This window comes from Girardinichthys multiradiatus, chromosome 20, assembly GCF_021462225.1.
Source record: "Girardinichthys multiradiatus isolate DD_20200921_A chromosome 20, DD_fGirMul_XY1, whole genome shotgun sequence".
Taxonomy (NCBI): domain Eukaryota; kingdom Metazoa; phylum Chordata; class Actinopteri; order Cyprinodontiformes; family Goodeidae; genus Girardinichthys; species Girardinichthys multiradiatus.
Window position 1 is genome coordinate 25,441,998 of NC_061812.1, and position 61,677 is coordinate 25,503,674.

At 38.5% G+C, this 61,677-nt stretch overlaps 2 protein-coding genes across 4 annotated transcripts in view; both read right to left on the reverse strand.

Moving 5' to 3' along the window:
- Positions 1–774: 774 nt before the first annotated feature.
- LOC124856143 (inter-alpha-trypsin inhibitor heavy chain H3-like) lies at positions 775–28,297 on the reverse strand. Its single transcript, XM_047346376.1, has 23 exons — positions 28,056–28,297; positions 26,687–26,847; positions 26,445–26,549; positions 26,115–26,277; positions 25,916–26,026; positions 25,148–25,276; positions 24,890–25,006; positions 24,600–24,768; positions 24,407–24,517; positions 21,827–22,008; positions 20,047–20,226; positions 19,822–19,949; positions 18,646–18,815; positions 15,422–15,454; positions 9,430–9,508; positions 5,661–5,782; positions 5,082–5,180; positions 4,096–4,140; positions 2,476–2,583; positions 2,155–2,317; positions 1,785–1,936; positions 1,609–1,693; positions 775–1,540 (listed from the first exon to the last, which is right to left on the reverse strand). Exons 1-23 carry the CDS (start codon positions 28,125–28,127, stop codon positions 1,426–1,428), a joined length of 2,799 nt encoding a protein of 932 aa, XP_047202332.1. The 5' UTR covers positions 28,128–28,297; the 3' UTR covers positions 775–1,425.
- A 4,929-nt stretch (positions 28,298–33,226) lies between these two features.
- LOC124857370 (inter-alpha-trypsin inhibitor heavy chain H3-like) overlaps positions 33,227–61,677 on the reverse strand; it is a 31,214-nt gene continuing 2,763 nt past the window's right edge. The window contains exons 2-21 of one of the 3 annotated variants that reach the window (XM_047348596.1): positions 57,118–57,278; positions 55,505–55,609; positions 55,211–55,373; positions 55,008–55,118; positions 54,790–54,918; positions 53,142–53,258; positions 52,870–53,038; positions 52,684–52,794; positions 52,189–52,370; positions 51,751–51,930; positions 51,557–51,672; positions 47,078–47,292; positions 45,016–45,063; positions 42,292–42,357; positions 41,989–42,096; positions 39,829–39,997; positions 35,618–35,766; positions 35,359–35,443; positions 34,080–35,279; positions 33,227–33,519 (exon numbers count right to left, since the gene is read on the reverse strand). In XM_047348596.1, coding sequence (XP_047204552.1) covers positions 35,165–35,279; positions 35,359–35,443; positions 35,618–35,766; positions 39,829–39,997; positions 41,989–42,096; positions 42,292–42,357; positions 45,016–45,063; positions 47,078–47,292; positions 51,557–51,672; positions 51,751–51,930; positions 52,189–52,370; positions 52,684–52,794; positions 52,870–53,038; positions 53,142–53,258; positions 54,790–54,918; positions 55,008–55,118; positions 55,211–55,373; positions 55,505–55,609; positions 57,118–57,278 — 2,499 coding nt within the window. In that variant the 3' untranslated portion in view covers positions 33,227–33,519; positions 34,080–35,164. Of the gene's footprint in view, positions 33,520–34,079; positions 35,280–35,358; positions 35,444–35,617; positions 35,767–39,828; positions 39,998–41,988; positions 42,097–42,291; positions 42,358–45,015; positions 45,064–47,077; positions 47,293–51,556; positions 51,673–51,750; positions 51,931–52,188; positions 52,371–52,683; positions 52,795–52,869; positions 53,039–53,141; positions 53,259–54,789; positions 54,919–55,007; positions 55,119–55,210; positions 55,374–55,504; positions 55,610–57,117; positions 57,279–61,677 lie in introns of those variants that run through there. The other 2 variants (XM_047348597.1, XM_047348598.1) reach the window with 2 other exon arrangements.

Genomic DNA, 61,677 nt, shown 5'->3' on the forward strand with positions numbered 1-61,677 from the left:
AGATTCCCCCAGCTGTAGATCTCTGCAGTTCATCCAGAGTCACCATGGGCCTCTTGACTGCATCTCTGATCAGTACTCTCCTTGTTCTGGCTATAAGTTTGATTGTCTTGATAGGTTTACAGTTGTGACTACTTTTCCCATTTCTTGATGATGGATTGAACAGTGCTCCATGAGATGTTCAAAGCTTGGGAAATATTTTTATAGCCTAAGCCTGCTTTAAACTCCTCCACCACTTTATTCCTGACATGTCTGGTGTGTTCCTTTGGCTTCATGATGCTGTTTACTTCCCAATATTCTCTTAATAAACCTCTGAGTTCATCACAGAGCAGCTGTGTTTGTACTGAGATTAGATTACACACATGTGGACCCTATTTAGTCATTAGCAATCATCAGGCAACTTCTGAAGGCAATTGGTTGCAGTCAGAGTAAAGGGGGCTGAATACTCCGCACCTTTCAGTTTTTTATTTGTAATGTATAATTTTCTGTCCACTTCAAAATTGTATACCACGTTGTGTTGGTCTTGCGCCTAAACTTACAATAAAATATAGTAAAGTTTTTTGGTTGTGATGTGACAATATGTGGAAAAGTCCAAGGGGTATGAATACTTTTACAAGCCATAATGTCACCGGTTTTTATTGTTATTACTTTGCCCATGCTCTATGCTCTGTTCACGTCATGCAAATCTATTACTTTTCTTCTTTCTGTTACCCTTCAATTATGCTCATTCCAAGCAGGTCTTCATCTTCAAACTCAACTCACAAAACATGATACAAATGAGTTATTCAAGGATTTTATTTGTGTTACATTAAAAATTAATTATTTAATTTATACTTTCTATTAGGAACAAAATGTTCTGACATGTTCAGAAATGTTTTTGTCTTTGTTAAGCTGATAAGGTTAAATCACAATTCTTTTTTTGCGAAGGATATATGAGTATTCTAGATATTTGTTTAGATTAAAATGTTAAGGTAGGAATTTTTAAACAATGTGAACAACTGGGACCTGCAAGTAATTGTCTGTTTTTACATTTAGCCATTGTCATATTATTAGCATTTGCCAAAAAACAATTCAGTTCAATTCAGTTCAATTTATATAGCACCAATTCACCACACATCTCAAGGAACTTAAAGTCAACTGAATCATACATATTTTGTTTATTACAGCCAACCATAAGAGGATTTCTCAATATTTCAACACACTTGGACAAAGATTGTTAAGCTCAATAGATAGACTCAGCTTAGTTTTCTTATTTTAACTTCTTCCAAGGGTCCTTTTAATCATCATGGTTTAATTGTAATGTTTTTTGAAAATATTTTGTTGGCAAGAAAAAATTACTTTTGTTCGTCAAAGTTGTTAACAAGTTAAATTATCTTTTTCTTCCTTTCAATTAGCATTTTTTTCTTAATCATTTAGTGTGACTTTCCATTAAAGTTGTGCAGCAATGTAATCGTTCAAAGGTTTCTCCAAGGCATAGCGAGTTGATGTAAGCCAACAGCGCATCAGGACAGGCTTGATAATGCTGTAGTCATCTGCAGTGGAGCTGCAAAAGAAGAGACTCTTTTAAAAAGGTCTTTTATTTTAAAGGTCTATAAAAAGTACAAAGGGTACCTGATCACAATAATCTCTCTGTCTTTGATCTTCAGTTTGGTTGAGGGAGATGATACAATCTCTTCATAGTCAGCTGGCTTCAAAGCTGCACTCAGTCCAACAATAGAAGACATGACATTAAAGCATTGGCACTTTCTCATGTTTATTATTCAAACAAATGCAGATTCTTCACTTACCTAAAATTCCTTTAATGTTGTTGGCTAACGGCCTCTGTCGTAAAACAGCCCAGAGAAATCTGTTACCATCTTTCTCATGAACTAATATGACCAAACGCACGTCCTCCACTGCAATATCGAATTCGTTGTACTGGTGCCTCAACACCGTAATCCTAGAAAATGTAGACAACCTGGGATTAACTTCAGTTCTGGAATCTCTAAATGTTTTTTATGTATTACATTTTCCTTAAGGCTTGGTCTGTTCAAGTTGCAAAGGTTTTGTGCTGTGCAGAAGGCTAAATAAATCCACCACTCTACGTGGTAACTTGTTTCACTGTTGCCAACTGTGTGGAAAAAAACTAATCAAGTCAATCAAAAAATCAACGCTCACCTTCCAGTTGTCACACTGTCATTTGCGGGTTGGTGTATTGCAGACCGTCCTTGTCGAAACCCATCTGGTTCCACCTCAACATGTTGGTCAGAGCCGGCATGGATGAAAATCCTGCTGAAGCCCCCATTTGTTACTGAATCCAGCTCACCATTCACATACACCTCTGAAATCATAGTAACCAAATACAACTGAACACAGTGTCATAGACAAGAAAATTAAAACATGGACTGCAAAAGGCTAAATGAGATGACTGCTGACTCGGCAGATTAAGTGAAAGAAATCTTTTATATTTTAGATGGCATCAAATGAACCTTTACAGACCCTTGCTGGGATGGTCAAGTAGTTTAAGAATGATGGTTCCATTGATATCAAAGCAAAGTGGTGTAGACTGATTTTCAGTTTTCACCAAAAATCTGTGAGTAACAGATGCTAGAAAGAGAGAGAGATAGTTGGTGTCAAACAACAGATGTCATGAAAACAGCTTCTTGCTTCCAGCACAAGATGAAATAACTTGAGATGCATTATAGAAAATTTCATATTGACTGCTCAGTCCAATTTCTTTTTCATGAGACTAATCAACAGAGTTCAGCAATCCTTAAATACAAAATACAGCAAAACAGAACAAGCCAATAGTGCAATTACCCCTTAATGTTAATGGCTTTTTTTAGATTTGTTTCACCATTTTTATTGTGTATTGAGACAAATATAAGACCTACAGCTATGTCGGGTGTCCATTCACTTTTATGTTCTTTTCTATTCTAAGTATAAAACATAAAAGTTCTAGATAGATAGATAGATAGATAGATAGATAGATAGATAGATAGATAGATAGATAGATAGATAGATAGATAGATAGATAGATAGATAGATAGATAGATAGATAGATAGATAGATAGATAGATAGATAGATAGATAGATAGATAGATAGATAGATAGATAGATAGATAGATAGATAGATAGATAGATAGATAGATAGATAGATAGATAGATAGATAGATAGATAGATAGATAGATAGATAGATAGATAGATAGATAGATAGATAGATAGATAGATAGATAGATAGATAGATAGATAGATAGATAGATAGATAGATAGATAGATAGATAGATAGATAGATAGATAGATAGATAGATAGATAGATAAGTACGGAAAAAGCTCTATGTGAATATATTTTTCCTACTTTATCTTCCTCTTGCAATACTTTTCTAGGGCTACAAGATATGCAAATTAAACTCCTTTCTGTTCCAGCTTGTCAAGGAACCCTGAAGGAGTTTTGAGCTGACTCCTGACAGTGAGCCATCATTTAAGGCAAGGCAGGTTTATTTGAATAGCACCATTCATGCGCAGGGTAATTCCAAGTGCTTCACAGGAAAACAAAGGAACTATTAGACACATTAAACACACCAAATATATCTAAAACATTAAATACACATGTAAAAAAATAAAGCATCACATAAAAAACAGAACCTAAAATGCAAATGTAAGCATATTAAAAGCTGCTGCTGTGTTTTACAGGATAGAAACTTCATTGTGTTTGCTTTAAAATGAACTCTATTTCTAAATTAGAGCATCATATTATACTGTATTATGGATTTGTTTGTTTTCATGAATTATCTTCAAGGCTATTGCTTCAATTTATTTTTTATTTTATTTTGTATCTCCATCTTATATGCATTACTAAATAGCACACACAGGTAGGAACGTCTGAGGTGAGGGTAAATAAGTAAAACATAATATTTCACATAAAAGTTAATGTAACTAAAAGGCAAATTCTTAGAAGCATTTATTTTTCCATTAATTGCTGTTTTAACACAATATCTAAAAGAAAATAACCTTGTCTTGACTATTTTAGTCACCTGGATTTAAACATCAGTTTTATCTGTAAACAGTTGTTTTTGTAATGTTGCCATAAAAGAGCTTCTGTGCAAGACAGGTTATACCTGATCGCCCAGGAGTCGAAGTAGGTCTGACATACCCAAAACGTCCTAATAAGGAAAGAAATACAAATATTTTTAAAAGTGGTGCAGTTGTAAAGACAGACTACAATTCTTTGAAAATAAAGAATAATGAAAACTCCATTTCAGTTGTGAAGTATTTTTGGATTATTTTAATTTAGCCATTCTTAGTGTTTTTCAAGCCTGATTAAAAGTGCCACTAAACCATCTCAAATGGATTCAACTCTGGAACTTGAGTCTTATTTTTTGTTTTGAGCCATTCATAGGTGGCTTGCTGGTGTGCTTTGGCTTATTGTCCTCCTGCATAACTAAGTGAAAATGGGCTTAGGGCCCAAACTAATGGGCAGACTTTCTCCTAGAGGATCTTCTGGTAGAGAGCAGAGTTTATTATTCCCTCAGTTACAGCTAGGTCAGGCTGCACAGTTTGTGTGGCTTTTTTTACTGTAAAGGAAATCGTTCTTTGAAAACAGCTTTTTGTATTTACTTAGCTTAGCCTTGGTATTCAAATTAGTTTGATATTTTGAAAGATTTAAGTGTGACAAAAAAGCACAAGACAGATTTAACAGCCACTACCTGTCCTGTATCCCTTAAATTAGGATTCTGATAAAAGTAGATCCTTAAAAGTGGATTTAAGACCTGATGATATATTACATACCAATGCCCCAAACACATATGTGTATTTTTTCCTTTTTTCCCCCCTTTTATTTATTTTTTTTGCATTACCCTTATTTTATGTTATAAACGATGAAGTATTTGTTTGCTCCTTTTTATTTAGTGATGCATATTATGAATAATGTGCAAATCAGAAATTGTGAATTGTATTTTGACAAATTGTATCTACAACTGGTACATGATTACATGTTTAGAGGGAGGGGAATAAGTAGTCGCTGGTCACAGGATTTAAAATATCTTTAAACAGTAAGACAGTTTTTGTACTGTTTCCCAGAACAATGCTGCTGTGTGTGATGTACCACGAAGAATACCAAATTCAGGAAGACCAATACGACCAGAAGGACCAGGAGCACCACCAAGAGCAGGAACACCAGCAGAATCAAACAAAAGAGAACTTCCTGTTAAATAAAGGAATGGAGCAAAGGTAATTTCAGTAAAAATAATCCTTCTTACATTCTACTTAGCGCACTGTTGAGAGGGACATCTAAAATCAATTATCACAGTTTAATAATTTAAAAGCACCAACAATTTTCAAATCACAGTATTAGGAAGAATACGAATTAAAAAAAATATGCATTCTTTCCCATACCACAGCTTTTTTGTCAGTCTTTTTAAGTCTTTCAGCACTTTTCCTCACCAATCTTTATTTTTTAAATATTACAGTTCCTAGTAGACTTATTATGTACCTTGAACTTTTCATATACATTTTAGTTATGTTACAATGGCAAACTTGAATATATTTTATAGGAAACCTTTGTCACTAACACACAGTGGTGCGTAACAGACCTGGCTGGCTTCTGCCCCGTGATTTGGTTCGCCTGCATACGGTATCTCCGACCAGCTCAAAACAGGGTGAGTTTTTTTTTTTCATCAGTTACTGTGGGCTGCAGACCGCGCTGGATTGGTCGAGGTTTGGGTGAAACGGCCTACTAAAAGTACCTGTTCAGAGGTTACCTGCCATGTGACATGCTTTGGGAAGCACTGCTTAAATCTCATTGTGCTAAAAAGAAAATAGATGGAGGTATGGTACAGTTTTTAAGTAATGCAGAAAAGAAAAACAGTGTGATAGGAACATGAGTATCTGATGCAGTTTTACTGCATTTTACCTGTGGAAGATTGTGATAAAAAATACAACAACAAAAAGGCTGAGAAATATTGAGGTTGAAGAAGTACATGGTTTATGAGAGAGTTACTAGTCTTAAAGTTTGGGCACATGTTTCTGTATTGGATTCCTCTGTTAGATGTTTTATTTTGTATTTTGGCAGATCTGTTTTCTCCCTTTTTATGTTCTTTAGGTAGTTCCTTTGTTACTTATTTCTATTCACTTAGATGTTTTGTTATTTCCCTCGATTCCTGCTCATCTGTGTTCATTAGCCAACCTCCTTCAGTTGCCTGCATTACAACCAGCTGCTCTTGCTTCCTCTCTGATTAGCTCCCAGTGTTTATTGGTCCATTCTCCACCCTATCTCAGTACCTATACTCTCTGGTTTTCGTTGTTCTACACTGGTTCCTCCTGGCTACTACCTGATCCATGTCCTTAGACCTGCCTGTGCTTTTCTTGTCCTGCCTCACCTGTAAGTTTACCAGTTCTTGTCTTTAAAAAAAGTATGTACTCACCAAGCTGCTCCCTCGCTTTTGCTTACTCTTTGGTCCTGCAACAACCTGTCTCTGAATGACACTAGGTTGTGTTTAAGTACGGATATTATTTTGAGAGAAGACGGAAAAAGAAAAGGAATTAAGTTTTTAGAATGAAAAGTGTGCACGTATTATGAAATACTTTGACAAAGGAGCAGGTGAGGGTAAATGTTTTGACTAAATATTTAGTGTTAATGTCATCTGTTATATGTTTGTGTGCTTTCTTGTCTTTAAATGTCGTCTGTTTTTCCAGAGGAGCTGTTTGAGCCACTAATGTGACTCACTGGGAAGCTGAGAAGTAACAACGGCTTTTAGATTGACTTCCAGAAGACCAGACATAAATCAATGAAAAATGAATAATCATAATAATAATCAGTCAGTCAGTCATTTTCTACCAATTGCGCAACCGTGCAGCCCTCACAATAATAATATGAAATTTACTACTCTGACATTGAAAGACTATCAGATTTCACTGAGCTACTGCCGAGCAGAGCTGTGGCACTCTATGGGATTCTGCGCAGGAAGCGTCGGAGAGGAAAGCGTGCTGGCGCGCTGGTAAAGCTCCAAAAAAGAGGACTTCGCACACCACTGCCTTCAATCCATCTGGCAAATGTCCGCTCTCTAAGCAACAAGATGGACGAGCTGCTTCTCCTCACCGGTAAAAACTCAGACCTCCGCGGATCAGTGATTCTCTGCTTCACCGAGACATGGCTGAGTGAAAACATCCCGGACCGCGCATTGCTGTTGCCGGGCTTCCAGCTGCTCAGAGCGGATCGCAGCGCGGAGCTATCGGGGAAGAGGCGAGGAGACGGAATCTGCTTTTACATAAATGAAGGTTGGTGCAGAGACATAAAAGTGCTGGGAAAAACATGTAGTCCTGATCTGGACGCATTTTATATAAACTGTAAACCGTTTTATTCACTGAGAGAGTTTTCCTCATTTATAATAATTGGCTCATATATATTCCACCGCATTGCTGCCCTTCTGCTGCGGAAAAACATCCCACTGAGCTGATTACAGATGTGGAGAAAAAACACACGGACTCTTTCATCATAATACTGGGAGATTTTAACAGCACAAACCTCTCCAATGAACTCCCCAAATACAGACAGCATATTAAGTGTCCCACCAGAGACAAAAACACACTGGACCATTGTTACACAGCTTTAAAGGACTCATATCATGCTGTTACCAGAGCTGCTCTGGGTTTTTCGGATCATTATCTAATCCACCTCATCCCAACCTACAGACAGAGACTAAGAGCTTCCAAACCCATGGTTGACACTGTTAAGAAGTGGACTGAGGAATCTAAGCAGATGCTACAGGCCTGCTTTGAATGCACAGAGTGGACTGTTTTTGAAACTTCAGCCACTGACTTAAACCAACTAACTGATGTGGTGACATCATACATCAGTTTCTGTGAGGACATGTGTGTGTGTGCAGACCAAGACCTTCTGCACCTTTGGGAATAACAAGCCATGGTTTACTCCACACTTCAGGAATCTGCGCAAGGAAAAGGAAGAAGCTCACAGCAGTGGTGATTGGGCGTGGTACAGGCAGGCCGGGAACAAACTAACAAAGGAGATCAAAGCAGCCAAGAGAAGCTACAGTGAGAAGCTGAAAAACAGCCTTTCTACTGGTGATACTTCGGCTGTATGGACTGGTCTGAGAAACCTGACTGCCTACAGGAGCCCCCCCCCCACCCATCCTGAACAGAGTCGTCTCCTAGCCAACCGTCTGAATGGCTTCTACTGCAGACATGACAAGAAGCCATTCACACCTCAAACCATCCCCTCCACATCCCATTCAGGAACAAGTTCTTCCCCCAAAGCTACCAACCCTCTACCTTCAGATCCTCCGCCTGCACTAAATATCTCCAAGGAAGATGTAAATAGGCTCTTTCAGTGCATGAAAACAAAGAAAGCTTGAGGACCTGATAACGTCTCCCCATCATGTCTGAAAGCTTGTGCAAATCAACTCGCTCTGATCTTCACCCGGATCTTCAACAAGTCACTGGAGACGTGTGTAGTCCCCTCCTGCCTCAAATGATCCACCATCATCAAGAAACCCACCGGTAAACCCACCATCCTAGGATTAAATGACTACAGGCCTGTAGCCCTGACGTCTGTGGTCATGAAATCCTTTGAGCGGCTGGTGTTGAAGCACCTGAAAGACATTACAAGCCCCCTGCTGGACCCCCTGCAATTTGCTTACCGAGCAAACAGGTCGGCAGATGATGCTGTCAACTTAGGTCTAAACTTCATCCTGCAACACCTCGACCACCCAGGGATGTACGCCAGGATCCTGTTTATAGACTTCAGCTCGGCCTTCAACACTATCATACCAGACATCCTCCACCAGAAGCTCACCCAGCTCAACGTCCTAGCCTCCACCTGTCAGTGGATCAATAGCTTCCTGACGGACAGACAGCAGCAGGTGAGACTGTTAAGCATCCTCTCCCGAACCAGATCAATAAGTACTGGTGCCCCCCAGGGGTGTGTTCTATCCCCACTCCTCTTCTCCCTGTACACAAATGACTGCACCTCAGTGGACTCGTCCGTGAAACTCCTGAAGTTTGCAGGCGACACCACTGTCATTGGACTGATCCAGGACGGTGATGAGTCTGCATACAGCAAGGTTTGCTCACTGGAGTCTAACTGTTTATTACTAGTTTTGTCTCAACACTTGTACTTAAAGGGATATTCATCAGAGTAACATGTGGGAAGGTTGACACAAGGACATTGAGTATTTTGAAGTTTTGAAGCATTAGTAATTCATTAATAACCAAAAAACATTTACTCAGAAAATTTTAAAATCTGATTATGCTAAGCAAAACATAGTACTTTCAGAGCACCTACACTAAACTACAACTACAATAAATGGAGAGAATGTCTGCTCTTGCAAGAGCTTTTCTGTAGACTGTATGTATAAATAGATACATATGTTTTAGTGAGAATGGAAAAACCTCACTGTAATGTTTAAACTTGACTTCATCTGGTACAAGTTAAATACATTTTAATGTGGTGGTTCAGAGTAAAGCCTGTTGTATCATACCTACCTTGAGAAAAAGAATATGAAGATCCACCATAACCTGTTAAAAAGTAAGAGGGGACAAAATTAATAATTAGTGGTACTTAGTTGTGAATTTGTAAATCAACAGTTTATAGACTGAATGTTACACAAGAACTGTAGACATGAACTATCAAATCATTTCTAAAATTTCTAATCAGAAATGTGCAAAAAACTGACAAACACATTTTTAATTTAGAGTATATGCTAAAACATTTTGAATATTTTTATTTTTTCTCAAATGTTATTGTTTTACAAGCAAAACAAAATAAGTTTATTACTATGCCAAATAGTAGTGGTTGGTTTTATTCGTAACCTGTCTTCTGACTCATAAAGTCTGATTGAATTTCCCCACAATCGTAAAACATTTTAATCTCTTCATTAATTTATATAATTTATAACTATTTCACAAATCTCAATATTACAAGCTCACCATTTCTGGTGCAGGTCTATTTCACATGAATTTATAGCTACACCTGTTAAAGGCAACACAGAGAGAAACAGCTCTATTTCTTTAGTATGGACTGACAGCCTGGCACTTTACTATGAAGTATCAAGGAGGATTTGATGAAAGACTTCATCTGATTAAGGGGTCAGCTCCTTCTGTCTATGGAAACGACAGACACAGCAAAGCAGTAAGCTGAAAATAATACTAAAATGACAACAAACTTTATTTAAGACATGAATTTATTGTGTGCTGATATGGCATCCTGGTCATTAATTTGATAGCAGTAACATCGTGCCTTCTGCTTATGTTAGTGCTGTGTGCTGCTTTTAGCTCCTTGAGGGCTGAACCCTACTGCTTGTTTTGAATAGTATTTTTACATAAACAGTTTTGCATTGTTTTTGCCATTTCTGTCTTGTTTCTGTGCCGCTAGATAATTGCATATCTGTTATCAAACTACAACAATGACCGAATGGGGTGAAGTGAAACATGTTTGACCTGGAAGGGGGCCAGGTGGGAAGGGCCTCATTAGCATCTAAAGAGACCAAAACGAGTTGCTCTCAGACACACCTCAGAACAGAGGTAAATCAGGGCCTTGGAGCTACAATAACAAGGAATTAAAACCAAAGTATTCCAGTTCCACTTTATATAAACCACAACTGGAGGATTTAAATGTTAAAAGGAAGGATTTAAAAGAATGATATGTCCTCTCTAAAGGAAATTACAGGGGTGACAGAGTACACAGAGCAATATCACAGAGTGCATTTAAGCTGTGGTACATCATTAAACCATTCTTAAAGGCTGAAAAAGTGACTGATTTAACTATGGTTATTTGGCTTATTTACTGTGTTATGAGCTGTTACAAACTCTGGGTTTAATGGCGCTCAGCAAGGATGATCTTGTTTTCTGAAGCCAAGGTAATGAAGAGGAATTATTATTTGGGTTCAGGACTCCTCTCTCTTTATACGCCTCAGGTGTTAAAGAGAAAACAATGAACCATGTTCACATTCTCTGCTACTTTATGAAACAGCAATGGTATATTTGTGTGAGACACGTTTAGAGAACTCAAAGCACATATGCCTGCTGTCATATATGTGTCCGCTCCCTGTACAAGGGTTAGCAAGGTTTGCTCACTGGAGTCTAACTGTTTATTACTAGTTTTGTCTCAACACTTGTACTTAAAGGGATATTCATCAGAGTAACATGTGGGAAGGTTGACACAAGGACATTGAGTATTTTGAAGTTTTGAAGCATTAATAATTAATTAATAACCCAAAAAACATTTACTTAGAATATTTAAAATCTGATTAAGGCTAAGCAAAACATAGTACTTTCAGAGCACCTACACTAAACTACTACTACAATAAATGGAGAGAATGTCTGCTCTTGAAAGAGCTTTTCTATAGACTGTATGTATAAATAGTTACATATGTTTTAGTGAGAATGGAAAAACCTCACTGTAATGTTTAAACTTGACTTCATCTGGTACAAGTTAAATACATTTTAATGTGGTGGTTCAGATTAAAGCCTGTTGTATCATACCTACCTTGAGAAACAGAATATGAAAGTCCATCATAATCTGTTAAAAAGTAAGAGGGGACAAAATTAATAATTAGTGGTACTTAGTTGTGAATTTGTAAATCAACAGTTTATAGACTGAATGTTGCAAAAGAACAGTACACATGAACTATCAAATCATTTCTAAAATTTCTAATCAGAAATGTACAAAAAACTGACAAACACATTTTTAATTTAGAGTATATGCTAAAACATTTTGAATATTTTAATTTTTTCTCAAATGTTATTCTTTTACAAGCAAAACAAAATAAGTTTATTACTATGCCAAATAGTAGTGGTTGGTTTTATTCGTAACCTGTCTTCTGATTGATAAAGTCTGATTGAATGTCCCCACAATCGTAAAACATTTTAATCTCTTCATTAATTTATATAATTTATAACTATTTCACAAATCTCAATATTACAAGCTCACCATTTCTGGTGCAGGTCTATTTCACATAAATTTATAGCTACACCTGTTAAAGGCAACACAGAGAGAAACAGCTCTATTTCTTTAGTATGGTCTGACAGCCTGGCACTTTACTATGAAGTATCAAGAAGGATTTGATGAAAGACTTCATCTGATTAAGGGGTCAGCTCCTTCTGTCTATGGAAACGACAGACACAGCAAAGCAGTAAGCTGAAAATAATACTAAAATGACAACAAACTTTATTTAAGACATAAATTTATTGTGTGCTGATATGGCATCCTGGTCATTAATTTGATAGCAGTAACATCGTGCCTTCTGCTTATGTTAGTGCTGTGTGCTGCTTTTAGCTCCTTGAGGACTGAACCCTACTGCTTGTTTTGAATAGTATTTTTACATAAACAGTTTTGCATTGTTTTTGCCATTTCTGTCTTGTTTCTGCGCCGCTAGATAATTGTATATCTGTTATCAAACTACAACAATGACCGAACGGGGTGAAGTGAAACATGTTTGACCTGGAAGGGGGCCAGGTGGGAAGGGCCTCATTAGCATCTAAAGAGACCAAAACGAGTTGCTCTCAGACACACCTCAGAACAGAGGTAAATCAGGGCCTTGGAGCTACAATAACAAGGAATTAAAACCAAAGTATTCCAGTTCCACTTTATATAAACCACAACTGGAGGATTTAAATGTTAAAAGGAAGGATTTAAAAGAATGATATGTCCTCTCTAAAGGAAATTACAGGGGTGACAGAGTACACACAGCAATATCACAGAGTGCATGTAAACTATGGTACATCATTAAACCATTCTTAAAGGCTGAAAAAGTGACTGATTTAACTATGGTTATTTGGCTTATTTACTGTGTTATGAGCTGTTACAAACTCTGGGTTTAATGGCGCTCAGCAAGGATGATCTTGTTTTCTGAAGCCAAGGTAATGAAGAGGAATTATTATTTGGGTTCAGGACTCCTCTCTCTTTATACGCCTCAGGTGTTAAAGAGAAAACAATGAACCATGTTCACATTCTCTGCTACTTTATGAAACAGCAATGGTATATTTGTGTGAGACACGTTTAGAGAACTCAAAGCACATATGCCTGCTGTCATATATGTGTCCGCTCCCTGTACAAGGGTTAGCAAGGTTTGCTCACTGGAGTCTAACTGTTTATTACTAGTTTTGTCTCAACACTTGTACTTAAAGGGATATTCATCAGAGTAACATGTGGGAAGGTTGACACAAGGACATTGAGTATTTTGAAGTTTTGAAGCATTAATAATTCATTAATAACCAAAAAAACATTTACTTAGAATATTTAAAATCTGATTAAGGCTAAGCAAAACATAGTACTTTCAGAGCACCTACACTAAACTACAACTACAATAAATGGAGAGAACGTCTGCTCTTGAAAGAGCTTTTCTATAGACTGTATGTATAAATAGTTACATATGTTTTAGTGAGAATGGAAAAACCTCACTGTAATGTTTAAACTTGACTTCATCTGGTACAAGTTAAATACATTTTAATGTGGTGGTTCAGATTAAAGCCTGTTGTATCATACCTACCTTGAGAATCAGCATAATCTGTTAAAACGTAAGAGGGGACAAAATTAATAATTAGTGGTACTTCGTTGTGAATTTGTAAATCAACAGTTTATAGACTGAATGTTGCACAAGAACTGTAGACAGGAACTATCAAATCATTTCTAAAATTTCTAATCAGAAATGTACAAAAAACTGACAAACACATTTTTAATTTAGAGTATATGCTAAAAAATTTTGAATATTTTTATTTTTTCTCAAATGTTATTGTTTTACAAGCAAAACAAAATAAGTTTATTACTATACCAAATAGTAGTGGTTGGTTTTATTCGTAACCTGTCTTCTGACTCATAAAGTCTGGTTGAATGTCCCCACAATCGTAAAACATTTTAATCTCTTCATTAATTTATATAATTTATAACTATTTCACAAATCTCAATATTACAAGCTCACCATTTCTGGTGCAGATCTATTTCACATAAATTTATAGCTACACCTGTTAAAGGCAACACAGAGAGAAACAGCTCTATTTCTTTAGTATGGACTGACAGCCTGGCACTTTACTATGAAGTATCAAGGAGGATTTGATGAAAGACTTCATCTGATTAAGGGGTCAGCTCCTTCTGTCTATGGAAACGACAGACACAGCAAAGCAGTAAGCTGAAAATAATACTAAAATGACAACAAACTTTATTTAAGACATGAATTTATTGTGTGCTGAAATGGCATCCTGGTCATTAATTTGATAGCAGTAACATCGTGCCTTCTGCTTATGTTAGTGCTGTGTGCTGCTTTTAGCTCCTTGAGGGCTGAACCCTACTGCTTGTTTTGAATAGTATTTTTACATAAACAGTTTTGCATTGTTTTTGCCATTTCTGTCTTGTTTCTGCGCCGCTAGATAATTGTATATCTGTTATCAAACTACAACAATGACCGAACGGGGTGAAGTGAAACATGTTTGACCTGGAAGGGGGCCAGGTGGGAAGGGCCTCATTAGCATCTAAAGAGACCAAAACGAGTTGCTCTCAGACACACCTCAGAACAGAGGTAAATCAGGGCCTTGGAGCTACAATAACAAGGAATTAAAACCAAAGTATTGCAGTTCCACTTTATATAAACCACAACTGGAGGATTTAAATGTTAAAAGGAAGGATTTAAAAGAATGATATGTCCTCTCTAAAGGAAATTACAGGGGTGACAGAGTACACACAGCAATATCACAGAGTGCATGTAAACTATGGTACATCATTAAGCCATTCTTAAAGGGTGTTATGAGCTGTTACAAACTCTGGGTTTAATGGCGCTCAGCAAGGATGATCTTGTTTTCTGAAGCCAAGGTAATGAAGAGGAATTATTATTTGGGTTCAGGACTCCTCTCTCTTTATACGCCTCAGGTGTTAAAGAGAAAACAATGAACCATGTTCACATTCTCTGCTACTTTATGAAACAGCAATGGTATATTTGTGTGAGACACGTTTAGAGAACTCAAAGCACATATGCCTGCTGTCATATATGTGTCCGCTCCCTGTACAAGGGTTAGCAAGGTTTGCTCACTGGAGTCTAACTGTTTATTACTAGTTTTGTCTCAACACTTGTACTTAAAGGGATATTCATCAGAGTAACATGTGGGAAGGTTGACACAAGGACATTGAGTATTTTGAAGTTTTGAAGCATTAATAATTCATTAATAACCAAAAAAACATTTACTTAGAATATTTAAAATCTGATTAAGGCTAAGCAAAACATAGTACTTTCAGAGCACCTACACTAAACTACAACTACAATAAATGGAGAGAACGTCTGCTCTTGAAAGAGCTTTTTTATAGACTGTATGTATAAATAGTTACATATGTTTTAGTGAGAATGGAAAAACCTCACTGTAATGTTTAAACTTGACTTCATCTGGTACAAGTTAAATACATTTTAATGTGGTGGTTCAGAGTAAAGCCTGTTGTATCATACCTACCTTGAGAAAAAGAATATGAAGATCCACCATAACCTGTTAAAAAGTAAGAGGGGACAAAATTAATAATTAGTGGTACTTAGTTGTGAATTTGTAAATCAACAGTTTATAGACTGAATGTTACACAAGAACTGTAGACATGAACTATCAAATCATTTCTAAAATTTCTAATCAGAAATGTACAAAAAACTGACAAACACATTTTTAATTTAGAGTATATGCTAAAAAATTTTGAATATTTTTATTTTTTCTCAAATGTTATTGTTTTACAAGCAAAACAAAATAAGTTTATTACTATGCCAAATAGTAGTGGTTGGTTTTATTCGTAACCTGTCTTCTGACTCATAAAGTCTGGTTGAATGTCCCCAGAATCGTAAAACATTTTAATCTCTTCATTAATTTATATAATTTATAACTATTTCACAAATCTCAATATTACAAGCTCACCATTTCTGGTGCAGGTCTATTTCACATGAATTTATAGCTACACCTGTTAAAGGCAACACAGAGAGAAACAGCTCTATTTCTTTAGTATGGACTGACAGCCTGGCACTTTACTATGAAGTATCAAGGAGGATTTGATGAAAGACTTCATCTGATTAAGGGGTCAGCTCCTTCTGTCTATGGAAACGACAGACACAGCAAAGCAGTAAGCTGAAAATAATACTAAAATGACAACAAACTTTATTTAAGACATGAATTTATTGTGTGCTGATATGGCATCCTGGTCATTAATTTGATAGCAGTAACATCGTGCCTTCTGCTTATGTTAGTGCTGTGTGCTGCTTTTAGCTCCTTGAGGACTGAACCCTACTGCTTGTTTTGAATAGTATTTTTACATAAACAGTTTTGCATTGTTTTTGCCATTTCTGTCTTGTTTCTGCGCCGCTAGATAATTGTATATCTGTTATCAAACTACAACAATGACCGAACGGGGTGAAGTGAAACATGTTTGACCTGGAAGGGGGCCAGGTGGGAAGGGCCTCATTAGCATCTAAAGAGACCAAAACGAGTTGCTCTCAGACACACCTCAGAACAGAGGTAAATCAGGGCCTTGGAGCTACAATAACAAGGAATTAAAACCAAAGTATTGCAGTTCCACTTTATATAAACCACAACTGGAGGATTTAAATGTTAAAAGGAAGGATTTAAAAGAATGATATGTCCTCTCTAAAGGAAATTACAGGGGTGACAGAGTACACACAGCAATATCACAGAGTGCATGTAAACTGTGGTACATCATTAAACCATTCTTAAAGGGTGTTATGAGCTGTTACAAACTCTGGGTTTAATGGCGCTCAGCAAGGATTTTCTGGTTTTCTGAAGCCAAGGTAATGAAGAGGAATTATTATTTGGGTTCAGGACTCCTCTCTCTTTATACGCCTCAGGTGTTAAAGAGAAAACAATGAACCATGTTCACATTCTCTGCTACTTTATGAAACAGCAATGGTATATTTGTGTGAGACACGTTTAGAGAACTCAAAGCACATATGCCTGCTGTCATATATGTGCAGAGGTGGAAGTAACGGATTACAAATACTGACGTTACTGTAATTAAGTAGATTTTTTGGGTACTTGTACTTTTAAGAGTATTTTTTCAACGTGTTTAATTGTACTCATACTTGAGTACAATTTATACTATGTAATCTACTTCGCTACTTTTAAAATCATAAATTGCTACTGAGTACGCCCATAATTTGCACCTCCCGGCCACCTGCTTTTCAAAATTAAAGCTGCAAGCAGCATTGTGCGGCCCTCGCAGCCAAGCGCCGCTTGGCCTGTGCAGCCAATGCGGGAGCCTTGCACCGCCTCCTCCACGCCACCGAGGAGCCCGCCGATCAATTCCGCATGTTCCCACTAGGTGGCGCTGCGAGCCACCTTTTATACCTTATTTGATCATGTTAAATTCTGCTCTGGCAAGAACTGTTCAAAATTTGGGTGAAATACAACCTTCCCGATGAAAGCTGCACTCACTTGCTAATTAGTGGGCGGGGCTACAATTATGTCGTCAATTGACTGTGGCAACATGTTCAGCATTGATCCATGATGATGTGCAGTAAGTTTGAAGTGTATCCGATGGGGCATGAGGGAGCTAAAGCCCTTGAAGTGTCCTAGGGGGCGCCGTTGAGGCAAATTCCAATGTAATGTAATAGAGCTGTTTGGGGGCTGACAAAGATCAACCATATTCAGTTTGGAGTGAATCGGACCTTTCATATGAAAGCTACACTCATTTGTTTATTAGTGGACGGGGCTAAAGTGATGTAATGTCTTGACTGTGTCAACATGTCCAGCTTTGATCCATGATGATGTACAGTAAGTTTGAAGTGGATCCGATCGGGCATGAGGAAGCTAGAGCTCTTGAATTGTCGTAGGGGGCGCCGTTGAGGCAAATTCATATGTAATCTAATAGAGCTGTTTAGGGGCTGACAAATATCAATCATATTCAGTTTGGAGTTTATCGGCCCATGCATGTGTAATTTAGAGGCAAACGTATCGCCATGGCGTCACATCAGACTTCGCCACGCAGCCATAGCCACACCCTCCTGCCAAACCTGTCAGTACTGGAGATGAAGTTAGACCATCGTGTTATCTGTCATTGGAGACAGTTTCATGTTGATTAGTTGAAGGAGATCAAATATGGCCCACACTAAGTGAAACATGACACTTCCTGTTCTGAGGGGGCGGGGCTTCGATGATGTCAGCATCTGATCAGTGAATATTGTTCAGGGCCAGAGGTAGATCAATCCCAGAAGGTTTCATGTCTCTGTGACTTTCTTTGTGGAAACTATAAGAGTTTCGTGTTTCATGGTGAGAAGTCAGATTTTGAGGCTTAGCCACGCCCACATACTTTCATGTAGCAAAAAAATTTTGATAACTTTTGATCCCCAGTGCCTTAAGACTGTATTGATTGATTTCGATTTCTGTAAGTCAAAAGCTGTAGGAGGAGTTCGCTCAGATTCGACTTGTGTAAATGAGACAAAATGGCAGGTTTGATCCAAAATGGCCGACTTCCTGTGGGGTTTGGACAATGGGTCCAAGAGACTTTTTTGTAGGTCCTGGGAAGTTACATAAGTGTACTGAATTTCATACACCTCAGACACAGCATGGCTGTGGGCTGTTTCACCATACCTACCTTGAGAAACATGAATTTATAGCTACACCTGTTAAAGACAACACAGAGAGAAACAGCTCTATTTCTTTAACATGGACTGACTGTGGCACTTTACTTTGAATCTTTTGTGATTCTCCCTCCTTGGGTTTGTGAAGGACTTCTGTGTTCTCCCCGTCAGGCTTGGTGACCACCATGGATGTGAGTGGAGTCACAAAGTTGTACTTCAGAGACAGCTCCAAAGCCTCTCCTTTCACTTTTTCTTTCTCAGGGCCAGAAAGAAGCAGCCTGTATAGCAGCATGTTATTACAATATAAAACTGTATGTATATTGTTTCAAATATTGTAACTGCAGTTGTTACAATTTTCCATAATAAACATTATTGTACAGATTTTATTCGAAAAACGTTGATAATTCAAATATCCATCCATCCATATTCTATAACCGCAGGGTTGCGGGCGGATGGGGGCTGTTGCCTATCTCCAGCGGTCATTGTGTAGGTTAATTCATTTTTATTTGATGAGCTAACCGTCACATCTACACTTAAGCCCAAAACAATTTTTACCTCTGGCAAATTATGGTTTAAGTACTCATTTAATTTCACCAACAGGTTTCTTCTGACTGGAAATAGCATTAACATTTTAGATTGGCCCAACCAGAGTTCTGATTTACTCTGTGAAACTGTGGAGGGAGCTGAAGATTAGGGTGATGGTAAGGAGAATTCTAACCCCAAAGACTTTCTGCTCATCTCCAAAGATAAATAATCATATTACCAGGGAAACATACAAAAAGCTGGTCAGCAGTAATAACAAGGGTTTGATTGCTGCAATGCCTGTAAAGATTTGTCCACTGAATATTGTAAATAAAAACTTATATATTATGATTTTTTTCTAAACTAATACTTTTACATTGTTTTATTATCTTTTAACAGATTTCTGTTATATCTCGAAAATAATTTTAAATCTAAACCTGGCAGGTGTATGACTAATTTTGGGCTTAACTGTACACTCACCTTTGTTTCACAAGGGACCAGCAATATCAAGGGATATTAGATGATTCTATGAAATATAGGAACTGTTTTTGTACGATTTGTGAAATTCAGACTCCCAAACACACTGAAACCTTCAAAATTGTTCTTCATATTTGTTTTGAATTGTCTTTGTCCTACATATTGAGACACATACTGAGCAATCATGACAGCAGTCAGACCTGACCTTGTTTCCCGAGATTAAAACACATTATTATTGACCATAAACAAAACAGAGAGATAAAATATAAAATATTTCCCACTCACTCTTTCTCCAGAAGTTGTTTAACTGTGAGGTAGGCCCAAATCCTCTGAAGAAGTCCCTCAGCGACTGTCTCAGTAGAAGAATCCACAGAGCGGTTTGTATTAGAAAATGTCACTTTTCTTTCACTCTGCTGAAATAAAAAAACAATTATAATGTCAGTATACCAGGGCTTTTCAGAAGGGCTTTTGAGAACCAGACTTGACTTTACTGTGTGAATTGATCCTTACTGAAATGGCCACAACTTGCGGAGTAAAAGTTTCAATGTTGTTATCAATGATCTCCCCGGCCACCACAATCTCAGAGCCGTTATAATACTGACTGAAATTAGTCTGGGTTAGATTGGTTCCGCCCAGATAGATCATTTCCACATCTATTAACAGAGGAGTGGCCACCTCTTCATAGAAACCCTGTTGAGATACAGTAAAAGAAAAATACGGATGTTTATCTTCATCATCATGGATCCTTTACACAGTTTGTAAAATATAGAAATGTATTTCATTATTTATATTAAATAATTTCATTACATTAGAGCTATAAACAGTGACATTAAAGGTATTCACAACCTGTGAACCACTTCACATTTTGTCTCATTGCAACCACAAATGTCAATCTATTTTATTGGTATTTTATGTGATAGACCAACACAAAGTAGTGAGTAATTATGAAGTGAAAGGCAAATTGTGAAAGATTTTTAAATTGTATTTTACAAATAAAAATCTGAAAAGTGTGCATTTGAATTCAGACCTCATTACTCTAATATGCCTCAAATCCATTAAAACATCAGTTTTCAGAAATTCCTTTATTAGCAAACAGAACCAACCTATACTTAATTTAATCTCAGTAGGAATCCTGCTGTTCTCTGAAGCTTCCATGAAGATCAAGGAATACACCAGACATGTCAGTGAGGAAGTTGTGGAGAAGTTTAAAGAAGGGTTAGGTTGTTGAACAATATCTCAAGCTTTGAGCATATCATAGAGCACTTTTTCCATTCAGGATTTAAAAATAGAAACACCCAAAGCCCCATTGTAACTCTAGAGGAGCTTTAGAGATCCATCGCTCAGGTGGGAAAGTCTATCGACAGGACAATTATTAGTCAGTTGTGCACTCTACAGAGCTATACTTTACGTAAGAGTGGCCAGAAGAAAGCCATAATGAGTCAAATTTAAAGCTAGCTACAAGCCATGTAGAGCTAACACAAGGAAGAAGGATCTCTGGTCAGATGAGACCAAATGTGAGCTTTTTGGCTTCAGGCAAAACACTTCACATCACTTCAAACACACTATTAACATGGAAACACATGGCATTGGCAGCTCACTGTGGGGATGCTTTTCATCAGCAGGGACAAGGAAGCTGATTACAGTCGATGGAGAGAAGGATGGAGCTAAATACAGGGCAATCCTAGAGTAACACTTGCTAGAAACTGTAAAAAGCTTGAGACTAGTGTGGAGGATCATCTTCTAGCAGGACACTGACTATGAGTCAGAGCTACAGCGGCTTAGTTTAGCTCAAAGCATATTCATGGTCCAGACAAAAATGTCCAGACATTTTGGTTCAGAGAAAGTCCAGGGATAAATCCAATGGAGAATATGTGGTAAGACTTGATCTTTGTACTAGCTTACTGACCAAGAAGAAAAATGAGAAATGGACAAAGATGTACATTTCTATATCTATAAAGCTGGTAGAGACATATCTCAAAGGAATTGCAGCTGTAATGATCAGAGATGCTCTCCATCAAATCTCACAGCTGTTAGTAACAACGAATGAAGGGGTTGGAATGCAAATCTACAGGATACTTTTTATATGTTTGTTAAACATATTTGAAAACTATGTATTAATTATTTGCCCCTTTATAATTATGCACCACTTTCTGCTAGTCTGTGAAATCAAATCCCAATAAAACATGTCGAAGTTTGAGGTTGTATCGGGAGAGAATATGAAACATTTCAAAGGCTATGCATTCTTTTGCAAGGCACTGTATGCCAAGTATGCTAACATTAGGGAAAATACCTTCAGCTGTAAATCTGCATCAGAGTCTTCGTAAATCCTCCTTGCCACACCATTGTTCTGCATTGACATTTTCGCCAAGAACCCAAAATTGACATCAAACCCAAAACCAAGACAGTAGAGTGGGAATTTGTCTGCAATGGCTTGTTTTACATTGGACTGTATCATTTCGAGATCTGTCACACCTGAAACAACACAAGAGGTGGCTTGTTGAGCTAAAGTTATTACAACATTAGAGATGAACATTTAGAAACACTAATGGATAAATGCACGTTTTCAAAAAAAGCAAACATAATTTTTGACAACATATAGTATTTTTAAAAATCTTTTTAACAAAAGCAGTTCATGCTAGAGTTGATGAGCATAGGCCATAAAGCTAATTTACTGTAAACAATCATGACAGCAGGACCACCTTCTGATCAACACGTGGAAAACAAAGGAGCTGTTGGTGGATTTCCACAGGCACTGACATTAACACCAGTGAACATCCAGGGAACTGACATTGAAACAGTGGACTCTTATAAGTACCTGGGTTTTGACCTAAAACATAAACAGAACTGGAAGCACAACACTGATGCTCTTTACAGGAAGCCTCAGAGCAGACTCTATCTGCTAAGGAGACTGAGATGTTTTGGAGTGCATGGGGCACTCCTGAATACCTTTTGGAGGTGGCATCAGCCATCTTCTATGGTTTAGTATGCAGCATTTTATCTACAGCTGAATAGAAGCAGTAAGATAAGCTCATCAGGATGGTCAACTCTGTTCTACAATGCCCCCTGCACAAAGTCCAGGTGGTGTGAGACAAAAGGAGTCTAGCAATAATAATGTCACTGTTGGTCAATGTCTGTCACTCCATGCATGAAGTTATTGCAGAACTGGAGAGGTCCTTCACTGAAAGACTGCTGCATCCTAGGTGCACAATGGAGTGTTATCTGCAGAGGGCTGGAATTACCGGGCTCTAATCAAGATACAATTATGTCGAACAATATGGGCAAAAAGCTCCAGCAGACACTGGAAAAATATATCAGTAACTTTATGAAATAAAACTGTATTTAAAGCCTATTGAGAGTACTCCATAAGGTTAAACAGTAATGTGGTAACTATCGTGTTAGAGAATGACTGAAGAAATCATGCTGCTTTCAACACAAACGTGCAGCTAAGCACTAAAATAAGGACACAAGGCCAGTCTGATGTTGATTTTATAGCCCAGGTTTCTGTCATGACAGAACTAGATAAATCTAATTAATTCAAATTAATCAAAACAAGAAAATGCCACTGATATCATCACCTTTGCACAGTTGTGAAACAACTGTCCAAGCAGAAATTAAAGAGCAGAAGAAGTAGTCATTGTGGAGAAAAAAAAATGTATGTTTGCATCAGAATGTAATGTGTCACTGCATGAAACTACAATTATCTAAGTTTAGCAATTATATTCTAGGCAGGGAACATTGTCTTTCTAGGACGAACAATGAAGATCATATGAGGAACAAAATGCAATGGGATTCATGCATCTCACTGGGGGAAAAGGTCCAAAAAACCTACGGAAGACCCCACCGTGTTGCCTGGAAGTTAGAATCAAAAGGTCAATTGCCTCACTGCACACACACCACAATGAGAGGCACCGTAGGTACATACATGGAAGACGTCTACACATTTGCACTTAACTGTTCTCCAACATGATGAACTGGAGACGTCTGCAGCAGAGAGAAGTTATCACACACCTTATTGGACACAGATTTTCTGATGTTCTTTTATAATTTTGAAACCCCGTCGGAAAATGCATGCTGTAAGCTGAAGGTAACGCTGTGCTCTGCATCGAGCTAAAACAGGCAGGCAACAGCGTTGCTAAGCAACACAGCGCAGTTCAGGTAAGCTTTCATTATAGCTCACAGCTATGATGGTTTGTTAATCCACAGAAACGTATGTTTTCTGTCATTCGCATTCACACCAGAAGCAAACCGCACCAGAGTTCGCTTGGAAGCGGACAGAGACAACCGGCAGATTGGTCCAGACCGGGGTTCGCTTGAGTATATTCACACCTGCACAACAGGTCTGAACCAAGGGGGGAAAATAACTCTGGCCTGCTTAAAGTGAACCAAAGGTGTCAGGTGTGAAAACACTCCAAGTGAATGTGGGCTTGTACAACTTGCTTTTAAATATAAAGACATAAATGCCCCTTTCTGGACTAAACATTTTAAGTTTTCATCATTTGTGTGTGTGTGTGTGTGTGTGTATGTGTGTGTGTGTGTGTGTGTGTGTGTGTGTTCCTGTCTTGGCATCACAGTGAGAACCATTTTCCCGATTTCACCATCAAATTGAGGACTGTTTGTACCAAAGTGAGGACATTTTGCTGGTCCTCACGACCTATTTCACTAACGGTTAGGTTTAGGACTAAGGTGTGAACTGAGTTTAGGTTAAGGTTAGGGTTAGGCATGCACTGGTAATGATTAGGTTTAGGGTTATTGTCAGGGTTAGGGTTAGGGTTGAAAATGACTGAAAATCAATGGAAGTCAATGGGAGTCAACACATGGTCCTCACTACATATAGCAAAACAAGAGTGTGTGTGTGTGTGTGTGTTTTGACCTGAGGTTGGGTCTCCATCTGTGAGAAGTATAAGGATGGAAGCAGAACCTTGTCTGGGATGTGCATTCAGCATACGGGCTCCTTCCAAAACTGCTGCATTGATGTCTGTAGCTAAAAAAAAGAACAATTGCCAAATGTTATAATTCAATCTTGCTGCTAGATGTTTAAATTATAATTTACTGAGAAATCTTACCTCCTCTGTCTTTAATATTACGTGCAAATTCTTTTGCCCCTTCGAGATTTACAGTTGTGGCCTGAACAAGTTCCCGTTTCCAGTGAAATATTGCACTATCAAAACTGATAAGACCAAAGAAGTCCTCTTCTGCCAAGTCATTCAAAATATGGTGTAAAGCTGTTCGGGTCTGCGCGAAAAAAAACGTTGATACAAATATTTTGGCAATAAAACATGGAACTGTATCTGTTTCAATCTGTTTAATCGAAAGGCAAAAGGTGAACAAAAAACACTAATTATAATTAATTTACCTGTTGTATTTTTCTGCCATGCATTGAGCCACTTTGATCGATAACAAAGACAACGTTCTTCGGTATTCTGGGAAGATTACTAGGAGCAAAGTGATGGACAAAGTACCCATCTGATGTCTAGGAGGACATATGAACAATGCTTGTTAAACAAAGATGATTGCCAAGAAGGTGGAGGATATTTCAACTGTTGAAATAAGTTTTACAAACTGATATTCATGCTTCAACGCTATTGAAAGCTATTGATTTCAACTGTTTTACCTTGATGTCTCCCAGTCCGTTGTCTCGGTTCACCTCATAAACAATAATCAGATCTCCATTCATACCTTCCTCTCCACAGCTGTCACATGATTTCTGCTGGTCTTCTGTTGGATAGAAATACACCCAAGCCTACAAACCACAAGAATCAGTTATTATGTAAATGAATCCTTATTATTTGGCTCATATGTGGTGGATTTAAATAGTTTAGACATCCCTGGTAAATATCAAACTCTCTCTAACTGCTGCCAGATGTGTACTGGGGACTGAAAGTTGAAATTAAAGGGGCTTTAACACAGTGTTAATTAATTGCATGTTTATGCAACCAAGTTATTGAATCATTTCATCTCTCTTTTGTTTTTACATTTTTCTTTCTACCATATTTGTTTCTTTTTTAGTCAAATTGTATAGAATATTGATCACATTAAATGTGAAAAAATGTTTGTAAGTGATTTATCATTCTCTAATTTTTCTATTTTTTCAATAAATAGTAAATTAGTAAAATATGTAATATAACAAATAAATAATACATTGCAATGGAACCTTTTTTTGTTTAAAAAACTATTTTAAAATGCAATCACTGGTTGATTTGAGTTATAATTGGTTGTTCTGCTTAATGTGTATACAGCGGTATACTATTTTTGAGCAAGATCAGCACAAGAATCAGAGACAAGTCAGATCATTCCATGTAGCGGTGCAAGATAATATATGTTTGGGTAATATTCAGGCAGAAGATAAAATAGAGTGATAGAGTATCAGAACCAGCCGTACCTGTTTCTCTGCATGTGTTTTGGTGATGGCATTAGCCAGGGCTTTAGTGCTCAGTCCTCCCTTTACATCAATGAAACTGATGCCAGCTTTCTCATAAATGTACACATCAACCTGATCAACAATTAAATAAACAGCGGTATTTACATTTATCGCAGAAGCTTCTTGTAGCCAACATTATTTTTCTCAATAGTAAACAAACTTTGAAGTCTTTGACAGGCTTCATGGGTCGAGCATGGATCAGCATCTCGTATTTGCCATGTGTGCGCTTCAGCAGTTCCTCATAGGTGAGTTCAAAGGTCACCTTTTTGTGGGCTGCCACGTTTACTGACGTTTTAAATTCCTCCATAGTTCTCCCTACAGAGCTACAAAAGAAAAAACTGTCAGTGGACGAAATTACACAAGTTCACAAGTAGCATGGAAACATAAAAATTGACCATTTAAAAGCAAAAGAGAGCACACTTTACCAAAAAAAACTGAATTCCATTTGCATAAGAGCGGAAAGTAAATTATTCCATCAACATATGTGTACCTGACAATCCCAGCACTTTGACCACGGGACACAGCGGCAGTGTACTGCTGCTGAGCCTGCTCTTTAGTTTTCACAACCCCATCATACACTTGACCATCAATAAACCTACAAAGTAAAAAAAAAAAAAAATTTAAGTCTTTAAATACTGACTAGCCTATGTGAAATTTTCATTTCCATCATATCTGAACGAGTATAATATGATAATAAGACGTGTTCCTAATGTTAAGAGATATTTGGCACACATTGTGAATCTACTGATGAAGGCATTCTTGGGAATCTGGACGTGAAATTCAATTTCTCTTGATTCATCCATACGATTGGCCACACGACTGGTGATGATGGTGGTGGCATAGCGACCGGTCACAGTAGAGTTGATGTGAAAGCTGTAAATGTCCCAGTCATCCTATTTAAACACAGAAACTCACATTTGAAAGAAGCTGAGAGATCAATGTCAGTGGCTGACAGCTAATCAAAGCCGAGGAAACATTGAGTTGGTGGATGAAATCTTATTGCTGTTGCTGCAAATACACCCACTGTCCTTAACTTTAGTCTTATTGTTTACATTGACTGTAAAAAGACATCAGTAGAGTACTCATAAATCATACTTTGTGCCTTGAATTGTGTAAAGTCCCCACAATGACGTCTCATTTATGTTCACATAAAAAAATTGTAAATTACACATCATATACAGGTATATTTGACCATATAATGGCAGATGGTCCCAGGCATGTGACTGAATTAATATTTATAACCATGCAACTTTAGTTATATAAGCACACACATGCTCTCTCTTGATGTTTTTCACACACGCATACACACTTGCTTGTGACATTAATGACATTAATGAGCGTAAAGTGAAGCTTGACTCTTAGAAAACAATAAACAATCAAAAACCTAGGACACCTTGGCCTCTCCTCCAGTGTCCCACAGTTGTGATATTAAAGTCTAAGTGGTTTTCATTTTGACTGGAGAGAAACAATATTATGAATCAAACACTTTACTATATGTTATTTCAACACATTTAAAAGCTAAAATCTTACTTTTAAACTGAACCTGTTCTTGAATCTAAAAAGTTTTGTGATATAATGTGCTAAAACAGATTGGTCTTATAAGACAAATCAATTTGATCAAACTTTTTGTTTTTAAGTCCTTTTGCTCAATAATTGTGCGAACAGTGCCCTCTTTTAAAGTATGGCCATTAATGTATTATACGTTCAAAACAAGATTTAATACAAGTGACTGAAACAAATTTCTATTCAGTTTAGAAGTGTAATTGTCCTGTTGAATTTGTATTTTATTTTATTGGCTAATAATAAAGTCCTTTCAAAATAAATTTAATCTAGTCTTTCCCTTACTTTTGGGAATTTGTGGCATCCAATTTTTAAACAACGGTTACATAAAATGATTCTTAGAGCACAATAGGAGTGATATTCTGTTTCTCCATACCGACACCGTTGGTGATATTGAAAAAGCAACATAATATAAAGTGTAATTAGGATAGTGAAGTGTGATTGAATATATTCCAGCATAGTCTTGTTACAAAAAAAGTAATCCAAAAATCTCTGTTTTCTTGCACTGTGGTTCTCTGTCCTTTATGTTTTCAGACTGTACCTTGTTTGGTATTGCAGCAACCACAGCCATCAGAAGCCCAAAGAGAGGGAGTTGAACCACAGCTCTCCTCATTGTTCCTCCAGGCAGATTCAAACAGAGGCAGCAGAAACTGTCTTTTCAATTCCAATAAAGTCAACTTTTACTTGTACTCAAATTAAAGGAATGTTTTTACCCTTAGTCTACTCCTTCAGCGCCCCATTACTAAAAAAAAAAACTTACCCAAAAAAATAAATACTTCACAACATCATACCCGCCCATTCAGCAACCCCCAGCAAAACTGACGGTAACTGAGTTGTGTACCTAACCTTTACTATTTACACTGAGCTTGTGTACTTTTTCAGGACTTTGTAAACAAACTTGTCCTACAGGGCAATGAACGGAGGTTCGAACATTTACCACAAATCAATTGTAAGGAGACAATTTGACTTTATTCTTGTCACATCTACTGTTAATGAATTAAACAGTCAGTAAGTCATTTTCTTCTGCTTATTCCATAGTGGGTCGCGGGGAAGCCGGTGCCTATCTCCAGCAGTCTATGGGCGAGAGGCAGGGTACACCCTGGACAGGTTGCCAGTCCATCGCAGGGCAACACACAAACAACCACGCACACACTCATTCATACACCTAAGGGCAATTTAGAGAGAACCCACACATGCACGGGGAGAACATGCAAACTCCATGCAGAAAGACCCCTGGCCGGGAATCGAACCCAGGACCTTCTTGCTGCAAGGCAATAGTGCTACCAACCACCATGCAGCCCTATGAATTAAAAAAGTATGTGATAAATGTTTGCTGCTGTCAATGAAATTATGATTTTTTTTAAGCAACAATACATGCATATTTTGATCTGACAAGGCTAGACCAGAAGGCTTTTTGCACTGCTCTCGGTGGAGGACGCACGGGTTATCTCTCCCTCCCTCATGCTTGCTTCAATTCAAAGTTCAAATTCAAAGATACTTTATTGATCCCCGAGGGGAAATTAGAATTCCAGTACAACCCATCTTGCTAGATGAGAAAAGAGGCCACATTAGGTAAGTAGAATGAAAAAATCATATTTCACACTTTATCCTTAGCAGGATACAGTTTGAGATTGCAAAAAACCTCAGCACAAAGAAACAACAAGTTTACAAAACAACATCATGCCGGGAACGGTGAAGGTGGTGTGAAGGATGCATATGTTTATCTTGAGCATGTGTGTGTGTGCAAGTAAGTCCATGAAGCACTGACTCTTAATTTTCTGTCAGCCTTGAGAGTCTTGCTGGTGCTTCTCAAAGGCAAATCCAAACAGCCAAATTCCTGGTCTTTCTGCCAGATCCGAGCGAACAACTTTCTCCAAGATTTATCCCATTTCACCCCTGAGTCCAGGAACCGCAACCTGCCTGCGATCCTGTGTAAGGATCACATCCAGTCTGCGATTCAGCTCACGTAACATCACAGTCTGAGTGCTGATCGCCCTGAAGATCCCATCACACATGCCAGGCAGCCTTATAATTGCCAGAACAACTGCTGACATTCTCCGAATTTCTCGATATGCCAGGTAACCGTTGAATCCAAAAAGCAGAAATCCTGATATCAAACATCCAATTATATACATATCTTCCACATCCTCGACTGACATTATCGACAAACACACAAGTGTGGTACCTTTTGTACCACACTTGTGTGACGATGGGGGTTCTTGGTCACCTCTCTGACTAAGGTTCCAAACTTTTTCCATTTACTAATGATTGAGTCTATTGTGTTCTTTGGGACTTTTAAAGCAGCAGAAAAGTTTCTGGATCCATCCCTAGATTTGTGCTTCAAGACAATCCTGTCTCTGAGGTCTACAGACAATTCCTTTGACTTCATGCTTGGTGTTTAGCCTCTGACATGCACTGTCAACTGTGGGACCTTATATAGACAGGTATGAGCATTTCCTAATCATGTCCAATTAGCTAAATTTAGGTGGACTCCATTTAAGCTCTATAAACATATTAAGGATGATCAATGGAAATGGTATGGACCTCAGCTCAATTTGGAGCTTAATGGCAAAGGCTGTGAATGCTTATGTTAATGTGATTTCCTAGTTTTCTATTTGTAATAAATTTGCAACAATCTCTAAAAACATTTTTTCACATTGCAATACCAGGGTATTGTTTGTAGAAATTTGCAGACAGATTAAATTATTACCATTCTGAGTAAGGCTGTAACATAACTAAAAGTTGAAAAACTGGAGCGCTGTGAATACATGCCAGATGCACTGTATCCTCCCCAGGGAATGACAAAGTTAAACATTATCTATTAAATGAACTCTTCTATTCTCTCCACTCTTAGGAACTACCCAATGTCAATGTGAAACGCAGGGCAGCCCTAAGTGCCCTTCCAGTTTATCTGCCTGAGGAATACCCAGAATTCTTTAAGACAATGAATTTAGGTGTTATTTGCATTACCTACATTCTGCCAGTGGAGCAGCATTGTATGCCTTTCATGGATAGTTGTATTATTTTTACCCAAGCAGCTACTATATTGCCCCAGCAATAATGCACCAGACCCTATGAACCATTGTGTAAATGTTGTGCTGCTGAATATTTTGTTAGATTTCATGCCTTGCTTGTCAACAGTAATTGCCTCAAGGCAGCTGTACAGATTAATACTGTCTATTCCAGGCGGACGAGTTGGATGAGACAAACACACTGGTTACTGATGGCACTGCCCAGACCAGTCCAGTGCATTTCAATCCCTCAAGCATGGCTGTTGTGGTGGAAGGTGGATTGGTGACAAGTGATGTTCCCAGATTTGCTGATGCATTTGCATTAATGTGTGAGGTAATGTACATTATGTAGGTCAGAAAATTAGAATATCATAAAAAAAAAAATTATTTTAGTAATTCTGAAATAAATGAGATTTTTCATGATGTTCTAAATTTACGACCAGGACCTGTATGCTCTGGATTTAAACTATCCCAGGAAACTAATTAACACATTCACCTTTGTCTAAAACATCTTCATGGGTCTTGATGATGGCAAACCACTGAAACCCTGCCTACATGCTCTGAAAAACATTTTGCTACCTAAAGAGTAGTATTGAAAATTCCATTATGCAAGTGTCTGTTTGGATATGAAAACACTGTTATTGAGCACTTATTTAAGCACTTTAAGTTAGGGCTAGCCTTTAAGGTGACTAAATTAGTTGCTAAATGTACAACTGCCTTACATTAATTTCTTACATTTGCACTTTTTAGTTATTACAACCAAATAAAAAACCTTTGTAACTGCTTTAAATGACAGTGAAATATTTTAAGCGCTGGATTAGTTAAGCTTGTTGGATTAATTACATCAGCACGTTTTGGTTTTATAAAAAAGCCAAATAAATTACCTTTAATTGTACCCAATACAAACTGAAATTTATATTTTTTATTTAATTATTTTTGTAAGTTATTGCCTGTAAGTTTTCTTCCATTTTTGTATATTTTCAATTATATAAGCATTTAGGAAGATGCCTTTGATGTTCGTTTTTGTTCTTTTAACTGTATTTGAAGACATAAGGTAGATGTGCTACACTTTATATTTAGTAGGCTCACTTTCTGGTGCTCCATTTCAAGTGGTTTCATAAAAATGTTTGTGACACTTCTTTCATATCCAGAAATATTTTAATAAACAAAAAGTTAGATAAAGAATACGGTGTAAATTGTTTTTATTTGTAGTCTAAACTTAAATACTTTATAAAAGAAATGTTTTTTTAATTAATCAATAAATACATTTTTCAATTTAATGTTTTAATGTAATTACATTGTGTTGCATCAAAATATTAAATTATAAAGAACTTATAAACATTAGAATACAAATTTGTAATTTTTAAGTAAAGTTAACTTTCAATTCAATTCAGTTTTATTTATATAGTGCCAATTCACAACACATGTTGTCCCAAGGCACTTCACAACAGTCAAGTACATACATTCCAATTAATCCTAATCATTGAACAGTGCAGTCAGAGTTAGTTATTTATTCAAATTGGATAAAAGGTTTTTCTGTCTAAGGAAACCCAACAGATTGCATCCAGTCAGAGATTTGTTGCATTTACTCCTCCTGGATGAGCATGTAGAGACAGTGGACAGTCACTGGCGTTGACTTTGCAGCAATCCCTCATACTGAGCATGCATGTAGCGACAGCAGAGAGGAAAAACTCCCTTTTAACAGGAAGAAACCTCCAGCAGAACCAGGCTCAGTGTGAGCGGCCATCTGCCACGACCGACTGGGGGTTTGAGAGAACAGAGCAGAGACACAAAGAGAACAAAGAAGCACTGATCCAGTAGTACTTTCTATGGGACGGAAAAGTAAATGCTAATGCTAATCTAGTCGTTTCACCTAGAAAGAAAGAACAGATAAACTCTGAGCCAGTTTTCAAGGTTAGAGTCTGAAAGAGAGCACATATAATTAATTACAGTAAAAGCTCAGTCAATCACTATGTCTAGGAGAGAGAAAGGGTTAAACACTGAAAGACAGGGCTATGTGGATCATTGGTAGGGGGTGAGCATTAAGTTGTTGCCAGCAGAAGCTCGGACGATGCCCCTCTCCAGAAAGGTGTCACAGGTAGACACAGAGTCAGGCCAGGTGTAGCTTCTAGGAAGAGAAAAGAGAGAACAAAGTTAAAAGCTGAAATAACAGCAAATAATGCAAAATTGGAGAGTAGTGTGAGAATGTAGCGAAGAGGGTGAAAGTGGTCATTATGTCCTCCAGCAGCCTAAGCCTATAGCAGCATAACTACAGAGATAGCTCAGGATAACCTAAACCACTCTAACTATAAGCTTTATCAAAAAGGAAAGTTTTAAGCCTAGCCTTAAAAGTAGACAGGGTGTCTGCTTCACGGACTAAAACTGGGAGCTGGTTCCACAGGAGAGGAACCTGATAACTAAAGGATCTGCCTCCCATTCTACTTCTAGTGACTCTAGGAACCACCAGTAAACCTGCAGTCTGAGAACAAAGTGCTCTTTGCTCTGTTATAGAGCTAGATCATTAAGGGCTTTATATGTGAGGAGGAGAATTTTAAATTCTATTCTGGATTTCACAGGGAGCCAATGAAGGGAAGTGATGGAGTTGTTCCCTAAACTCCTGCGTGTTCGTTTGTTTGGTCAAGCTAAGACATCCTATACTGTTACTAATAAAACAAAGTAATAAAAGAACACGGAGGCTGCACAGCTTTTAGATGCCTGTACAGGGAGAAGCTCGTCCGAATACTTCTGAAACTTCTTCCCAGAACAGCAGTTTTATTCAGAAGCAAGGCGTGTACATTACAAATAAAAAACATACAAATGTATGTCTGATTTCTTATCCGGAGCTGTCTGGCGCTGTGACATTCAGCTGCCTTTTCAGCACTTCCTGTTTTTCCACTTTTGACCTTTATCTACAGACATATACACAAATAACTTCTTGTCGTAGGACAGAAGTCTTACATCCAGAAATATCTTCTGTTACTGGCCAGATGATATCTAAGTCAAACACACACAGAGAGAGGCCTGTTAGCAGGCCTCCAAGTTACACAATACATTTTATTTCACACATTATTAAACATACTTGAGCATAGCAATACAGATCCTATAAGCATAGCATGAATATTTTCCAACAGAAGCTAACATAGGAGAAATATGATCTCTCTTTTTAATTTTCATCAGAACTCTTGCTGCAGCATTCTGAATCAGCTGAAGGCTTTTAACTGCATTTTGTGGACATCCTGATAGTAGAGAATTACAGTAGTCCAGCCTTGAAGTAACAAATGCATGGACTAGTTTTTCAGCGTCACTCCTGGACAGGATATTTCTAATTTGGGCTTTTATTAGAAATAAAAATAAATCATAAACTTTTAAGTTAACAGTAAATATATTTTTATAGTAGTTTGATACTTAAAAGAGTTGATTAAGTTGGCTTAAATGTCTCGAGGTAATCGGTTACCACATAAGTTTTGAGCTCTGTTAACTTATTCGGGTTTACAGTGCATACAAATACCTTCGGTTTGACTTTTCACAAACTTTGTACAGCTTTCTTTAATTACCCTGAAAATTCTTTAGCTGAACTCTCACAGTAAGCCACAACAACGTCATACCCCATGTTATCCATGTTTCTGTGTGTTTTTGAGAGAGATAAAATTGTTTAAAAGTTAAAACAAAAAACACAACAAATCCCATCTGCGCCTGCAGGATGGTAGTAAGACGACTAATGTGTGAAACACTGAAATGCAATGGAAGGAAAAATAAATTCCACTGTTCTTATTGGCTGTCTAATGCACACATATAGTCACACAATTCCTAAATCTCATCTCTGATTGGCTGATCAGGCCAGATGACATCATCTTCCTCAGAGAGTGCAGCTGTGCTCCTAAACTCTGATAGAAACAAGGAAAAAGACCTGAAAACAAATCAATCAAGATGCCAATCGGAGCCAGGTTCAATATGGTTGTGCAATCATATTTGTGCAGCGTATGCCTTGTACTGTTGTCTGTTTTTCTTTCAGCCAAGTTTCCACTTGTTTCTCTCCCACGCCTCGGTGTACTTAACATCACTCAGGGATTTTTTTCTCAGAGCTTCTTTTTTCATGTTCAGTTTGATTCTGGTGTTGTCCAATGTGGGGAAACTATCAAATGACTGGAGACACACAGAAATCTTTTTAAGTAGTGTTAGTTTATTTTTGTTATGTTTTCTTAATAATTTCTTTGCTTAGTTCGATCATTAGAAACTAGACCATTGTGACTGTGAATAAATATGATCCTTAATTATTTCTAATAAATTTGGTTGTAAATGAATCCTTTTTTTGATTATTGTAAAAATCTCATTAGTCCTTCTATATGTGATCATTTATATCCTCCTTTAGACTGATTGTTCAATATGTACGAGACTGATTAATTTTTAATAATGAGGATAAATCTTTGAAACAGTAATGTAACTTAAGTAGCCATGAATTGTGCAATATTCTTTGAGATTTGGAAGGTAAAACCAATCCTACTTGCGAAATGTATCCTAGAAGTACAGACATTAGCCCTTTTAACCATTAAAGATAGTAACTGCATATGTTGTTTCAGTTGTTGTTCAGGATTAATTCAAAATTTTTGCTTTTTTCTGAATTATTCAACATGGCTTTCAGTTAAAGTTGAACAACAAGGAAATCATTCCAAGGTCTTGGCAGGGCAAAGTCAGCTGAAGTAAACCAACAGTCCATTTTAATGGGACTGCTGATCCCATAGTCAACAGCAGTGGATCTGCAAAACAAAAAGAAAAGTCTTTAAACTGCTTACTTTGTCTGCTGCAAAACAGTGTTAATCAAAAGATAAAATGCACCTTTGAACATCAGTCTCTCTGTTTGCCAACTTCACTGTTGTGCGGACGTTTTGATGAACCTCTTCATATTGTACTCGATTTAAAGCTGCACACAAAGTCCAACAGAAAAATAAAACGCAAAATACAGATAAACACTAAACATTTGCAAGACAATATGTACCCTGGCAAACGGTGTGACTTACGCCACGCTGCCTAATGGTTACATAAGCGAATGCAAAAAAACTTCAGTAATGTAAACAAAAACAGATTTGACACTGACCTAAAAGTCCTTCGGTGTCGCCAGCAGGCGGAGACCGCCTTAAAACAGGCCAAAGGAATTTCTTTCCATCCTTCTTATGAACTAAGATGGCCAGATGCACATCTGTATCTGTAAATTCTGTTTCCTTGTTACGTCTGATCACCGTAAATCTAGAAAGATAGACACCACCTGGAAATAAGTTTTGTCTTAAAACTCTTTAACAACCTTTATATCATTGTAAATAATGTTAATGATCTTAAGCATTTGCATTCTTGCTCGGGTGTTGATGTTTTAGTGGTGAAAAATTAGGTTATATGAGATCACAGCTACATGGACCAGTAAAAACATTAAATAGCAACATGTTAATTACAACAAACGTACAGTAAGCAGAGACAAATGTTGTCTTTCACATAATAAAGAAGAGTTGCAAAAGAGTTATGATGTGAGGACCTTGAGTTCAATCACTTTTGGTTTTGTAATTTGAGTAGTGGTGGAACAAAATTAAAAAATATTGGTTATTAATTAGAGGCTTTGTAATTAATTCACTTTTATGTTTTTGCTTTTTACATTTATATCAAACAATATTTGGTACAATTAGCAAAGTGTTTCAATTCTGATAAACGCTTATTAGTAACTGAATCAATAAATAGACTGATAAAATAGGTTTTATGATGATGAACAGCAATTTCTAACCATATAAGATTTTGGAGTGGACCCAGCCGGACTCCTGGATTGAATGTGAAAGAGAACGTTTGGAGGGAGATAAAGATTAGGGTAAAGGCAAGGATGCCCTCAAATTTTCAGATTTTGTAGGACAAAAGGTTAAATTTCTTTTGACTGGAGCATTTACTTTCGTCCTTATGGTTGATAGGTCCCCTACTTGGCCTGTTGCGAACTGCAGACAAGATTCCTTATGGCTTTCTTTCAACAAGTCAAACATTTTGTTACTCTTTCATAAAGGCCATATTTCTGGAGTGCATGACTAATAGCTGTCCTGTAAACAGATGCTCCCAAGCTGCAGATATCTGCAGTTCCTCCAGAGGTTTGCAATGGTGCCATACTCTTTCTATTTTTAGATGAACAGTGCCCTTAAGAATCTTACCCCGCTATAAATCTCTCCACAACCTTACCAAAACTGACATGTTTCTTGGTCTTCATTATGTTTCTTAAGAAACCTTTACAGAACAGCTGGATTTATTTAGAAATTACGTTACACAGAGGCGTATTCTGTTTACTAATTAGGTGGCTTATTTAGGGCAATTGGTGGCACTAGGTTTTAAAAGAGTAAAAGCGAAAGAGGAAAAAGGGGCTGAATACATACACACACCACACTATTTAATTTGAAAACAAAAAAAAAAGAAAACCGTGTATCAATTTATTTTCACTTCACAGTTGCTTGGTACTCTGTGTTGGTCCATAACTCGTACTCGTCGTCTTCCGCTTTATCCGGGACCGGGTCGCGGGGGCAGCAGACTCAACAGAGACGCCCAGACGTCTGTCGATCTCCTGCTCCATTCTTCCCTCACTCGTGAACAAGACCCTGAGATACTTAAACTCTTCCACTTGAGGCAGGAACTCCCCTCCAACCTGAAGAGGACAAGCCACCCTTTTCCGGTCGAGTACCATGGCCTCGGACATGGAGGAGCTGATCCTCATCCCAGCCGCTTCACACTCGGCTGCAAACCGCCACAGCGCATGCTGTAGGTCTTGGCTAGAGGGGGCCAGCAGGACCACGTCATCTGCAAAAAGAAGAGACGAAATCCACTGGTCCCCAAACCCGACCCCCTCCGGTCCTTGGCTGCGTCTAAAAATCCTGTCCATAAAAGTTATGAACAGGACCGGTGACAAAGGGCAGCCCTGCCGGAGTCCAACATGCACTGGGAACAAGTCCGACTTAGTGCCGGCAATGCGGACCAAACTCCTGCTCCGCTCGTACAGGGACCGGATGGCCCCTAGTAAAGGGCCCCCGATTCCATACTCCGGGAGCACCCCCCACAGGGCATCACGAGGGACACAGTCGAATGCCTTCTCCAGGTCCACAAAACACATGTGAACCGGTTGGGCAAACTCCCATGAACCCTCGAGCACCCTGTAGAGGGTGTAGAGCTGGTCCAGTGACGAAAACCACACTGCTCCTCCTGAAGCCGAGGTTCGACTATCGGTCGGACTCTCCTCTCCAATACCCTGGCGTAGGCCTTACCAGGGAGGCTGAGGAATGTGATCCCCCTGTAGTTGGAACACACCCTCCGGTCCCCCTTCTTATGAAGGGGGACCACCACCCCAGTCTGCCAGTCCAGAGGCACTGTCCCCGACCGCCACGCAATGTTGAAGAGGCGTGTCAACCATGACAGCCCTACAACATCCAGAGACTTGAGGTACTCAGGGCGGATCTCATCCACCCCCGAAGCCTTGCCACCGCGGAGCTTTTTAACCACCTCGGTGACTTCAGCCTGGGTGATGAAAGAGTCCGACCCCGAGTCCCCAGCCTCTGTTTCCACCACAGAATGCGCAATGGCAGGATTGAGGAGATCCTCGAAGTACTCCTTCCACCGCCCGATAATGTCCTCAGTCGAGGTCAGCAGTCTCCCGCCCCCACTATAAACAGTGTTGGCGAAGCACTGCTTCCCCCTCCTGAAGCGACAGACGGTTTGCCAGAATCGCTTCGAGGCCAACCGGTAGTCCTTCTCCGTGGCCTCACCAAACTCCTCCCAGGCCCGTGTTTTTGCCTCTGCCACAGCCCGGGCCGCAGCACGCTTGGCCTCACGGTACCCGTCAGATGCCTCAGGAGTCCCACAAGCCAACCACAGCCGATAGGACTCCTTCTTCAGCTTAACAGCATCCCTTACTGCCGGTGTCCACCACCGGGTTCTGGGATTGCCGCCGCGACAGGCACCGCAGGCCTTACGGCAACAGCAATGGGCAGCAGCATCGACAATAAATGCGGAGAACATGGTCCACTCGGACTCTATGTCTCCAACATCCCCCGGGATCTGGTCGAAGCTCTCCCGGAGGTGGGAGTTGAATACATCCCTGGCCGAGGGCTCCGCCAGACGTTCCCAGCAGACCCTCACTATGCGCTTGGGCCTGCCAAGTCTGACTGGCTTTCTCCTCCTCCAGCGGATCCAACTCACCACCAGGTGATGATCAGTGGACAGCTCAGCCCCTCTCTTCACCCGAGTTTTCAAAACATGCGGCCGAAGATCTGATGATACGACAACAAAGTCGATCATCGACCTCCTGCCTAGGGTGTCCTGGTGCCAAATCCACTGATGGACACCCTTATGTTTGAACATGGTGTTCGTTATGGACAATCCGTGACTAGCACAGAAGTCCAATAACAAAACACCACTCGGATTCAGATCGGGGAGGCCATTCCTCCCGATCACGCCTCTCCAGGTGTCACTGTCGTTCCCCACGTGGGCGTTGAAGTCCCCCAGCAGAATAATGGAGTCCCCGGGAGGGACACTATCCAGCGCCCCCGACAGGGACGCCAAGAAGGCCGGGTACTCTGCACTGCCACTCGGCCCGTAGGCTGAAATGATAGTCAGAGACCTGCTGCAAAACCCGAAGGCGCAGGGATACGACCCTCTCATCCACTGGGGTAAACCCCAACACGAGACGGCTGAGCTGGGGGGCAACAAGCAAACCCACACCAGCCCGCCGCCTCTCCCCGTAGGCCACTCCAGAGTAGAACAGAGTCCAACCCCTCTCAAGGAGATGGGTTCCAGAGCCCACGCTGTGCGTGGAGGCAAGCCCGACTATTTCTAGTCGATATCTCTCGACCTCCCGCACAAGCTCAGGCTCCTTCCCCCCCAGCGAGGTGACATTCCACGTCCCTAGAGCCAGCCTAAGCATCCGGGGATCGGGCCGCTGAGGTCTCCACCTTCGTCCGCCTCCCAATCCTCTTTGCACCGGTCCCTCACGGTTCCCCCTGCAGGTGGTGGGCCCACTGGGGGCCCATTGGTCCATCACATAAAGTCCAAATAAAATACCTTGAAGTTTGTGGCTGTAATGTAATGTGTGCACTTGTGAACCTTTGCAAGGCACTTTAGATGTAAATAGACAAACCTTAAATGCAGCTATATTTCAGTTAAAGCCATTTCCTTAAAATTAGCTGACAAACTTTGCTTATTACATAAATGTGCTGTAACTTTGGGTCAGTTTTGTTAACTACACTTCACATAAGAATGCTGTCCTGTTGGACAGCAATGAACTTTTAAGTTCAAAGTCACCTTTCAGTTGTGATGGGATCCCGTGTTGTGTAGCGGATTGTAGTTTGTCTCTGTCGAAGACTGATTCCCTCTGTGTCAACCTCAATGTCGTAGTCAGTGCCGACATGGATGACGATCTTTTTGAAGCCACCGTTTATTATTGAGTCCAACACACCATTTATATAAAGCTCTAAAGGCATGACAGACAGATCATCTCTACATCACTACTCAACTGGGAAAATCAAAACATGAGACATGAGAGTTGCAGGTTAGCCGACTATACTGAGAGGAAAATCTGAATTTTCTGTATCTTCACGGTGTATCTTTTTGGCTACATTCATACTGCAGGTCTTTATGCTCAATTCTAAATTTGCCCCCAGTAATAAATTAAAAAACCTTGGTTTTATTTTCATCGAGGACATGTAATTTAAATCATGTACTAAACGAGTTTCTAGGATTTCCTTCTTTCACCTCTGGAACATTGCCTAAATTGGAAATATCATGTCTAGACGTGATGCTGAAAAATTAGCCCATGTATTTGTTACTTCCAGGCTGGACTATTGTAATTCCTTACTATCAGGATGTCCACAAAATGCAGTTCAAAGCCTTCAGCTGATCCAAAACGCTGCATCAAGAGATGAAAATTAAACAGAGAGATCAAATTTCTCCTATTTTAGCTTCTCTTTTATGGCTCCCTGTCAAATCCAGAATTTAATTTATAATTCTCCTTCTCACATATAAAGCCCTCAATGATCTAGCTCCATCATACAATATAATATAATATAATATAATATAATATAATATAATATAATATAGGACTGCAGGTTTACTGGTGGTTCCTAGAGTCTGTAGAACTAGAATGGGAGGCAGATCCTTTAGTTTTTAAGCTCCTCTCCTGTGGAACCAGCTCCCAGTTTTAGTCCGTGAGGCAGACACCCTGTTTAGTCTAGGCTTATAACTTTCCTTTATTGATAAAGCTTATAGTGGCTTAGGTTATCCTGAGCTATCTCTGTAGTTATGCTGCTATAGGCTTAGGATGCTGGAGGACATAATGACCACTTTCCCTCACTCTGCTACATTCTCTTACTACTCTCCAATTTTGCGTTATTTGCTTTTATTCCATTAGCAACCCACGTTGAAGGACCCCGCATAGCTTCTTCTTTATTGTTTTCAATGATGTGGTGCATTACCATCACCAACTGGCTTGGAGTGTTGACTAGAATGTCGCTGACCCGCATAGCTTCCAGTCATACCTTCAAAAGTGAGACGTGGCAGGCGGAAAGGAATAAAATGACTATATCTACACAGTAAATTAGAAAATGCTTTGCGGTCCGGACAAAACGATTTCAGGGTCCGGATTTCGACCAGAGTCCGGGATTTGGGGACCACTGCTAGACTGAAAATGTGCTCAGAGTTTATCTGCTTAGCTGTGTTTCTCCTAGAGCCACTGGAGAAGCTACTCCTGCCTTTAACGTTTTACTTTTCTTTTAGAAAGTACTCCTGGATCAGTGCTTCTGTGTTCTTTTTGTGTCTCTGCTCTGTTCTCTCAAACCCCCAGTCGGTTGTGGCAGATGGCCGCTCACACTGAGCCTGGTTCTGCTGGAGGTTTCTTCTTGTTAAAAGGGAGTTTTTCCTCTCCACTGTCGTTACATGCATGCTCAGTATGAGGGATTGCTGCAAAGTCAACGCCAGTGACTGTCCACTGTCTCTACATGCTCATCCAGGAGGAGTGAATGCTGCAAGTCATTGACTCGATGCAATCTGCTGGGTTTACTTATATAGGAAACTTTTTAACCAATCTGAATATTAAACTGAATTTGACTGCACTGTGTGATGACTTGGATCAATTGGAATGTATGTACCTGAGTTGGAATTCACATGATTCCACTGAATTTACTTTGTAAAGTGCCTTGAGATGACGTGTTCTGAATTGGCGCTATATAAATAAACTGAATTGAAATTTTATTGATTTCAATTCAGTTTTGAAGAAGCACCAAATGACATCTCAAATACCACATTCTTGAAATGGTACACAGAGCATGAAATGGAAAGCTTAATCAACAAAATACTTCCAAACCACTTTTTTTGGATTGGTCTATCCAGGTAAAGAAAGTCTAGTTTTATCAAACCTTTTTTTCCTATACCCCCCCAAATGAAAAATCCACAAGTAATGATACCAACCTGTGCTGGGATGGTGAAGAAGTTTAAGAATTACAGCTCCAATAACATCAAAACAAAGTGGATAGGTGTCATTCTCAGCTTTCATCAAAAATCTGTGGAAAACAGGAGCTATAAAGAAAATGAAAGTTTATGTTAAACAACAGATATAAAAATAAAGAGCAATAACTGCCATCATGCATTTTTCTTAGGCATGGTGCAATATTAGGTGAGGATTCAAGATAATGTTTAATTTTTATGACTAAAGTAAGTTAAGAAAAGGAAAATAATGTCAGAATGATTGTAAACAAACTTGCAATGCTTTACCAGGTGTTGTAGTCAAATAGGTAGACTCTGTTTCAAAATAAGATTTCATCCGAACAGGGAGAAAACCTGTAAACAAAACGTTCATAACGTTGTTAAGGTGTTCATCTAACAAAGCCTCAGTGTCAAGGAAACAATTTTATTTAAAGAATATTTTATGGAAAATTATCATATGAACCTCTGTTAAAGTAAAATGTTTACAAACAAATAAACAGTTATTTTTATGGTTGACTTCAATGGGGAGAGACAGAGAATTAATAAAAAATCCCCCAGAAATGGATTACATTAAAATATGTATTAAAATACAGTAATTATTTGATCCGTAAACCAAACGTGACCTAGAACTTGGTGAAAAAACCTTAGCTGACAAGCACACCATTGAACATTTTATTGTTGTTGGTCATCAGGTTTGCACATATTTCACGAGGGATTTTGGTCCACAACTCTTCAAAAGCTGTGTAATTATTTTAGGTTTTTGATGCTACTGTTTTGCAAGTCAAAGCTTCAGCTCCCTCCATGGACGTTCTGATAAACTGATATGTTATTGATTGATGGGCTGATCCTTGCGCCACATGGGGACATTACCAATCTGCGGATGCCAGAATTCTGGGTTTGTTTGCAGGGGATTAAAGTCTAATTTCAGTCCATGATGTAGAATTCAACTCTTAACTTTTATGTAATGTTATTTTCCCCATTATAAAAAGGAATATATCAAAATTAAAACATAGGATTTGTTTGGTAAAAGGACAAAACACAAAAATATATACTGTATTTTCAGAAATGTTATCTAATGGCTATAACATCTTTATTTACAAATGAATGATATTTTGTCCCCAAACACGCTAGATGAACCTTTCACACACATTTGACTGCTTTAACCAAGGCCCTTCAAAATGCAAGTGCTGGAGTTTTTAGCTTTAGCCTAAGCAATCTCTCATCTTAAATGTGAAACATCTTTAGCCTGTAGATAGTATGTCATCAAAAATGATTGTTTACATTGTCTCTCTCTCTCTTGCTTGAAGACTGTAGTTAAAAAACTGATTGATTTCTGTTTCTATTGACACATCTACATGATGTTTTATTTATGACCTCTGTACATACGGCACCAGTAGAAAAGTAAAGACTCTTGATATCTTCGTCTTCTGTGGGTTTTCAACTGATCGGCTCCCACTATGCTGCAATAATTTCAACTGATTTCTGTCATACCGCACATGAGCAGTATGACCTTCCCCATAAGAAAGATTTAGTTTTTCCGGACTACATAAAAACAGAGAAAGGGATGTTTTCAAAGTGTTACGCTCTGGAACCTATTTTTAAATCATGCCATTTTCAGAGAAAACATGCGGCGTCATGTAAATGAACAATAAAAACAAAACTTTTATGTTTTCACCAAAAACATTGTTGTGTTAACAAGGCCTTAGGTTGGTCTTTTGAAATACCAGGCACAATATTTTCTCCCTTCTAGTTTTATTTTAAGGATAATAGTGTGTTCAGACCAAACACAATTCCAGTGGATTTTTCGCCTCATTTGCGTGCTGTCGCTCCCCTGACATTTCGCCAGTAATTCGCATGGTCAACTCGCTTCATCGCGTCATCAAATAGGAGGAGCTTCTATCTGATGCGTGCCGGTTTCAACTCAACATTGAGCGAGTGATGGTGCTTTATTTATGGGAAGCCGAACAACGCCGCCGGCGTCGACGTCCCTGGGTTCACCAGATTCTCCAGAGATGGAACCAGTTTGGAAAGTACCACCACCTACTCCAGGAGCTGTGTCTGGATGATGGTTGCTTTCAGCAGTACTTCCATCTATCCAGAACCCAGTTTGAGGACCTGCTGTCCCGCGTTTGGGGACGAATCAGCCTCAACAGGCGCATGAAACATCAACAATTCAAACAGAGCTTTGATCAAATGATTTTCTTGTATGCAGCAAGGTTTGCTGTTGAGAGGGACACCTTAAAAATGTAAGCACTAGTTTGATTGCATTAGCTGCAGAGGAATGTGAACTATTAAAACACAAACAGCTGAAACCACTGACATTAAATCAGACTAAACCTTTCCTGTTGTAGGTCAGTTACAATTTCCAAAATGGGATCACTGGTAAATTAGTTTAGTGGAATCAGCATAAAATAAATAAAAATGTTCTCTTACACTGTAACTCAGTGGCATTTCAATATAAGGGTATGTTGCTTTTTTTCTTTTTATAACCTTCAATATACCAATAACAGCTACAGTAACTCAGTCAAAAACTGCTATGTTGTATAAAATACTACACACTTTATAAAATGTGTTCTATCATGTTTTACAATATTTGAGTGATCAGTTTTTCTGTGCAAGGCTGTTTATATTTTCTTTACTTCAAAGTTTCTGTGAATCTGTATAAATGAAAATGTCTATATCTCATACAAAGTCATTTTGTATATAAAAAAAAAAACTATACATAAACAATTATAGAATTTACCTCACTTGTACAATGTACCATTTTTATTTTTTGTATTGTGTATCTTAGTGATTTATCTTTGACTGTCACTTTGCTGCTGGGACAAACAAGGATTATTCTATTAATTTCTATTCTGTATACTCCTGTTGTTATGTCCAGTCTTGCACTAAAACAAACTAAATAATCCGAGTGGCACACTTTCAATTTGTAACAATAAATTGTTTAAACCAGCCAAGTCTCCTCTTCTCTTATTTTGCCTTATTGGGACAAAAAAGAGAAGAGGAGTTTACCTAGGATTCTTGGAGTGAGTTGTGGCAATGATGGTGGACCACGCTGATCTAAGAAGGAGAAAGAAAAGAAGTCTTAACGTTTAGGTACTACTTGTCACAATATAACATAGTATAAAGCAAATATTGACTCTACAAAAATGTACTGACTAAAAATCATGTTAGTGACCAAAATCTCTGTTCTCCCTACAATCTTCTTAAATGTTTTGATCTTGTTTAAAACAGGAAAAATGCTAAAATGGTAAACGTAAAAAGCAATTTTTGAGCTATCAGGGAAAAAAAGAAATCCAGAAAATGCCATTATTGGTAAAAATCAATAGTAAAAACGTTTCAGTCACAACATCAAACATAAAAAAATTATTCAACAAGAATAATTTTATTGCAAAAAGAAAATTATTTTCTCAACTAGATAAACCATAAGACATGCTACTATTTAGAGCTGAAAGGTGTGTCATTTCCAGAGCATTTCATCACTTAATTAGTCTGACATTCCTTAGCACAGAGTTACTATATTTGGATGTTTCATATCATTGACCCAAACACGTTTGTTTACTTATCTTTGGTTGTGTTGATAAAAATAAAACCTCTATAATTATCCTTCTTGTTTGTATTGGTATAAATATGTGTATTTGTTATATATTAGTTACTGTTTATTTTTTTTTTTTTTCTATAACTCACCTGCATATCCAGTATAGTTACTATCCACTTTGTTTTATTGTGTTTTTTCAGGTTGGCCAAGAGCTTCCAGTTTAAACCAGACATTTACATATGTATAAAAAGATACAAAACCTTTTTTTCTCACTGTCTGACATTAGATCAGACTAAGCCTATACTGGGTTCTGGCTTTCTGGCGGAATCAGCGAACGCACCTCCTTCTACCAGTGATCACCAGTGAATGCAGCATTAAACAATCTTTACAGGGTGCCCTGCTCATAAAATGTTTGGATTTACTTGTTTATACGTGTAGTTTAATGAACCACTGTTCTCTATAAATTATCGGCGTTTGCACTGTCGGCCTGATAACATCTATACCATGGTGAGAAGGGTGTGCCCTGTAATCTGTATAAGACAGAGTTTATCATGCACTGCAGAGGGCTGCAACAAATTTGGATGGAGCTGAGCTGAAGTAATTTGTTTAACCTTCTGTCTAATGCAAGTCCAATAGTGTCAATCAGTTATGTTTCTGGGTTTATGTTTGCTTTGAGATGGATGCAAACCGTCTATATGTACAGTGGCTTGTAAAAATATTTATAACCCTTGAGTGTTTCTTTAAACCTTGTATACATCTATCTCTCATGCTAACTTCAGCTAGTTGCATTCCACTTGTGAAAGACCCACTGTTTACATATTTGCAGAGGTTTTGCACTCTTGGCACGTGAAGCAAGGTGTGTGATGTTATAGATTTATATTGTTCTTAATTTTACATGTGAGGAACATTGCATGTTATTCTTTACAAAAGTGTCTGGTTTTATTACTTGGAGTGCAACCATGGCACACATTATCTGGTTTATGCACCTTTATTTTGCATTTTATGACAATGTAAAGATACGGAATGTATGATAATGTTAATGCATTCAGTTATGTTTAGAACCCTATTTATCAAACACTGTATGAGTATCCATTTATGTTTATTTTATAGTTTTCACAGTGCTGGAAAATGTTCTGGAGATGCAGGAATTATTCTGGATGCTCTGAAAATGAGAAATAAATATCTGCACCCGTCAGACTGTCTTTAGAGATTTTTTTTATGTTAAGGCCTGCTACATGTAGGCTTTGAAACTTTAAAGGCTCATTTCAAGTCAGTCTGAAATATAAATTTGTAAAAACAAAATAATAGACAAATGGTCTATGATGCATTTTTTGTAGTTACTTTTATATATCTATAGTGCAACATAACAGCATTTTTCAAAGTCAGTCTCTGGTTTTGAATTTGGTGTGCCACCCCAAGATATTCAATGGCCACTTGTGCTCCCCACCCTGTGAAAAATATTTGGGTGTGCCACTGGAGATGATTGATATTGATTTTAAAAACTAATGATTCAGCCCTAATATTAATTGTGCTTACTTTGGAAAAAGTAACGTTTTCTAGCCACAGTATTTCTTTGATGACTTCGAAGCCGTGGTGCTTCTCCCTCCTTGGGTTTGTGAAGGACTTCTGTGTTCTCCCCCTCGGGCTTGGTGACCACCATGGATGTGAGTGGAGTCACAAAGCTGTACTTCAAGGACAGCTCCAGAGCCTCTTTATTCACTTTTTCTTTCTCAGGTCCAGATAACAATAGCCTGTATAACAACAACTTATTAATATGTGACCTCTGAAAGAAAAAACTGTGTATGCTAAAGAGATACTTTCTTTATTATACCATAATTGTCATGAATTTGGCCAGTTCCTTTAAATCTGCAGTTGTCCGCACATACTCCAGGCAGACTCAATGGAGACTTGTCCCGCAAAGCTCAATTTTTAAAACTGGATATGCGTATACGGTGTCACACAATAAACTGCTTGGTGGAAAAGAGTCTCCACATCAAACTGTTTTATATGTGACGCAGTGCTCTGAGCAACGGGTCACGAGGAAGAGCAGTGTCACTGCTACTCTCTGCCCCACACTGACAGGTGTAGACCCCAGCTTCGTCCCTAGTGTTGTTCAAGGACCTTTTAATTCCACCTTTTTTTATTTTTGTTATTCTAAAGCTACAAGGCAAATTACCTCTGCCTCCTCGTCCGATGATGCCATGGCAGAAAGTATAGAAAATGTAGGATTTGTCACCAGAAATGTAGGAAATTGGTTTGCTCGACTATGAAACCTTAAGCTAGGTTTATACTTGTAGTATGAATTTTTGTAGAATGATGTTAAAGGTGCAAACATTTCACACACAAATAAATCACTTCTTCATAAACAGAAGGAAGAGAGTAACAAAAGAAAAACAACAAACAAAAAAAGGTAAGAGTGAAATAAATGCAAATTACAAAGTTAGATTGCTTGCATTTAAAGTTTTTACTCTTTATAGCTGTTTTATTGTTGAGAGTACAAAATTGTATCTAGGTACATTTTAAGATGCTTTACAAAGAGGTCACAAAGCAATTTCCTCTTCATTGTTTTAATCTTATGAATCTGAAACTTTGCAAGAAATAGAATCACGTTGATAATAAATAATATTTTTAATAGAGCATGCAGTCATTTGTGGTGTGTGATGTCAAGAGTTTCTTCTCTTTTTTAAGTACATTTCAACTGGTTATGCAGCATACTGCCCCTGTGTTTTCTGAGAATACTGCACCAACGTCTGTGTCAAATATAAATGCCTACAGCGCTTTCAGGCTCGCGCTCCCTCAGTGGAGTCCTGCTTGAGACTATAAGGCCACTATATGGGTGACTATAACTGAGCCTTCAAACGTCTACGGACAACGAGCGCGGAGTCCGCGCTGTTCACAGTACCCCCAACTATGTGGGAGCCTTAACAAATAAAAAAGTCTTGTAAAAACAGTGAGAAATATTTGCATTTGTTTATTAAAACTTCCTATATACCGTCACCGGCCACTTTATTATGTACATCTTGCTAGTACCGGGTTGGACCCACTTTTGCCTTCAGAACTGCCTTAATCCTTTGTGGCATAGATTCAACAAGGTACTGGAAACCTCAGAGAGTTTGGTCCATATTGACATGATAGCATCACACAGATGCTGCAGATTTGTCAGCTGCACATCCATGATGCGAATCTCCCGTTCCGCCACTTCCCAAAGGTGCTCTATTGGATTGAGACCTGGTGACAGTGGAGGCCGTTTGAGTCCATTGAACTCATTGTCATGTTCAAGAAACCAGTCTGAGATAATTCGTGCTTTAAGACATGGCGCGTTATCCTGCTGGAAGTAACCATCAGAAGATGGGTACACTGTGGTCATAAAGGGATGAACATGGTCAGCAACAATACTCAGGTAGGCTGTGGCGTTGACACGATGCTCAATTGGTACTAAGGGGCCCAAAGTGTGCCAAGAAAATATCCCCCACACCATTACACCACCACCACCAGCCTGAACCGTTGATACAAGGCAAGATGGATCCATGCTTTCATGTTGTTGACGCCAAATTCTGACCCTACCATCTGAATGTTGCAGCAGAAATCGAGACTCATCAAACCAGGCAACATTTTTCCAATCTTCTATTGTCCAATTTTGGTGAGCCTGTGTGAATTGTAGCCTCAGTTTCCTGTTCTTAGCTAACAAGAGTTGCACCTGGTGTGGTCTTCTGCTGCTGTAGCCCATCTGCCTCAAGGTTTGATGTATTGTGCGTTCAGAGATGCTCTTCTGCATGCCTTGGTTGTAATGAGTGGTTATTTAAGTTACTGTTGCCTTTTTATCAGTTCGAACCAGTCTGGACATTCTCCTCTGGCATCAACAAGGCATTTGCGCCCACAGAACTGCCGCTCACTGGATATTTTCTCTTTTTTGGACCATTCTCTGTAAACCCTAAAGAAGGTAGTGTGTGAAAATCCCAGTAGATCAACAGTTTCTGAAATACTCAGACCAGCCTGTCTGGCACCAACAACCATGTCATGTTCAAAGTCACTTAAATCAACTTTCTTCCCCATTCTGATGCTCGGTTTGAACTGCAGCAGATCGTCTTGACCATGTCTATATGGCTAAATTCATTGAGTTGCTGCCATGTGATTGGCTGATTAGAAATTTGCATTCACGAGCAGGTGGACCGGTGTACATAATAAAGTGGCGGGTGAGTGTATATACATTATAGTATATCATTCAGTGTACTGTAGTATTTTAAGGTGCATTCACTTTAAATTACATTAAGGTGCTCAAGATCTGCAAATTCAACCGGTCCTGACAAAAATGGCTGGCAAAATTGTTACTTTTTCTGACATTCAAACTGATATTGCAATAAATAATCAATTACAGAAAAACAAACAGAAAATACAGGTCCTTCTCAAAATATTAGCATATTGTGATAAAGTTCATTATTTTCCATAATGTCATGATGAAAATTTAACATTCATATATTTTAGATTCATTGCACACTAATTGAAATATTTCAGGTCTTTTATTGTCTTAATACGGATGATTGTGGCATACAGCTCATGAAAACCCAAAATTCCTATCTCACAAAATTAGCATATTTCATCCGACCAATAAAAGAAAAGGGTTTTTAATACAAAAAACGTCAACCTTCAAATAATCATGTACAGTTATGCACTCAATACTTGGTCAGGAATCCTTTGGCAGAAATGACTGCTTCAATGCGGCGTGGCATGGAGGCAATCAGCCTGTGGCACTGCTGAGGTCTTATGGAGGCCCAGGATGCTTCGATAGCGGCCTTTAGCTCATCCAGAGTGTTGGGTCTTGAGTCTCTCAACGTTCTCTTCACAATATCAAACAGATTCTCTATGGGGTTCAGGTCAGGAGAGTTGGCAGGCCAATTGAGCACAGTGATACCATGGTCAGTAAACCATTTACCAGTGGTTTTGGCACTGTGAGCAGGTGCCAGGTCGTGCTCAAAAATGAAATCTTCATCTCCATAAAGCCTTTCAGCAGATGGAAGCATGAAGTGCTCCAAAATCTCCTGATAGCTAGCTGCATTGACCCTGCCCTTGATAAAACAAAGTGGACCAACACCAGCAGCTGACACGGCACCCCAGACCATCACTGACTGTGGGTACTTGACACTGGACTTCTGGCATTTTGGCATTTCCTTCTCCCCAGTCTTCCTCCAGACTCTGGCACCTTGATTTCCGAATGACATGCAGAATTTGCTTTCATCCGAAAAAAGTACTTTGGATCACTGAGCAACAGTCCAGTGCTGCTTCTCTGTAGCCCAGGTCAGGCGCTTCTGCCGCTGTTTCTGGTTCAAAAGTGGCTTGACCTGGGGAATGCGGCACCTGTAGCCCATTTCCTGCACACGCCTGTGCATGGTGGCTCTGGATGTTTCTACTCCAGACTCAGTCCACTGCTTCCGCAGGTCCCCCAAGGTCTGGAATCGGCCCTTCTCCACAATCTTCCTCAGGGTCCGGTCACCTCTTCTCATTGTGCAGTGTTTTCTGCCACACTTTTTCCTTCCCACAGACTTCCCACTGAGGTGCCTTGATACAGCACTCTGGGAACAGCCTATTCGTTCAGAAATTTCTTTCTGTGTCTTACCCTCTTGCTTGAGGGTGTCAATAGTGGCCTTCTGGACAGCAGTCAGGTCGGCAGTCTTACCCATGATTGGGGTTTTGAGTGATGAATCAGGCTGGGAGTTTTAAAGGCCTCAGGAATCTTTTGCAGGTGTTTAGAGTTAACTCGTTGATTCAGATGATTAGGTTCATAGCTCGTTTAGAGACCCTTTTAATGATATGCTAATTTTGTGAGATAGGAATTTTGGGTTTTCTTGAGCTGTATGCCAAAATCATCCGTATTAAGACAATAAAAGACCTGAAATATTTCAGTTAGTGTGCAATGAATCTAAAATATATGAATGTTAAATTTTCATCATGACATTATGGAAAATAATGAACTTTATCACAATATGCTAATATTTTGAGAAGGACCAGTATACTACTTACTCCTTTCCTAGAAGCTGTTTGACTGTGAGGTGGGCCCAAACCCTCTGAAGAAGTCCTTCAGAGACCGAAGAATCCACAAAGCCATTTGTGTTAGAAAATGTCACTTTTTGTTTACTCTGTCAATTCCAGAAAAAACTGATCAGTATTTACTTACTTCAGTTCTACTTTTAAAAAGTTACAGGAATAAATCTTACTGAAATGGCAACAACTTGTGGAGTGAAGAATTCAACGTTGTTGTCAATGATCTCGCCGGCCACCACAATCTCAGAGCCGTTATAATATTGACTGAAGTTAGTCTGGGTTAGATTGGTTCCGCCCAGATAGATCATTGTGACATCTGTCAGCAGAGGAGTGGCCACTTCATCATAGAAACCCTGTGAATAAATTTTATTGAAAATATGGATGTTTAATCTCTTCAAAATAAAGACAACTATTTATTTTGGCATACAAATTCAGAAAAGGTTTTTCAGTCAGTCAGTCATTTTCCACCGCTTCTTCCATAGTGGGTCGCAGTGAAGCTGATACCTATCTCCTGCAGTCTATGGGCGGGAGGCGGGGTACACCCTGGGCAGGTCGCCAGTCCATCGCAGGGCAGAAAAAGTTAGTAAAAACTAATAATTAGTTGAATTTACCTTCAGCTGTAAATCAGCATCGGAGTCCTGATAAATCCTTCTTGCCACACCATTGTTCTGCAACGACATTTTCTCCAAGAACTCAAAATTAACATCAAACCCAAAACCAAGACAGTAGAGCGGGAATTTTCCTGCAATGGCCTGTTTTACGTTTGACTGTATTTCTTCAAGATTTGTCACTCCTGCAAGAACACAACATATTGACTCAATTTAGCACACCAGAGACAAATACACAACACAGAGTCATATAGTGCAATAAAATTACTTTCAGGGGCAGACAAAGAGGAGTTTTTAGTGTTCCAATATATCGTTGTATGGTATCACTGTTGATTACACTTAATAAACTGAAAAATAAGGAAAGATTACATCCTCTCACTAGCAAGCATCTTTAAGACCCATTCTTTCAGAGTTTATTGTCATTTTGATAATTGCGTCAGTCCCCTATGTTGAAGTAACACAGCCCAAAGGAATGAACATCATGGAAATGTCCTTGACCTGTAGTTGGGTCTCCATCTGTGAGAAGTATTAGAATGGAAGCTGATCCTTCCCTGGGATGTGTGTTCAGCATACGAGCTCCTTCCAACACTGCTGCATTGATGTTTGTAGCTGAAAGAGAAGGAAAGAGTATTTCACTTCCATCCAGGTGCAAAATGTCTAGTTCACTGAATTAAATCATCTCACCTCCTCCTTCTCTGATGTTCAGCACAAACTGTTTGGCCCTCTCCCGATTTAGAGCAGTGGCCTTAACGGATTTTCTTTTCCAGTGAAATATTTCTCTATTAAAACTGATGAGACCAAAGAAGTCATCTTCAGCCAGGTCATTCAAAATATGGATTAAAGCAGTTCGGGTCTGTGAAGAAAGACATTAACATGTGGTGTTTGGGTAAGAAACCATGACAGTCATATTTGTTTAATGTGAAAATATATTCTAACATACTTTTCAAACATTTTACCTGTTTTATTTTTGTACCGTGCATGGAGCCACTTCGATCAATAACAAAGACAACATTCTTTGGTATTCGTGGAAGACTTGAAGGAGCAAAGTGATGGACAAAATATCCATCAGAAGTCTAGGAGCAAATAACAATGATTAATGGAAAATATACTGGATGCAAGGATGCAAATATTAGAGTAAATATTTTAGGTCATGGTAAGAAGACCTCTCCATATTTGCTTCATTTTTAGTTGATAAATAATGACATGATGCAATATGCCATGCTTGCTTTTATGGGGTTTAAGCTTGATTTAAAAACTATACTCTGGCAAGGACCAGATTATTTGTACAATACAATTTAATATATCTGCTATGTTTCATTTATTACACAGTTTTTCAGACCTATAAAATACTTAAATCAGATGTTTCAAGGCTGTACAAGAACCTTGTATTTAGGATGACATAAATATTACCAACAAAGTGAATAAAAAGGACTGAATTCAGTCAATTTTAGAGGGGCCACAGCAGAAATCCCGATTGAATGAACACAGTTATCCAGAGACTGGGATAGGATTGGTCTTTCTAAAATGAATTAATTTTAAAATTTTGTTATAGTTGTTACTAATGATAACTTGCCAAATATTTGCTGTAGGAAACTTGCTTACTTGCTGTACTATCTATTTATTTTACTGCTGGATTTGAAAAAACTGTCTAAGAAGAACCGGTTTGTTGAATTTCTTCCAACTTAAGTGATTTAAGTTGCTAAAGATTAAAAAAAATTAGACAACAATTTGCATGGATTTCTGAGTAAAATTTAGGGGAAAATTAAATATTGCGAAGTAATTTAAAGTAAGTTGACAAATTAATATTAGAACCGTAGCCATAAAATTACGTTTATTCAGTGTGATTAAGCTTGTAGTCAATATATCAAATCATGTTGGTCTCAGACAAACCACCGAGACTTGCATAGATTATTTTTTTCAAACAACTGAGGAATGTCTATATGAATTGCTACCTATTTTTTTAGTTGAGTTAGTACCGTATATTTTTTTAAGATTCTATTTACATATGTTTATCCCAGCATGTGCTGCACTTAGGATCAAGTAAAACATATAGTCTTATCCAAAAATGGAAAATATGTTCAAAACCGAAAAATCAAAAACATCCATGAAAACAAAATCAAAAAAGGGATACACTACAAATGCATGAAAACTACGATGTGATCCAATGTCTCACACGTTCCTCTGAACAGATTTACTTTGACAGAAATTTGAGGCGGTGAAAGAATGATCAGTATTTTGCCCATTTACCAAACAAATTGTTGTCGAAATCTACAACTTCTGCTTAATATTTCATAACTAACTCAAGACAGTTCAACTGAGAGATGATACGTCGCATTTTGATTAGCTGGATGCAAGCAATTGATAATGTACTGTATGATACAAATGCCAACTGCTCATATTTTACACATCTACATGAGTGCAAAATGACATTTGCAAAACGACAAAACAAGCAAAAAATTGGTGTTATGATATGCACAAGTTACTATAGGATGTGGAAAATATACAAGAGATTTTAAAAATTAAATTCTTGCATCAGAGAAAACTGCATACCATCTTTTGCCCTGACTGCTTTCATCATTACATGTGCAATTAGCAGTGCTTTACCTTGATGTCTCCCAGTCCATTGTCTCTGTTGACATCATAAACAATAACCAGATCTCCATTCATACCTTCCTCTCCACAGCTGTCACAGCTTTTCTGTTGATCCACAGTTGGATAGAAATACACGCATGCCTGCCAAGAAAACCAGGTAGTATTTATGTAGTGTTTAGGAGACTTTATGCAGACGTTAGAATGTAGTATGACACCAGAATCAGCCATACCTGTTTGTCTGCATGTGTTTTGGTGATAGCATTAGCCAGGGCTTTAGTGCTCAGTCCTCCCTTCACATCAATGAAACTGATGCCAGCTTTTTCATTAATGTGCACATTAACCTGAATGTGAGAACAATAAAACAAAGAACACAGAAGGTCTTACTACAGGAACTGCCTTTATCCAGAAGTGTTTTAATAGATGATCAGCAAACCTTGAAGTCTTTGACAGGCTTCATGGGTCGAGCATGGATCTGCAGCTCGTATTTGCCATGTGTTCGTTTCAGCAGTTCCTCATAGGTCAGCTCAAAGGTGACCTTTTTGTGGGCTGCCACAGTTACAGAGGTTTTAAATTCCTCCATGGTTCTCCCTACGGAGCTAAGAACAGAGGCATGACCCTTAGATTTATCATAACATGAAGTTATATAAATGGCAAATCACTATAAAATACAACTTAAATTACAGCACATCTGTATAGCACCTGGATGTAAATAAATCAACCCCTTTACCTCACAAGTCCAGCACTTTGGCCACGGGACACAGCCTCAGTGTACTGCTCTTGAGCCTGCTCCTTAGTTTTCACAACTCCATCATAGGCTTGTCCATCCATCATCCTACAGGTGACAATACAGACCATTGTTTCAGAGTAGCCTAAATATTATTTTTATTATGATACCCGTATATTAAATATTCAGAGCTGAAAGTAGATATTTCTACATGGTATGTGAAAACTAAGTGAGACTAAACATTTCCGGTCAGTAACAACTAAAAACATTATTTCCACACCAGAAACAGTTTATTTTTTTTACTTTTCTTAAATTAGAAAAATTATGAATTCCTTAGTAATTGGTATAATTACTTTTTAAACTATATGACTTGGGTTCAGTGTTTTGAGCTTCTCACAGCAGTTTACTGGAATTTTGGCCCAGAGATGGGCAATCAAACCTGTAACTGAGTGAAGTTTGTTGGCTGCCTTGCTCCCACAAAGCCTTTCAGCTATGACCACTACTTTTCTATGGAACTGAGGTCAGGGCCCTTCCAAAACAATGACTCCGTTGTCCTCAAGCCACTTTGTACCTAATTTCTTGCCTAGCTTTGGGTCACTCTTAGTCTCTAAGACCCATTCTGCATACAGGGCTGGCCAAATGTTGCATAGGGCCTTAAGCAGAATTTGATTTGCAACCCCCCTTTGGGTTGAGAAGAATCACCACCACAAACAGCGTTTCAATACAGATTTGGAATCTGGGACAGGGGCCAAGTTTAATTGGCTGAGCCTAAAAGCAATCAAGGAATGATATCCTGAGATGTATTTGTGAACAAATCCAAATGAACACATAGAAAATATTAAATTTGTGGCATCCAATAGTTGCTCTGTTAACACAACAATCAAACGATTAAGATTTCTCTTTGCACTTTTACAATGAAAATTTGACAATTCATTTAATTCTTTAATTCAAATGATTATACTTGTAAAATGTGGAAACTGTCAGTTCAAATTTAATAGTATTATCATTCCCTATAAACTAATCTAAACATTTTAGATCTATGGTCTGTGTGAAAATTCATGCATTTATGTGAGGCCCCTGATGGTCTGGAGGCCCTAAGAAGCAGCTTAGTTTTCTTATGCGTTGGGCCAGCTCTGTGTGCATAATGTTTGTACCTCATGATGCATTTTGTTTTATAAAGTACACCAGATCCTCCTGCAGTTAAACACCCACACATTATGAACCTCCCACCCCTTTTGATTTTGGTATGGTGTCATACAAGGAAGCAGTGTGTTTTAGTTGTAGCCTTAAGTGTGCTTTTACTGAACTCAGGTGCTGTGAATTAAGCCATTTAGAAGCTTACAAAACATGACCTCATCCTCTGGGCTTTCCAGGACATACAAATCTTACCATATCCAATTTTCTGACTTTGCAGAAAATAGAAAATTGTCTGAAACAACCTCTGTCATTATTCTGGCATTTAGCAAATAGAAATAATTTTGGTAATCCTAACTGATCTAATAAAGGACAAATTCAGTCCGATTTAATGTCGGACAGTAAAGGAAAAAAGTTATGTGTTTTCCTATATCGTGCATATGAAGATTTAGTTCCAGCTGTTGGTATTTTCCTGCACTCACATTTTGAATTTACTGATGAAGGCATTCTTGGGAATCTGGACATGGAATTCGATTTCTTTTGATTCATTCATGCGATTGGCGACACGGCTTGTGATGATGGTGGTGGCGTATCGGTTGGTAATGTTGGAGTTGATGTGAAAGCTGTAAATGTCCCAGTCATCCTGAGTAAAACAGAACAAAAATTTCAAACAAGGTGAGAGATCGACCCCAGTAGTTGACAGCAGGTTGACCAAAAATAAATAACATACATATATTTATTTCCATATAACATTAAACTGATTTGAAACAAATTTACGCAAGTTATTGTCAACGTTTTCTAAAGCAGATCCAACACTATATAAGGTCAAAAATCTTATATTAAAAAAATGTATGAGGGCATCTTTGAGTCTAACAGCCCTTTCTGTTATGTAACTCAGTGTATATCTATAAGCTGAAGCAACTTTACCTATATAAGTACACACAGACACAGACAAGTTTATAAAGTCCTCACTGATTAAGTCTAAAAATCAAAGTGATCATTGTCAAATAGATAAAACGCACAGTAAACATCCTTTAAAGTGGTGGTTATGCTGCAGAAATTGCCTTCCTTGGATCTATGGTGCAACTCTAAGAAAAGACCTGAATTAGTGTAGTGATTGGACACAGGATAAAGGGAGAGACATTTTGGACCAAGGAGACTGCTTTTTGTCTGTTTATTAAGAGATGCAACAGCAACAATTCTCCACTGTGGTTTGATGTCCTACAACAAGGAAGGAAGACACACTGCTGTGAAAAAGCATGGCTTCTTACATATTTCTTCGGCTGTTTTGCTTGTTACCAGACTTAAATGTTTTAAACGAATTTTCATGTCATAAAAAGATAAACTGAATAGATTTGCAATGCAGTTTTAAAATTATTATTGCATTTAATAAGATAAAAAATCTATCCAAAACAATCCATCTGTATGTGAAAAAGTAATCACTCGCCTTGTGATTAACCACATTTCACTAGTCAGATCCAGGCCGGTGCCCGCCAGAGCTAAAAAATCAAGAAATTACTTAAAAGAACCTGTGGCTTAGCACCGACTATGTCGGACATGTTTTGCAGTGGTTCCGATAGAATGTGATATTTGAAACTTTTTTGCACCACTTAATTTATTTCTTGAGTATTGGACTGCTAAGTACTGAACTCTGACACTTGGCTGCTGTCCATCTTAAGTGTACTGGCGTTAACAATTGGATAAACGGACTCCAGCAAGTCTACCCGCAGCAAGCCTGACAATGAGGCCTTAGCCGAGCGAGATGCTAATAGTGCTCTGCTAGCCCAAATGAGGCAGATGTTGGACAAGTTGCGCACCGACCTCATCAGCAGGTTTGAGAAAATTGTCTTGGACTTATTAAGAGGGAGATTATAGCGGCTGTGACTCCATTAGAGGCTAAAATCATTTAGTTTGGGAATGCTATTTAGGATAAGGAGCATTCAACTAGCAACCGGGATGGGAGGCTAACTTGCCTGCAGGCATCAGGTGGTTCGCTAAATGCTGTTGTCGCCTCACTGTCAAAGAAGTGCAAAGAATTGGAGAGTTGCTCCAGATTAAATAACATCCATCTGTTGAGAATACCAGAGGCATCAGAAGGCACTCATCCTACTCAATACGTGGCTGGCCTGCTTCATGGTTTGCCCTGGATACCAAACCAGTCCTCGACCGGGCTCACCATACACCATGGGCCAAACCGAGAGAGGGGGATGCACCGCGCCCTTTTATTCTCCGGGTCAACCTGTTTCAAGTACAGAGTGAGATTCTTGAGTTATCTCCTTTACTCTATGAAGCAAAACGGGTGTTCATTTTCCCTGACTTTACTACTTCTGTGACAAAGAAGCGTGCATCTTTTGTATTGGTGAAGAAGGAGCCCCACTCCTGCCCACGAATTAATTTTGGGTTTTTCTTCCTGGCGTTCTTATGAATCACTTCTGGATGGGCAGGTCGTACATTTAAGGACCCAGCGCTTGCTGCAGACTTTGTGAAGAACATAAGAAAGGTGGTTGCTCCGGGCTCAGTCTGACCAAGAGGTGCTATTGGATGTTTAATGGATGGACAGCACCTTGTTTAAATACTGTTGAGATATCAAGGGGGCATAATTTTATGGCCACTATAGTACCATACTCTACGAGTGCTCTGTTCCACTGTGGCCTTTATACATAAATCAGCAGGTTTGAGAACATTGTTTCAGACGTTTTCAGACAAATCTTAATGGGCCTTACCGCATATTGTATTACACAATGTCCTGATTTTGTGCTTTTTTGGTGTTTATATTATCTAATTAATGTCTGACCAGATGGTGCACTTTAATATCTTTGTTTTACATATATATCGCATTCTACAGGAGGGCAATTAGTAGGTTCATTCTGCTGTTCCAGTCTCGAGAAGGCTTAATTTTATGTTCTGATTTTGGGGAGGGTTTCCCACAGACCATTTGGGGGGTTTCTTCTGAAAGTCAGGTTGGTTTGTTCCTAGTAGGAGGGCGGGGTCTTGTATATGTGTTTATGTTTTGTGGGTTTATTTTTCCTTTTGTCGTTTTAGTTTTATTTGTTTTTCTTTTCCAGGTGTCCAAGGTGACCTTTGTCCAATCTGATTGCTTAACTCTGGTTCATGGTTGTGTCTCTGTCGATAATATTAGGAAAGGATATTTGTTTCACCAGTTTTAACTGCAAAGGACTCAACAATCCCATAAAGTGCAGCACGGTACTGCAACACAAGCAGCGTTTGGGGGCTCACATAGCTTTTTTGCAAGAGTCACACCTAAAGAATATGGATTATGTTAAGCTGAAGAGGGGCTGGGTAAATCAGATCTATCACTCATCTTTCAATAGTAAATCCAGAGGGGTGGCCATCGTTCTTTGTAAATATGTCCTCAACTCCTGAACTCAAGATTTCTGATGCTTGGCGTTTTTTGTACCCATTGCAAAAGAGTTATTCTTCTTTCTCTCCAGTTCACCACACGTTTTTGTGGATTTACTTTTTTGTGATAGATAACAGATTGCTACGTTCTCTTACGGGATGCATGTATGATGCTATTGTTCTATCTGATCATGCCCCAGTTTCTGTAAATATAAATTTTGACACTCATTCTATGGGGAGTCCGTTGTGGAGGCTATGCACCCCCTTGCAACTGAATGAATGCTTTGTTTTCTTTGTTGAATCACAAATAGACTTCTTTTTAGATAATAATAGAGGGCCCTATTATGGGAAACTCTTAAGGCTTATATTAGAGGAGAGATTATCTCCTGCTTAAATTATGAAAATAGGCTGAGAAAAGAAAAATTATATACCCTGACTTGTCGTATCTCCCAACTTGATCGTTTATATGTAATCGCTCCCTTCCTGGCTTTGTACAAGAACTGTCATTTGTTACAAGCTAAGTTTAATGTTCTAAAACACAACAGGTAACTGAGATGCTGTACCAATCTGGTTCCCGGTTTTACGAACATGAAGATAAGACTGGTAAATTATTGGCCTACCAAATTTGAGGCAGATCATTCTCCCGTCAGATTTCCCAGATTCAAACTACCTACGGAGTCACAACTAACCCAGCCCAGATAAATCTGGCCTTCAGAGACTGTACTCCTCAGAACGCACTTCTTCTATACCTGATCTATACCTGATTTTAATAACTTTTTTGCTGAATGGGACATCCCTAACATTGATCAGGAGTTGGCTCATAATCTTGAGAGACCTCTTGTAGTTTCAGAGCTTACTGAGGCAGTTAAATCTATGCAGGGCTGCAAATGCCCAGGTCCCAATGGATACCCTTGCGAGTTTTATAAAAAGTTCTGGGACAGACCATTTCCTTTGTTGTTGGAGGTATACAAGGAATCCTTGATTTGTGGGCACCTAACTCAAATTCTTGATCAAACAGTTATTACTCTTCTTTCTAAAAAAAAATGCAGGGACTCTCTGCTTTGTTCTTCTTATCGTCCAATAAGCTTGCCTAATAAAATTATTAGCAAAAGCAACAGATTTGCCTCTGGAGTCTGTGCTTCTCACTGTGGTTGGGCTGGATCAGACTGGCTTCATACAAAATAGGCACTCATTTTTAAATATAAGACATATCTTTAATGTAATATATAACCATTCCTCTGCTAGTACTCAAGAAGCGGTAATCTATGTAGACGCCAAAACGGCCTTCGACAGAGTGGAGTTGCCATATCTATTTTATACAGTTAAGAAATTTGGTTTTGGTAAGCACTTCCTGTCTTGGGTTAAATTACTTTATTTCAATCCATCTGCCTCAATTTGGACAATTACGTCTATCTTAATCGCTCAACATGACAAGGATGTCCTTTGAGTCCATTATTATTTGTTTTAGCAACCTCTTGGAATAAGGCCTCAAATATTAGACTCTCATGTTCTTAAACTCCTCCTTTACCAGCCTACTCATTCTTTACACAGAAGGCTGTCCTTGACCCAGAACATTTACCAGAACTCTGCTGTGTGGATAACCTTTACTGCTTACATGGAATGTCTGGAATATAGTCTGTGACCTTAATTTCATTAACCTGAAAGAGTGGGAGGATTTTCAA

What these genes read in the sequence shown, in the direction of transcription:
- LOC124856143 (XM_047346376.1), bottom strand. Translation starts at nt 28,127, where the DNA reads ATGAGGAGAGCTGTGGTTCAACTCCCTCTCTTTGGGCTTCTGATGGCT. An exon ending in TTGCTGCAATACCAAACAAG is followed by an intron (nt 26,848 to 28,055) that starts GTACAGTCTGAA and finishes GTGTTTAAATAG; the next exon opens with GATGACTGGGACATTTACAG. An exon ending in AAACAACTTCTGGAGAAAGA is followed by an intron (nt 18,816 to 19,821) that starts GTGAGTGGGAAA and finishes GCTGCTATACAG; the next exon opens with GCTGCTTCTTTCTGGCCCTG.